Below are 72,089 nucleotides of genomic sequence, written 5' to 3'. Positions count from 1 at the left end.
GCAGTAGGTTGATGTATAAATATGTTGGTGTGACATTGATAAAATTGCTCATGAACTAATTACTTGTAAGTAGGAGTTGGATGTAAAGTATTCAGATAACCAGAGGAAGCCAGAACTTGTATTCTAGGGGTTTTATTTTAAAACACCTTCAGCTAGAGTCAGTCCCTGCTTCAAGAGAGCTATGCTGGAGACATAGGGAAGGCCCAGGGGGAAAAAAAAGGGGGGGGGTATCCTTTATTGTTTAATGAGGAGTTTCAAGGGAGATCAGGGTAATTATAGATTCTAGATTTCTAAAGGAAGAAAGAATAACCAAAGCCTTTTTAGGGATAAAGGAAAGGAAATACATCATGATTGACATGGAGAAGTGCCAAAGCACATAATAGGCATAATAGTGTACCTAAGAGAATTTGAGAGCCCATTGTGTTCATTTTGTTCAATAATTTGTTCATTCAAAAATAGCGAACCCCTTTCTGTGTACCAAGCACTGTGCTTGACCCTTGGTGTTTTACAAACATCTCTGAAGAGAACAGGGAACTATGATGGTTCCATGAAGTAAGTGGAAAATTGAAAACTTGTAAGGAGTGACTAGGGTTTACCCTAATTACTACAAATTATGGATAAAACTATTTTTTACTCTTATCCAAGTGCATGTAATGATTATGGTGGTATGTAATTCTTAAAGCCTACTTCCTACTGAAATTATCATTTTCTCCTAGCTTTTATTATGGAAAACAACAACTCTTAGTACTTTTAATAACTTTTAAAGGATATGTTTGTTAAAAGAAACATAACTCCTTACAAAAATTATCTTTATTAAAGATTCAACATATGTCTGCTTCAGTTTACTTCCTCTCAGAGGTCTCAAGTGTTTTTTGTTGGGGTTTTTTGGGGGGAGTTTTGTTTTGTTTTGGTTTTGGATTTTTGGATTTTTGGTACTGGGATTGAACCCTCAGGAGCGCTTTATCATTGAGCTATGTCCCCAGCCCTTTATACTTTGAGTCAGGACCTGGCTAAACTGCTGAGACTGCCTCAAACTTGGTGATCCTCCTGTCTCACCCTCACAAGTTGTTGAAATTTCAGGTGTGTGCCACTATGCCTGGTTTTCAGTGTTTTCTTTATTGAGATAAAGATAATTACTATAACACAATTTTTTATTCACTTTATTCCCAGTGGTACTTTTTTTTAATTGAAGTACAATGTGTGTTTATACAAAATATGCATGCCCATTTTCTATTAAAAACTAGTCCAGGGGACTGGGCCACAGAGCTCATAGCCCAGCCGTAGAGCGCTCCGGCTACCATGTGTGAGGCACCAGGTTTAATCCTCAGCACCACATATAAATAAATAAAGGTATTGTGTCCATCTACAACTAAAAATTTTTTTAAAAAATTAAACTAATCCAGGGCTGGGGCTGTAGCTCAGTGGCAGAGCATTTCCTAGCATTTGTGGCCACTGGATTCAATCATTAGTACTGCATAAAAATAAATAAAATAAAGGCATTCTGTCCATATACAATACAAAAAAAAAAAATTAACAAAACTACTCATGGGGTTGTAGTTCAGTGGTAGAGTGCTCACCTAGCAGTTAGGCACTGGGTTTGATCCTTAGCACCACATAAAAAATAAATAAAGATATCATGTCCACCTACAACTAAAATAAATAAATAAATATTTTAGAAACTAGTACATATCCCAGTTACAAAGAATTTTTAAAATTATACTTATCTAGGGCTGGGGATGTGGCTCAGGTGGTAGCTTGCTTGCCTAGCATGCGAGAAGCACTGGGTTCGATTCTCAGAAACACGTTAAAAAAAAGATATTGTGTCCACCTAAACTAGAAAAAATGAATAAATATTAAAAAAATTATCCTTATCTAAAATATGGTCATGTGTATATAAAAACATTTTAACAGGATGTGTGGGAAGTGACTAGTCACTGGTGAGAGTAAAAAAGTGTTACAATTTGAAAACTCTCATAAGCCAAATTAAGGAGTTTTAATTTTAAAGCCTTACAATTTTATAATAATTCTAAAATTGTCCCTAAAAGACACAATTAAATAAAATGTAAATATTATAGGAAGATCATTTAACTGCATGAGAGACCAGGGGGAAGCTATTAATAGACCATAATTTATTTTGGCTTCTATTCAGATTTTAACATAGTTATTTATTTTTAATTTTTTTAGGAAGATGCATTAGCCATTATCCTCATTCTTTTCACTTTATTAAGTGGTAATTTAGTTTGTCTAGTTGGGGTTTATTTTCACAGTAACTTGCCTGATATTCCTTTAAACATTTTTTTAAAAGGACGGAATCTAAAAATTGAGCCACTAGATTATGTGATTCATACTATTGACATCCGTTCTCCTGTAGGAACCTCCAATGCTTATAACTGTATTTTACCATTCCATGCTTTCCTTCCAAGTGTTTTTAAGATATTAAGGTAAAAAGGTGTGGTCAGGGCTGGGGATATGGCTCAAGCAGTAGTGAGCTCGCCTGGCATGCGTGCGGCCCGGGTTCGATCCTCAGCACCACATACAAACAAAGATGTTGTGTCTGCCGAGAACTAAAAAAGTAAAAATTTAAAAAATTCTCTCTCTCTCTCTCTCTCTCTCTCTCTCTCTCTCTCTTAAAAAAAAAAAAAAGGTGTGGTCAGCTGAAAAAAAATCATTAGTTTGAAGATAACTAGAATTTATAGTGAAATATTGATATTTGAAGTAGGAAAGCTTAGGTACCTTTCTAAATTGGGGGAGGAATGCTACCATATTTTTTTAACCTTGGGGCATTCTATCATCACTGAGCTCTATCGCCAGCCCTGTTCATTTTATTTATTTATTTATTTCTCTATTTATTTTTGAGGCAAGGTCTTTAAAGTTAGCATGTATGGGTTTTTTTAAAAATATGTTTTTTAGTTGTCAGTGGACCTTTACTTTATTTATATGCTGTGCTAAGAATGGAACCTAGTGTCTCACACATGCTACACAAGCCTGCTGCCGCTGAGCCACAACCCCAGCCCAGCATACATGGTTTTAAAAAGCCATTCAGTCGCTACTATTTTGAATTTCAAGTGTGAAACATTTTTTTTTAAAGAAAGAGTGAGAGAGAGGGGAGAGAGAGAGAGAGAGAGAGAGAGAAAATTTTAATATTTATTTTTTAGTATTTGGTGGACACAACATCTTTGTATGTGGTGCTGAGGATCGAACCTGGGCCGCACTCATGCCAGGCGAGCGCGCTACCGCTTGAGCCACATCCCCAGCCCGTGAAACATTTTTTTTTTTTTTTTTAGAGAGAGTAAGAGAGGAGAGAGAGAGAGGAGAGAGAGAGAGAGAAAGAGAATTTTTTAATATTTATTTTTTAGTTATAGGCGGACACAACATCTTTGTACGTGGTGCTGAGAATCGAACCCAGGCCGCACTCATGCCAGGCGAGCGCGCTACCACTTGAGCCACAACCCCAGCCCATGAAACATTTTTAAATGCATGAAAAGATAATACAGATAATTTAAATTCTTACTATAGAGATTGTTCAGAATATCTTAACTGTATGATGCTTTTGTATAGGTACAAATAATATTTTGTCAGGATCTGCATACGGCTTATAGAAATGTTTTTATTATATCTCTTTAAAATGAATATACCACGGGACTGGGGTTGTAGCTCAGTGGTAGATCACTTGCCTTGCATGCCTGAGGCACTGGGTTCTAAACTCCAAACCACATAAAGAAAGATATTGTGTCCATCTACAACTAAAAAAATATTTTTTAAAAGAATGAATATACTGCCAAAAACTCATAAATCTGATGTGCTGGAGCCAGAGTTAATAGCTTCCCAGCAGTGAATTAACAAATGAAAAGAAAGGGCTCTGGATCCAGTAGGGAAAAATAGGAAGTGTCAAGTTAATACTACCATCCTCCTTGCTTTTCCTCTAAGCTTTTAAATCTTTGATGAGGCCTCTTTGGGGATATCATTCATTTTAACTGTCTCTGAACATTGGCTCTAGGCAGGAAAGCAAACAGATTTTGGGGGGCAGCTGCCTACCTCTTTAGCACCTCTTTGCTCCCTGCCTTTCCCCTAGTCATTCACCCCCCTACTGGCTTCTTTTATAAATAGAGGGCATAAGTGGGCCCCCCTCCTAAAATAATAATCTCATGATCTGTCATTCTGGTTTCACATCTTTGGATCTTAAAAAGATTTTTGAGAGACCCTCTTTTAAAATGTAAATACGTGTGGGAGAGGTCAGACCTTAATTCTTAGCTAACATCTTGATTATCAGTCAGTATTTTACTTGGCTGAGAATGGACTCATAGCTAAAAGTGATCAACTCAAAACTAGAATTAGTATTAGTATTACTAGCAGCTACAATGTATTAAGGGCCATATTATTAAGTGTCAGAAATCTTTAATGGATATATATATATATATATATATATATATATATATATTCCTTCAACAACCTTACTGGTATTATTACTAGTATTTTACAGATTAAAAAAAAAAGGTATGTAGAACATGTAGTAAATGCATCCAAGGGTTAAACTTAAGCATTTGGATTTCAAAGCATGCTCTTCAGCCATTTTGTTGAGATACTTCTCCCCTACTACAGCACCTCTCAAAGAAATGATATGTCACCAAGATATCACTCTTTTTCACAGTCTTGCATTGAGTAGACTCATGTGTTCAACTATAGATAACCATTTCCTGTTGAAGGTCAAGGACTTGCCATCATCCAAATATATTTTTTATTAACAATTGCAGTGAAACAGATAAATTTCCTTGTAACTAAGGGAATAAATTTGTAGAATAGAAAAGGGAATAAAGGGGCTAGGGATAACATAGCCTCTATTTACAGCACTATCTTTTTCAACTGTTTTTTTACTTAAAACATACAACAAACATGTTGATTCTTTTTAGAAATTTGAAAATTTGGATTAATAAAGAGAAAATATGATATTTTTTTGTCTCATTACTTGGCAATAACCCCAGAATAAATATGTATATTCTTTCTAGGTGTTTTTCTACTCACTATTCTTTTCTGAATGTATATATGGTGTTAACTCATTCCACCTTTTTAAAAAAATTTTTTAATAATTTTCTTTGCATGTAAATAAATAGCATTCTCCTTTTCTCCTCTGAAAATGTTTGAAGTAATTATTTTCTTTGATTTACCAGAAACATAATGCTTAAATAAATTTTCTCTGCATTTTTTAATTCAGTACATTTTGAATGGAAAGAGAAACTTAAATTCTCCCTTTAACTTCCAAATTGAATCAGTTCCCTTATGCAATGTTTAAGCACTGAGTCTACCTCTGCTCCCTTTTTCAAAACTGCTACAGCTTTAATTTCTGGATTTGTAGAGTCTCTTTATTCTTTCATCCCTCTTCCAGACCTGTTCGCCATTCAGATCTCTCTGTAACCTACAAATCTGATCATGTCAATTCTCCACTACAGAATTTTTCAGTGGCTCTATATTGCCCTTACAGCCTAGGAGCAAATCTCCAAGACCCAGGTACCATGGAGTGGGTCTAAAAGGGCAGTTTGGAGTATGTGAAGGCTCAAACATCCTCTTGGCCCTGCCAACTCCACATAAGTGTAAGTGGGAGAGCTAGGGTGTACTGACCTTATTTTCTTTTTGGTCCCTGATTGTCTGGGTCTAGAAGCAGATTGCTGCTGTGTGTGTTTATTAAACTTCCATGGCAGAAAAGATAGAATTGGAGAGACCATTTAAGGAACCTCATTGCAATAGTCCAGGTAAGATTTGTTTGTGGCTTGGATCAGGTTGGTTGAAAAAGAGATGAGTACCGGGGATTGAACTCAGGGATACTTAACCACTGAGTCACATCCCCAGCCTTGTGTTGTATTTTATTTAGAGACAGTGTCTCACTGAGTTGCTTAGTGCCTTGCAGTTGCTGAGGCTGGCTTTGAACTCTCAATTCTCCTATCTCAGCCTCCCAAGCCACTGGGATTATAGGTTTGCACCACTGTGCCTGGCAGATTCTAGATATATTTTGGAAGTAGAGCGAACCATTTTTCCTGAAGGATTGATATGAAGAGAAAATCGGGTATGATTGTAAGGTATTTTGCTTTAGTTACTGGAAGGATATAGGATAACAGAGTATGTTAGTCATTGATGTCTCATTAGCAACCATTATTGAATCCTAGGAGTTCTAATAAAATAGTATGTATGACCAGATTTTAGAACTCAGGAAATTTTTAGGGGAGAGAAGTGAATTTAAAATGGATATTTGAAATGTGTTCACATGGTACTGGCATGAGTTAAGTCATGCTTAGTAGGACTGATATCTAAAAGGAGGCTCGGATAGCTAGGAGATTTTACAAAGACCAGAAATCAGCTTTACCTTTGCAGTTTTCATAGGGCTCTGGAGATGGCACTTGAAAGTACCATTGAAATTCATGTCATCTTATTGCCCTTAAAATTTAAAGCATGGTCATGTTACATATGATGTTAATTTTCTCTATCTAGGTTCTCATCTGCACCCTGAAATTTGGCTTCAATTTATGTTAAGCCAATGAAAAAATGGCTCAGAATCACTAGTTTGGTTTTTTTGGTTGTTCTAATTTGTCAATGAACCTTTATTTTATTATATGCAGTGCTGAAAATTGAATCCAGGGTCTCACATATGCTAGCAAGTGCTCTACCACTGAGCCACAATCCTAATCCTATCACTAGTTTCTAATACATTTTTTTCTTATTATTTTAAGGTATCTATAACAGAAATGCTCCTGACTTTAACTTATAAAGGAGCAAGTTGTATATTAAAAATTATGTAGGCCTTTAAAACAAAAAGTTTATAAACAGGGCTTGGTGGTGCATACCTGTACTCCCAGCTACGCTAGAGACTGAGGAAAGAAGATTGCCAGCCTCAGCCATTGAGCGAGACCCTGTCAAAAAATAAAAATTAAAAAAAAAAGGGCTGGGGAAATATGTATGTCAGTGGTGAGCCCTTGCCTAGCAGGTATGAGGTCAATCAATACCCAGCACTGTTAAAAAAGAAAAAGAAAAGGAATACGCTTCTAATTTCAGATATGCTTAGTCTTGCTAAAATGTAATGGCTCATTATATTGCCATCCACTTCATATTCTTTCTCTTTTCTCTTTGTTTACACATATTTTTACATTCCTGAGAATATTCAAACATAAAAACATACTCTCTTTCTCCTGAAGGCAAATTGTCAGGTCTGTCAAATAAGAGTATGTTATGCAGCCATTAATTAAAAGTAATCATTGATTTATAAGTGGAAAGACAAGTTTAATGTAATTAAGTCAAATATTTAATTTAAATAAATAGAATATTAAGACTTATTCACTGTAGCTGCCATTTATGGAGCATTTATCATGAGTCAAATAAACGTTTGTTATCTCTCTCAATCCTTGAACAGTTCTAATGAAGTTAGGATGATTTTTCTCTCTCTTTTTTTTTTTTTTTAATAGATAAAGTTTAGAAAAGTTAAAACCTTCTTGAACTTTAAAACTTTCTTAAAATATGAATCACAAATAGAATTCCAACACATGCTTTTAACTATGATTATGCTTTGGTAACTCCACATGGGCCTTAGAATGTTAGTAAATATCAGTGAGAGAGATATTTGGGTTTTGCCATCCCCAGTGTTTAAGAAGAGCAATGTTTTAGGAACTTCCAGCAAACTAATAGGTAAAAAGGATAGTTCTTGTTTGGATTTAGTGAAAAGTGGCCACTACCCATTTTTCACCACTAGATGGTGGCAGAAAATTAAACACAAAAGTTTTAAAGGGAAAGTAAAGTATGTGTTTTGTTTTGTTATTATATTTTTAGTTGTAGATACAATACCAAAGTATTTGGGGTTTTTTGGGGGGGGGCAGGGGTGGTGCTGGGGATTGAACTCAACCACTGAGCCACATCCCCAGCCCTATTTTGTATTTTATTTAGAGACAAGGTCTCACTGAGTTACTTATAGCACCTCACCCTTGCTGAAGCTGGCTTTGAACTTGCGATCCTCGGCTGCTGGAATTATAGGCGTGCATTACTGCACCGGGCCCAAAGTATGTGTTTTTTAAGAGCAAAGTGAATGAGAGATTAGGGAAACCAGGAGTAAAGGGAGAGGGAAAATTATATATGATCTTATGACAAGCAGCTCAGAAATTAGAAGCAGAGAGAACAGATTTATACTATTCTTGTGAATATACCTTATAAAAAAGGAATATTCTTGACTTGCCTTTTATTAAAAATTGACATTGTTCTGCTTAGTTTTCAGGTTCTTCAAGTGTTGTGAACAGAGAGTCGTTTGGATTATGTGTTTCTCAGACAGACTAAATAAATGCTAACAATGGATAAGTGCAAACACATTGGGCAGTTGCAGCTTGCTCCAGACCATTCCATCCTCAACCCTCAGAAATGGTATTGTGTGGACTGCAATACAACTGAATCTATTTGGGCTTGCCTCAGCTGTTCTCATGTTGCCTGTGGACGATATATTGAAGAGCATGCACTCAAGCACTTTCAAGAAAGCAGTCATCCTGTTGCACTGGAAGTGAATGAGATGTATGTTTTTTGTTATCTTTGTGATGATTATGTTCTTAATGATAATGCAACTGGAGACCTGAAGTTACTACGAAGTACTTTAAGTGCAATCAAAAGCCAAAGTTATCACAGTACAACTCGCAGTGGAAGAGTTTTACGGTCTGTGGATACAAGTGACAATTCTTTCTTCTTACATGATGGCACCCAATCTCTGCTTCAAAATGAAGATCAAATGTGTACTGCCCTTTGGCACAGAAGAAGAATGCTTATGGGTAAAATCTTTCGAACTTGGTTTGAACAATCACCCATTGGGAAAAAAAGACAAGAACAATCTCAGGAAAAGACAGCAAAAAGAGAAGTGAAAAAAAGACACCAGGAATTAGAGTATCAAGTGAAAGCAGAATTAGATAGTATGCCTCCAAGAAAGAGTTTACGTTTGCAAGGTCTAGTTCAGTCCACCACCATTGAAATAGTTCCTGTTGAAGTACCACCACAAACTCCACTATCACCAGCAAAAGATAAAGTCATATCTACCTCAGAAGATGTGAGATTTAAAAAAGGCAGTGACTCTCCAGTCAAACGAAGACCAATAGGAACTCCTGGTGTAACAGGATTGAGAAATTTGGGAAATACTTGCTATATGAATTCTGTTCTTCAGGTATTGAGTCATTTACTTATTTTTCGACAGTGTTTTTTAAAACTTGATCTGAACCAATGGCTGACTGTGACTGCTAGTGATAAGACAAGATCTTATAAGCATCCACCCATAACAGATACAGTAGTATATCAAATGAATGAATGCCAAGAAAAAGATACAGGCTTGGTTTGCTCCAGACATCCAAGTTTATCATCAGGACTAAGTGGTGGGGCATCAAAAAGTAGAAATATGGAACTTATTCAGCCAAGGGAGCCAAGTTCACAGTACATTTCTCTTTGTCATGAATTGCATACTTTGTTTCAAGTCATGTGGTCTGGAAAGTGGGCGCTGGTCTCACCATTTGCTATGCTTCACTCAGTGTGGAGGGTAATTCCTGCTTTTCGTGGTTATGCCCAACAAGATGCTCAGGAATTTCTTTGTGAACTTTTGGATAAAATACAACATGAACTAGAGACAACTGGTACCAGGTTACCAGCTCTCATTCCCACTTCCCAAAGGAAACTTATCAAACAGGTTCTAAATGTCGTAAATAATATTTTTCATGGACAACTTCTTAGTCAGGTATGGATTTTTTAAAATCTTATTTTCATCTTGAATTCATAAAGTACCAGAAATGCACATTCTGTATGCATCAAGGTTGAGCTTGTTCCACTTCAGGTCAAAATGGATTGGTTTTATAAGTGTGTGTAAAGAAGTCATTTAACAGTTTTTTCCTTCATGTATCGTTGGAAAATAGTTATGTATTCATGGAATGAGAAGCTTTTTGAGGGGAGGGGGAAATTAGGAAACAGAACTTTCTAGGTAAATAATAATACATTCATTCCAGGGGATTAAAGATGCTAATGTTCTGTAATACGAGTGGTGTACACTTAAGCAATTTCTTTTTCTTTCTTTCTTTCTTTTTGAGGGGTGGGGGTGGGGGAGTGTATGTGGCATTGGAGACTTAACCCAGGTGTGCTCTATCACTGAGCTATGCCCCAGCCCTTTTTTATTTTTGAGACAGGGTCTCACTAAGTTACAAAGGATGGCCTCAAATTTGTGATCTTCCTGCCTCAGCCTCCCAAGTCATGAGATTACAGGTGTGTGCTACCCTGCCCAGCTAATACTTGAGCAAGTTCAGGGATCCTTGGAGTACTTTCTGTAAAGCCAGAGGGTCAGAGTCTTTTACAAGTAGGTAGGAAAATTTTAAGATAAACAAATGTAATTTTATCTAGAGTAATAATCCTAAATGGTTTTCCTCTATTTTAGTTACTGCTATAACAGTTTCCTCTCTTGTAAAATGTTTCAGCTACAAACACAGATTCTAATTGAAGGCTCTCTATAATGAATGAACTGTTACTAGAAGTGGACTCTCTTCTCTATAGCACACAGTTTTGCTTTTATTTTAACTGAAATAATTAGGCCTTTAGGTCATCTTCTTCCCCCTGTACACCTAGCTGTATTTTTCAGTTCAACTTTCCATTATGATACCACCTTTGGGGGGTTTTTTGTTTGTTTTGTTTATCTTTTATGGTGCTGGGAATTGAACCCAGGGTCTTGTGCATGTGAGGCAAGCACTCTACCAACTGAGCTATATCCCCAGCCCCCTTCCTTTTGTTTTTATAGAACACTTTTCTAGAATGTTTCTTTAAATAGTTCAGATGCAGTTCTTATAAGGATAACTGAAGTTTCAGTTTAATGTTTCAGAAATATAAAGATTCAACATTATACCAATTAGCAAATAAGGATTAACTTTTTTGTCAGTCTTTTTTTTTTTTTTTTTTTTGTACCAGGGATTGAACCCAGGATTGCTTAACCACTGAGTCATGTCCCCAGCCCCTTTTTATATTTTATTTTGAGAGAGGTTCTATTAAGTTGCTGAGGCTGGTTTTGAACTTGTGATCCTCTTGCCTCAGCCTCACAAGCTGCTGACTTTAAGGCATGTACCACTGCGCCTGGCTAGTCATTTTTATCTTTTCTATGCAAAAGCTTTAAAATATACTGTAAGTGCAAAATATTGTTGTAGAAAATCTGTATAATACAGGAATTATATAACAGAAAAAACATTCCCTTCCTTGTCCTATAACGGCATAATTGGTAAAACTTAATATTTTGACATAATTCCTTCTAATCTTTTTTCCTGCACATATTTTGTACCATAATTTTTTTTTTTTTTTAAAGAGAGAGTGAGAGAGGGAGAGAGAGAGAGAGAGAGAGAGAATCCTTAATATTTATTTTTTAGTTTTCGGCGGACACAACATCTTTGTTTGTATGTGGTGTTGAGGATCGAACCCGGGCCACACGCATGCCAGGCGAGTGCGCCACTGCTTGAGCCACATCCCCAGCCCTTTGTACCATAATTGACTTTAATTTAGTATTAATATTAAATTAATATTGTAAGGCTTTTCCATAGTCATTAAAAATATTTGATAATTGTTTTTAGCTGCTTGGGAGGCTGCGGCTAAAGGATAGCCAAGTTTAAGGCCAGCTAAGGCAATTTAGCAAGACCCTGTCTTAAAATTTTAAAAATTTTAAAAGGACTAGAAATATAGTAGCTGAGTGTAAAGCAGCACCCCTGGGTTAAATTCCAAGTATTCCTCCCTCACACACATGAATTGATCATTCTTTTCAAAACATTTTAGTGTCCATTATATGTTTGTTTGTACCCTAACTTTAATCCCTACTTGAATTTCAGATTTTGTCATTATTATAATATCATGATAAATTAATGTAGTTTTTCTGATGATCTCTTTATGACAGAGTCCTAGAAATAGAAGTACTTTATCAAAAGTTAAGACTTTTGATACTTAATGAAAACATTTTTTTCAGAAAGATTTTTACCATTTTATATTTCCAGGAGTGTGAGAATGTCTGTTTTTCCCCTCTTTTTCCTTTATAAATGAACTTTGAAATTAATGAAAATTGTTACACAAACTTTGCTTCTCTTAACCCATATTGGGAGCAAAGACAATTGCTGGGGATTGAACCCAAGGCCTTACACATGCTAAGCCCATGCTATACCACTAATCTACACCTCAAGCCCCTTTCCCTTTTAAATGTGTAATAAACTCAGAAAACTGGTTCACAGGAGATTCCAACAGTTGCTGGGATGGCTTTTATTTCTTTTCTTTTTATTCAAGAAACTTCTCAAAAGGTCAAGCCTGGTGCTAATGAGTCCCCAGACTAAACACCAAGATGTTCTTTGTGTCAGTTTGTTATATCTAAAACCTGTAGTAGAACTGGCTTCTTTTTGTTGCCCATGCCAGGAATGTAGCTTATATGAAAGAGTTCCTTTGTGATATTTGTTATTGTTAGCCCTTAGTCTGTCTTCAATTATGTGCAGGATTGGTGGCATTAAATCCTGTTGTATATTTCAGTGAAGTTACTTTTTTTTTCCTTCCCTTCCATTTACTGTGTTGCTTTATAAGTTGTTAGAATACTTTTTTGTGTGTGTGTGTGGTTTGTGTTTTTTTTTGTTTTGTTTTGTTTTGTTTTTGTTTTTTTTCATGCTGGGGATTGAACCCAGGGCCTTCTTGGTGCATGCTAGGCAAATGCTTTACCACTGGCCTACATCCCCAACCCTTTCTAGGTTTTTTATATTTGGATAGGGATTATATGTAACTTAAGTGAAAATATGATAATATTATTTATATGTATTCTTTTGAAATTACTAGTTGGTAGGGCTTCAAAATCTGCATAATGAAATTTACCAATAGTGTTTTACTTGTACTGTGTTTAAGATGGTGAATTGACATGCTAGGAGTATAACTCAGTTCTGGAGTATATGCCATGTGAGATGACCTGAGTTCGATCCCCAGCAAGCACCCTGCCCCCCATAAAAGATGGGTGGGTTTAGAGGTTATAGGATTTGGGGTGATAAAGACAATCAGTAGAAGATGAAGGAAAAAGGGCAAAGGACCTGGTGCCTAATAACATAAAATATGTTAAATTAAGTGCATATAAATATATTTGTGATGTTTATATATGTATACACACGATATGTGTACACAGACACAATGTATGCCTATCAAATGAGCTTATAGTTAGAACTTTTGCGTAAGTTCTAGATTTGACTTGCATTGGGGCTTTTTGAAGGCCTCATAGTTGAAGCACACTAGTTCATAATGGGTTTAATGATAATCTTTTGGAAAGAAAAATTAGAATTTTTTCTAACAAGAATATAAAGCCAGTAATTCAGCATTTTAATGGTGCATTTTAGAAGAAATACTTATGAATTGTCAATGACCTCTAAGTGAAAAGAATTGGTGTTTCAACAAAATTGTAATTTGAGTAACTAATATTTGTATTTACAGGTTACATGTCTTGCATGTGACAACAAATCAAATACTATAGAACCTTTCTGGGATTTGTCACTAGAATTTCCAGAAAGATACCAATTCAGTGGAAAAGATATTGCTTCCCAGCCATGTCTGGTTACTGAAATGTTGGCCAAATTTACAGAAACTGAAGTTTTAGAAGGAAAAATCTACGTATGTGACCAGTGTAACTGTGAGTACAGGATATTTTCTGCTTTTCTAAGATTAACACAAGTGAGAAGAAGCTAGAAGAAATTCCTTAAGTGAAAATTCATGTTTTTAGTTAATCAGAAGAAATTAGACTAGACATCTCTACTATATAGTTGGCATTTTTGAACTATTTTGCCTTATTGATGACATTAAACAATTTTTTATCCTATAGTCAGTTGAGAGAAGAAATTCATAAAATAAGAAATTTAAATTTGACATGTAGAGTAGAATAAAGTGGCAAAGGAAAGCATACCACATGAATGAAATTTGCTTTATGACATATGTTTTGCTACATATCAAAACATTGTTATGTAGATTATGTATTTACATATTTATTAGAAAATAATATGTAGCTGAATTATTACTATGTCAGTTGGCTTCATAAAAACAGAGTCAGAACCACCTACTGTCTCTTTTGTATTCATTTTTGTAACTGTTGTGGATATAGAGTTAACCGGTGCTCACATTCCTAGTGGAGGAAACGGACAATTAACGTCCATTATGAACCAGGTACAGTGACATACCCCAGTAATCCCAGCAGCTTGGGAGTATCATGGGTTCAAGACCCTATATAAAAATTTTTAAACAGGGTTGACATGTAGCTCAGTGGTAGAGTGGTTACCTACCATGTGTGGGTTCAATCAACAGCACTGCAAAAATAATAATAATAATTCCAATATGATAACTCTCAGGAGCACACAAGAACCCCACATTAGAAGATGAACTAGCTAGGGCTGGGGATGTGGCTATAGAATGCTCACCTAGCACCGGAGAGGTGCTGGCTTCAATCCTCAGCTCCACATAAGAATAAATAAATAAAATAAAGGTATTGTATCCAATTACAAATAAAAATATATATATTAAAAAAAAAGATGATGATGATGAACTAGCTGTCTCAAACAGAAGCATCTATTCCAAGAAAATACTATCTAAAACCACATCAATACATACATGTCAACATATACATGGTATTTTGGTGTTTATTATACACTTTCAGATATTATTCCTAATTTCCATGTCTTAGAAAAAGATTCTAGAATCTAATCTTTTCTTCTTTGCAGTGCTGGGGATAGAATCCAGGTCCTATGCACATGATAGACAAGCACTCTACCCATAAGTATGTCCCAAGCCCCGATGATAAACTTTTAATGGAAAAGATTTTAAGTTTCAGCATTGATCTTTCAATTAATGTGATCTTATCACATTAATTGATAGTTTTCTAAAATGACTTTAATTCATGTTTTCCTGTGTACTGTCTAATATGAGTTCTATTCTGAAGCAGTCTAAGATGTATAAGGTTTTAGAAAAAAAAATGTATAAGGTTTTAGAAAAAATTGACTACACCTTTGTCAATTTTGTTATGATGAAGTGTGTATTTTCTTGCACATAAGTGTTAACAGTCCCAGAGGCTTTCATCACCAAATTTGGGGTAGACTGATATTTATAGTTTTATACTGAGTTTGCATATATCTACTGGGGCTACCACATAGTGGCCTAGAAGAGCTGCTTGAATACACAAAGGCAGAGGTTGAAAATATTGAGTCAGCTAGGTGAGCTAGTGCATACCTGTAATCCCAGAGACTCAGGAGGCTGAGGCAGAAGGATAGTAAATTCAAGGCCAGTGTCAGCAACTTAATGAGGCCCTAAGTAATTTAACAAGAACCTGTCTCAATAATAATAATTTTTAAAAGGGGGGAGGGGCCTGGCAATGTGACTCAGTGGTTAAGTACCCCTGGGTTCAATCACCAGTTAAAAAAAAAAATATATATATATATATATATATATATGAGTCAAGGAGTTGGCATCCTTTGTATAGCTACTTGTGGACTATAAGGTTGTAGGAGAAAATCAAGATGTAGGAATAGGATATTCATCAGTAGCCAGGTACCTGGATCTTGGGGTGCCTATCGACATGGCAGAAAGATTTCTGGTGGTCAGAAGAGACAGCTAGAACACAGCTTTATGGTGGACTGATTCTGCCTCCTACATGAGAAGCAGCTGCTGCCATGTCTGGAGTCAGAGTTAATGTACAACTTGGAAAAGTCCTAGACATCAAGAGCAAACTTTGGTAGGCAATGGCCCACCAGAAAGCCAGGACACAATCAATCCCTAAAAAAGAACACTAGAGAAGTGGAAGGGACAACAAAAATAATCTCAAATTCTATTTGTCTAAGATCTGATGCTAAAAGAGCAAAAATAAGATACCTGAGTGAGGGAACCCTTGAATGCTCTGCTGGAAGAGGTCCACTTTCTGAGGCCAACAGCCAGGACTGGGGTAGACCCCCAGGAAGGGTGGAGGGTTGTTCTGGACAGTAAGGACCCTGTCCCCCCAGGGTCCTGATTAGCCTCAGTAAACAAGTGACTGCACATTTTTTAACAGTCTGGGAAATGTGTATTAAAATTTTTAGAAGGAAATTTTTAGATTTTTCCTACTAATTGGCCACTTTTAAAAATGTGGCAGTATATTTCATTCTTTCATTTGCATAATTTTTATGAAATCATGTGCTTATTTCTGTCTAACTTGTCTCATTTTTTTAAACTGTGGATCATAAGTTCCATGTTTTTATCACTAGCACAGTATAACAGCTGTAGCACAGTAAGTGTTTAATTAGTTCATATCTGAGTTAAGTAAAAAGGATTTATGCAAATTTTCCTTGTATCTTTAATTTGATTTTTATTCTTTCTTTGATATTATAGCAAAGCGTAGAAGATTTTCCTCAAAACCAGTTGTACTCACAGAAGCCCAAAAACAGCTTATGATATGCCACCTACCTCAGGTTCTCAGACTGCATCTCAAAAGATTCAGGTTAGTAGAAGTAGTACCAATTGCCTACTAATTACACACTTCTAACTTGGTTATTGTCTCTTATAATGTTTTAAAACTGGAAAGAACACATATGATGGATTAAATTTTAATACTGTATACTTGGCTAGCAGATGACTAAGGAAAAAAACTAATACGTTGTTGCTAACCTTGTTGCTAAAACTAACCTTCTATTAGCATTTCTTTGTAGAATGCATTACTGAGGAGTATCCTTACATTTTGGTCAGCTATATGCTTGTAAATTTAATGATGTTTAATGTTCAGCATTTTCAAGTATAATTTTTAAAAATTTAACCTATAATTTTTTTGGAGTGTTTGACATGCTTTGTGCTTGGAAAATATGTGATCAAAACATAGCAATTTGGGCTAGAGATTTAGCTCAGTGGTAAAGCACTTGCCTAGTATGCATGAGGGCCCAGGTTCAGTCCCCAACACCAATCCTGCCCCCCAAAGGATAGCAATTCAATTCAAAGTGGTTTTTAGAAAGCCAAAATCCTCGACTTCTGAAATAATAAGGTAAATTAATTGGCAAATCTGTTGGTTAGTGAGTAAATGACTTTATACTTCGTGTGAACTGCATTAACCTGAGGAGCTATTTTCTCTTAAGGAATGAGACCCTCTGAAGTTACTTAACATGCAATGGTTTGAAAGCTGTCTAGCCCATGACAAATTACTTGTTGCTATTTGTCTTTGTAATTAAAAAAAATACCTGTTTTTTTGTTTTGTTTTGTTTTGTTTTGGTGTGTGTGTGTGGTGCTGGGGATTGAACCCAGGGCCTTGTGCATGCAAGGAAAGCACTCTACCAACTGAACTATATCCCCAGCCCCCCAAAATACGTGCTTTTTAAAAATTCAAATACTTTAGTATAGTAAAATTACCTCTCTCTCCTCAGTACTACTTCCCAGAATTGATTACTTTAACATTAATCATTCAGTTATTTATTTTGCTGTTAAAGGTCTAATCAGCAGCCAGGCTCAGTAATGCATGCCTACAGGTGTTCAGGAGGAAAAGGTCAGCTTCAACAACTTTTAGTGAGTCCCTATCTCAAATTTTTTTTTAAAAGCCAGGACATAGCTCAGTGGCATAGCATACAAGTTCAATCCCCAGTACCACACATACCACAAATATAATCAGCAAATACCATGTGAAAGTTTAGAGAATTTTTTGTGGGTTGTTGTTTTGTTTTGTTTTGTTACCAGGGATTGAACCCAGGGCCACTTAATCACTGAGCCACATCCCCACCCTTTTTTTTTTTTTTTTTTTTAATGTTTGGAGATAGGGTCTTGCCGAGTTGCTTAGAGCCTCACTAAATTGCTGAGGCTGGCTTTGAACTCACAATCCCATCTCAGCCTCCCAAGCTGCTCGGATTACAGGCATGTACCATCATGCCCAGCATGTGAGTGCTTTCTGATTCAAGATATTCTATATTCCATATATTCAGGCATGCACAGAAATAATGATGCAGTAGAAATATATACACTGCATATAAATATACTATCAGAGATTTGGAGGGAGGGATTTAGCAGATGTCTAAAACTTTCCCAAAGCCTTTCTGAGGGTTCCTCTGGGGCTTTATATCATTCAAGTCCCAGTTCATCCGTGGCATCTTTAGGGAAGTCCTCTCTAAAGTAGCACCCAACCAGCCATCTGTCACAGTATCCTATTTTTCTTTAACAACAAAACCTACTCTCTGCAATTAAGTTGCTTGTTATTTCTCTCCTCCTACCAGGAGGACAAACTCAGTAGACTTAGTGTTTTCATCCCTAATATCTCAAGGCCCAGAACCATGGTCCACACATAATGAGCTCAAAAATATTTATTAAGCAAATGAATGGGGTATATACAGAAGGAGGAGCACTTTAGTCAAAGGGAGCCACATGAACAAAGATATGAATGAAGGAATAGGGTAGAATTTACAACAAAAGGTTTAGTGAAAAATGAGATGGGCCCTATTATTGTGTATAAAATAATGTGGACTGAAAATAAGTTTACCTAGGGCAATGGAGATTGGAGGGACAATGTATGTACATATATAACATTCTTCAAAGATAGACTTGAAAAGATTTAAATTTTTGTGATTTAAATTGGTACTTAGTTGGTTTCTATAAACTATTGAAGGATTTCCTGTTCTAATTACTGCTTTAATTCCATCATGGGTACTTCTTTAATCTGACACTTGAAGATCTTAATTCAGATTTGTTTGACATTCCATGTCCCTTCATCTTCTACCCAAAACATTTTTAACTCTTAATACCATTTTTGATTCTAGAAACTTTATCTTGTCTCTACTGCATTTATCTTTCTCTATTCTCTTCATCTATTCAAAGTACTATTGTATTTTCCAGAAGATAAAACATGTATAAAAGATAAATCCCGGTTTTTAATGGACCTTTTTATTTTGGAGGGACACACAGCCATTTTTCTCCAAGAATTAGATATGATTTTAAAGTAGCTTTGTAGAGAGAAACATTTTACTCATTGTAAATAAGAAAAAATATAGAGTTAAAAATTGTCACAATTAGTTTAGTAATTGTACTCAGATGCTATGTATAGAAAGTGACAGAACTCCACAAATGTATTAGAAACTGAGGGCTCCACACTTTATAGATTACACTGTAAAACACAAATACCAGTACCATACTTCTATATTAAGGACAATGGGAAAAAGTAAGCCAAGATATAAATTTGAATAATTGTCTATACAGGCAATACAAATAGACACCTAATTATAGTATGTTGGAATAAATTACCAAGTTGCCACATGCATAACAATAGAGAAAAAAATCCAAAAAAAAAAAAAAAAACCTTAAAAGTGGCATCCTGATATATATCACTACAGAGCCAGTCACAGGGGAAAAATTAATAAATTCTAATAGAAGTTCAAACCAGCATCCTGATATACATCACTACAGAGCCAGTCACAGAAGAAAAATTAATAAATTCTAATAGAAGTTCAAACCAATATAGTATATACTTAGCTACATAAGCAGAAAAAAGTTTATGATAAGAAGTTCATCCTCAGCTGGGCACAGTGGCACATGCCTGTAATCCCAGTGACTCGGGAGGATTGCAAGTTCAAAGCCAGCCTTAGCAACTTAGCAAGGCCCTAAGCAACTCAGCAAGACCCTGTCTCTAATAAAATATAAAAAGGGGGGCTGGGGATGTAGCTCAGTTGCCTCACATGCACAAGGCCATGGGTTCAATCCCCAGCACCATACACACAAAAAAAGTTCATCTTCATTTTGTGAATGATCTTTGCAGCCAAGTAAAATCTTCATTCAAAGCATTTAATAAGTGTTAATTTCTGAATTTTCCAGATAATTTTCTCTACAGCAGTTTAAATGGTACAATGGTTCACACCTATAATCCCAGCCACTGGGGAAGGCTTAGGCAGGAGGATCACAAGTTTGAGGCCAGTCTGGGCAACTTAGCAACACTGAACAACTTAGCAAGACCCTGCCTCAAAACACAAAATAAAAAAGACCTGGGAATGTAGCTCAGTGGTAAAGCATCCAGAGTTAAATCCCTAATGCAAAATATAAAGATGGGCCCACCGGTCTTTAAAATATTGAGCTCTGTAGAGTGCTTGCCTAGCATGTGGGAGACCCTGGATTCACTACTAGTACCCACCCACCCCCCCAAAAAAAAAAAATCTATTCTGCAAACTTGAACCTACTATTACATTCATATACCTTTTACTTTTGAGTGGTGAGTTACAATAGGAATAAATACAATTCTAAAATATTTGAAAAGCAACTCAAATTTTACTAATGATTGTCAAAAAACTTGGTAAGATATAAACTTTTTACATTTTCAGCAGGTTCATGTTGTTTAGTCCCCTACCAAAGGAGCTGGGATGGGAGGTTGCTGTGGGCTTGGCTTCTTTGGTTTCATCATCTTGTGGTTGACAACTCTAAATGCAAATGGAAAACTTCTCTCTCAACATGTCCTGATCTTTCTCATGTATGTGTGTTTATGTATGTAGGTATGTAGCCACACTTAAATATGTACAGTTACAAAATTTTGTTTAATAATGAATGTATCTTTAAAATACAAAAAGAAGTCATGTTCAAAATAGTGATTGCCTCTGGGGAAAAGGGAAGAGTGGGATTGGGAAGAGCAGCAGAAGTCTATAAAGAAACATAAGAAGTGAGTTATTTCTCATATATCCTAGAAATACTTTGTGTCTACCTCCCAGTCCTATTTCCTTCACCTCTTAGAAGAAAGCTATTACGAATTCTGGGTAGTGTTATCTTGTTCTTTATCATTTTGTTTTATTTCTACCAGCATAAAAATTTGGGTAGCCAATCTATTATCAATAGGAGAGTAAATATTTTCTATTCAGATGTTTTACTAGTGTTTTAAATTAATACAGAAAAGTAACAAGGTTTGAATATTATGGTAAAGCTAAAGATATACATAAAGTGAGGATGAATGATAGAAGCTTCTCATATTAACCAAGTCCCATTATTTTATGTGTTGATCTTCCCTTTTATTAAGTTCTAGGTGCCTTGGATGCAGGATGTTTATACATTTTATAGGCAGGAAGTACTGGCAGTTTCTGTACTCTAACACACAGAGTATTTCTGTGACTTCTGGTTACCAAAATCCATGTGGATTTCTCCCCATCAAGAAAGAAGTTCTACAACAGACCCCAGCTGGGTGTCCTCTAGTTCAGTTAATTTTGACACTACAACTAGAGATAGAATCAGATCCCACAGGTTGAGAGTTTAACCCCACAGATGGGCCCCTACTTCTTTTAGTCACAAATCCAGACTTAAGAACTCAGGGAAATATTTAAGTTTACCCATTTACCACAAAGGTTATGTTAAGGATCCAGATGGATGAGATGTGCAGAGCAAGGAGCTTCCGTACCCTCCCTGGCACATCACCCTCTGGGAACATCCACATCTAGCTATTTGGAAGCTGCTGTAGTCCCTTTGAGTTTTTTGTTTTGGATACTAGGGATTGACTTGGGGAGCTTTATCACTGATATCCATAGTCCTCTTTTTATTCATTTTTATTTTTGTTTTTGCAGTGCTGGGAATCAAACCCAGAGCTTTGCACATGACAGGCAAGCACTCTGCCACTGAACTATATCCCCAGCTCTATTTTTTTTTGACATAGGGTCTTGCTAAGTTGTGGGGGTTGGCCTTGAACTTATGATCCTCCTGCCTCAGCCCTCCCCAGTCACTGGAATTACAAGTGTGCACCACCATACCCACTCCTTTTGCGCTTTTATGGAGGCTTGGTTGATTAAATTACCAGCTAGCAGTGTTCAGTTTCCTGGAGACAGGAGAAAGGTCTGAAAGACACAACTAGTACCCATCTCTGAAACTACTTAGGAGCTTCTAGCCACTAGTCATCTTCTTGGCATTCAAGATACTCACTAGAAGGATTCCAAAGTCTTAGGAAGCTGTATGTCAGTAAGAGAAAGGAAGAATATTTCACAATATCACAGAAATACACCATTTTACATAGTACTAAGCATTTCAACATTTACTTTTCTTTCTAAACCCTGTCTATATTCCTCTGCCCTTTTTCTATTGTTTGTCTGAACTTAAGTTTTAATACTTTCCATGTATTTATCATTTGTCAGTGTCATCCTTTCCCAAACCGGACTATGTTCTTTTTAAAGAACATGATCCCCCCACCCCGTAGCTCCAATTCATAGTATGCCTATAAGAAAAACATTGCTTTCCATGTTTAGATCCAATAATGGGAGGCATGACCAGAAGATTGAGAAAATCACAATATAGGGACATTATTAGAATCCTATCAGTAATGGATATTATCCTGACTTAAATACAGGCAACATCAGTTTCAAAATGTTTCTTTCTTTCTTTGTTTTTAGTTTAAAGAACTCTGAAATGTTCCAAGAAAATGAGTTTTCCCTGTTTGGTTTTCTTTCCTTCTCATCTGGCCAAGAAAAATGTGTATTCTCTCTCTCATCTGGGATACCCTTTCCATACTGTAGTAAGACAATAAGAGATAATAAGGAATTTTAAAAAACTCTTTGGAGCCTTGACTTTATCTGTTAGAAGAGAAAAAAAATGCCCTTAGGGCTATATAATTTTCTAAGAGCTAATTTTCCTATATGTCATCTGACTCACAAGGCAAATATGTTTTTTGAAACCTGATTGGACCTCTTTAGATTTATTTAACACCTAAATATCTCCATTTATACCCGACTCATCATTAAAGGAAATTATATACATGTTTTGTTGTTCTTTTTTAAATTCATATATTGTTTCTCATTCTCTGAGGTCTTAATGTTAAGCAACTGTCTGGACCTAGCATGTGCTAATTTTCCTTCCTTTTGCTGATTATTTTACTTTGTTCTCAGGTGGTCAGGATGTAATAATCGAGAGAAGATTGGTGTTCATGTTGGCTTTGAGGAAACTTTAAACATGGAGCCATATTGCTGCAGGGAGACCCTGAAATCCCTCAGACCAGAATGCTTTATCTATGACTTATCTGCTGTAGTAATGCACCATGGGAAAGGATTCGGCTCAGGACACTACACTGCCTACTGCTATAACTCTGAAGGAGGTATAGATAGGAAAAATTATTTTATCTTGGGTTAGACTTGGACGCTGGATTTCAGGCTTTAGCAATTTGTAAGTTGGCCACTAGATAATCTTAAACAAAGCCACCTGACCACTTTTCTCCTTAGAATGTTTCTGAAGTGTTGGGAGTAGTCCCCAGCGGCTTAGGAGGCTGAGGCAGGAGGATTGCTAGTTCAAAGTGAGCCTCAGCAATTTAACAAGGCCCTAAGCAACTCAGTGAGACCCTGTCTCTAAATAAAATGCAAAAAAGGGCTGGGGATGTGGCTAAATGGTTAAGTACCCCTGAGTTCAATTCCAAGAAAAAGAGAGAAAAGAAAGAAAAGGAATGTTTCTTAAGTATGCTAGTTTAAAGGGGGTGGGGGGCAGGGGCTCTGGCACACACCTGAAATTCCAGGACTAGGGAGGCTTAGGCAGCAAGATTACAAGTTCAAAGCCAGCCTCAGAAAGCACTAGGGACATAGCTCAGTGGTAGAGCACCCTTAGGTTCAATCCCCAGTACCAAAAAGACCTTAGGTTCAATTCCCAGCACTGGGGAAAAAAAAGGGGATGGGGTGGGGTGAGGAGAGGTTGTGTAGAAAATAATTGTATTTTCATAAGGTTTGCAGTAATAGTATATTTTCTGGAAGTCTGAAATACTTTTGAGGATTTAAGGGTTTGGGGGACACAATACTGAAGGTGGTCTTGCTAATTAAAAGTCAGAATGTATACTTTTCTTAAAGACATGCTTCCATTAGCAGGGTCCTATGTTTATTCCTTTTACTTCAGTTCATTTTCTTAACATCTAACACACAGATCACAGATATACAGAACAAATTTATTTTAATATACATAATCTAGTTTTATTTGCTGTCTCCATGACCCTTCTAGGACAGTATAATCCTATCAGAAGTGATTAGACATTTCACTATTCCCATTTTGGTACCTGAATAAAGAATGAACCACCACCACCAATACCCACACAATAAATAATGTGACCAACACACATACACACCCCTCTGCAAAAAGCCCAGATAATTCACAAAGGAATTAATTCAACAGTGAATTACCAGGAGTTAGTTACATACTATAACATACTACATGAGCTGTATTTCTCATTGAAGAAATTAATTGCTGAGAAAATTATTTTTCTTTCAGAAAAAGCTTAACTTTCAGTAAAATTTAGCTTTTTATACTAGAAACTTCGGAGGTTCCTTTATAAACATCCTATTTCTATGCTTCACTCTAGGGTTCTGGGTACACTGCAATGATTCCAAGCTAAGCATGTGCACTATGGATGAAGTATGCAAGGCCCAAGCTTATATCTTGTTTTATACCCAGCGAGTTACTGAGAATGGACATTCTAAACTCTTGTCTCCAGAGCTCCTGTCTAGTAGCCAACATACCAATGAAGAAGCTGATACCTCTTCTAATGAAATCCTTAACTGATCCAAAGATAGTAGGGCTTTCTTCTTGCAATTTGTATATATACTTTTTAAAAGGGCTGACTTAAAATTTTGAGCTTCATTGTATTTTTTTATTTTGAAATCAGTGCACACTACATTTACATTTTGTATTTATGACAACTTTTTATTTTTATTTTTTTACAGAGACAGTGTATCAACTGCAGAGAACTAAACTTTTTTCAAGTACTCAGTTTTAAACTTTTAGTGTTTACCTCAGACTAGTGTTACCTCTTATTTTGATGTCTTAATTGGCTCATATCATGAATTTGTGCAATCTACTAAAAAAATTTGGGAGGCATTTTATATACATTTGTTACTTACCTTTTGTAACTATTTTCTATACAAATTCAAAATAGATTGAAAATTAGACACTTTCTTCACAATGTCTTAACCAAACAAAGTTATTTCTTTCAGGCTATTTGTGTATTGCATATCTGCCCCTTGAAGAGAATTAAACTATATAATGAAAGTGAAATATCCAGATATCCTTAATACTCAGCAGTCATACTCACTGATGTTCCTGAGGCTTCATGCATTACAGGGCTCAAAAGATATCTTGTAAATTTTGTTTTAGTAATTGTTCTTTATTTGGCAGAGTCAATCTGCATTTAAATGAAAATGGCAGATTTACAAATGGTATATTAAGTGAACTTTGCAACCAAGGACATGAAAAAATGATGGCTGGGACTTATGATTTGTCGGCAGCAAACAGGTTCTAATAAGGCAGATTCTAATAAAGCAGTCATTAAAAAATTGAATTTAGCAAAACAGTATGATGTAATACAAATGTAGTTTATCCTGGGTATGTGTTTATTTTATATTTGATAACATTAGATTTCTTAAAGCTTTGTATACTTGAGATGTTTAGTTCAAAGGAATAAGAAGTCTCAAACTGCATAGGTAGAGAAGGATAATTCAAAATTGGCAACTGGTTTATATACCTAGTGTCTCATTTTTCTAAAAAACTGAAGCCTGGATTTTTTACTCTTGCTAGGATTATGTGACTACTGGAAACCACTTAAACATGGGGCCCCAATCTTTAAAAAAAAAATTACCTGAACTTGGATTTTACTAAAAACTGTGAGACACTCACTTTGCTCTTCTCTAATAATCTCACTAGATGTCTTTTAAGTCCTACTGCTGCTCCCTTACTCAGAAGGGAACTTCACTCCACTAAACTCTGCACATCAGTTCTGTAAGATCTTAAGCACAGTGTTAATTGCTAGAAGATCATTTTTCCCTTTAAGTGGGTTTATTTGCAGCTTGAAATCTAATGAAAAATATCATTCTGTAGAATGTCTTGGCCACTAGTGCTTATATGTAAGTATAAACTTGAAAGAGACCTCCATTAGCACATTTAAGTTTCACATGTCCTCTGGGGAAGTTGATAACAAAGTGCTATGAGAATTTATCACTGAACAAATTATTTGTGCCAAAAATACAGCTGGAACATAAATGACTAGGTTTAAAACTGTTCATTTTCTTAACACCTATGCAAGTTGTTACCTCTATTGTTATATATTCTTATACCTCATTAAAGATTTATGTGGTCAAGTAATCTGAGTTTATCCATTAATTTCAAGTACTGTTTTAAAAGGCTATATTTTTGCACCTAATTTTAATGGGCTCTTAGGATAAATAAGGTTATCTCCTTCATAGCGCACGCCTGTAATCCCAGCATCTCAGGAGGCTGAGACAGGAGGATCCTGAGCTCAAAGCCAACCTCAGCAAAGGGGAGGCAATAAACAACTCAGTGAGACCCTGTCTCTAAATAAAATACAAAACAGGGCTGGGGATGTGGCTCAGTGTTGAGTGCCCCTAAATTCAATCCCTAATTACCCACCTGCCAAAAAAAGGTATAGTTGCTTTTATTTCAGTGTAGAAATACATGGGAGAGAGTTGGTTGTGGTGGTACATGCCTGGAAATCCCTAGTCAGGATGTCAATGCAGGAGGATCACAAATTCCAGGCCTGCCTGAGCAATCTGAGATCTCTCAAAAAAGGGCTGTAGTTCAGCACTAGAACACTTGCCTAGCATTGAGAGGCCCACGATTCAATGCCCAGTACTACACACACACACACACACACACACACACACACACACACACACACAAAGCAGTCTTAAAATTTAACACCTGTGTGACCACAGAGGGTATATGGGAAATCTGCAGTATTTTCCATTAGAATCTAAAACTGCTCTAAAAATTAAAATATTAGCAAACAAAAAACTAAAATCTATTTTTAAATGAACAAATTTTAGATTTCTCACTAAATATCTCAAATATCAACATGGGTTTCTACATTCTCCTAAATTGGTCTAACAAAAAACAACATGTTTGGTTGTAAAATAATTTACTAAAGGCACTATTGTTAAACATCAAACTAATTATTTTACCAATAAGGTACATCATTGTACACATAACAAAATGATTTCAAGAGATACATGGCTAGTAGGTAAACATACACATTTTTTTTTTTTTTTTAAGTGACAGCTTTCCTATTTACAAGATCACATCCATTCCAGGGGCAGCTCCCACTAGTTATTTGGGAAAGGAGCATGGAGCATATATAGTTATAGATCACTACTGCTAAAAAGGTCTTTCAGCTCCGAAATTCTTCCTTGGATCAGTTTTTAAAATCCTGGGTTTAGAAATCAAAATACTTGTTTTGTATTTCCCACCAAAGCATATAAACATATGGATTCAAAACCCCAAAAGAGCTAGCTGGAGGGCCCAAGCCCTACAATGTGTCCACACAAAACTGGTGAGCTCTGCTGCTTGAACAGCATCACAGAAAATGAAGAAATTATTCAAAGGTAGCTATTACATTAGCACCATAATAAACAGCTTTTACAGCTAAAAACTAGATTGTTTTTCTCAAAAGATAACATTCATTTATAGCTCTAATGCTGAAAGCAGCTTTTCAATGTAACAATCTTAAGTACATAAGTCATAGCTTTCTCCTTAAGAGAAAAAGGTAAACAAAATACAAACTAAACAAGCATCCCAGAGGCAATAAAATCTCATTGTGCTAAAAGCATATACAAATTAAGGCTTTACCTTGGCACATAACAATATTGAAATTATGCTGGAACAAATCACATAGAAGAATTCAAGCAATTAAGGAATCAGTAGTGGGGTCCAGTTCAAACAAGTAAATGTTATGCATCCTTACATTCAACTTAACGCATTTAGCTGCTGTAAGAAGGGTACTGGTAACCTCATTTCCTGAAATGCCAATCTCGATACTAAGAATCCAAATCAGCTAAGGAACAGAGTGTTAACAGCATTTGACTCACTAATGAAAAACCCTAATTTCAGTTTCACCTTTCTAACTAGAACAAGATCTGAACATGGGAGTTTTTCCTATGCTTTTGTAGCTTTAATACCCTTTTCATATAAGCTGAAAACACCTCCTGATAACTACCACTAAACAAAGGAATGAAATGTTTGTAGATTTTTTCACTAAATCAATGATTCTCAAGTTGGCGAAATGTTCCTACTTAGTCATGTTTCAATTAGTACATTTTTCCAACATCAGAAAAAAATGAGAGGTTATTAATCTGGTTCTATAAGAGGTAAAATCTTATAAAACTGTATACCAGTGAATGAAAAGATTATTGTTCCATTTAATGCACATGAATATCTTATTTTAGCCACTATGTCAGAACCTCTCGGTGTAGTATCTACAGTCCAGATAAAATGCCTTGAAAGTTTTAGCTACTTCCTGTTCAAATTATAACCACAGACATTGAAATGTAGCTCTCAGATCTGAAAATGTCTTTATTTTTTAGAAAATGGATTCCAGGAAGGTTAAAAAGCAATACCAGAGGGCATAGGTGCAGAATTGGATGTAGTCATTCAAAGCATTCAAGTAAGAATATGGCAATATAAATATCCAAAAAGCATCTCTTAGGTGTTCAAAACAAAATGTATAAGTCAGTCCTAACTAATTTGAGCTTTATAGCATTTCCTAGAGGGGGTGGGGGAACAGTTAACATTGTAAAGTCCTGAAAGCTTTTTCCTTGGTTAATTACATTAGACAGTTTGCCTTTGATCAAATTCCTTTAAACATGGATAAAAGTATTACACAGGTCCACTGTTAAAACAGACAACATGTTGCAAATTAATTCTGGTATAATGTATTCCAACAAAGCTTAGAAAATAAAAGATGTTGAGGTGGCTTTGGACTAAGTTTAATAGTCATCTCCTCTGCTGACAACTTCTTTACAAGTCGGACGCAACAGTATGGTATGTTCAAACTGCGCTGTGTATGATCCTTTAATGTCACATAATGGTGGATATGGATCTACAATGCCCAAGTCACACAGATTCTTCAAAGCCATCAAATATTTGCTTTCTCCCAAACGATCCAGCCATCTCCGGCAGAAGGCAAGGGTGCCGAAGTTTTCATTGATGACATTTAGTAAGTGTTTTGTTCTTGGAAGCCTAAGAAAAGAAAGTCCAATGTTAATGGTTGGCAAGAATTACCAACTCATTTTCCCCATTAGGAAAAACCCAAACCTTAGCTGAGTCTTCAGAAACTTTTGTTGTTACTCTTTCAACAATCAAAAGCTGGAATATGTAATAGCCTATCCCTAATTATATATAACAGCTAATTATGAAACCAGCTACAGACTATCTTATATGTGTATGGACATGTGTGTGAAACTCCTAGTGTACTAGACTACAGAGTCATGGAAGTTCCCTTTTGTACACCAAGCTCAAAAACCACACATAAAAGGAGGTGCAAATCCAACCTTTAATCATCTTATATAAAAAGGTTTAAAAAAAAGGCAATGTAAATTGAAATAACTTTAACAATGGGAAAATATTAAGACCAAAAACCTAGGAAATACTAACTAGCTAGGCAAAATAATTGGACATTATTATAATTATCAGACACTTGCCTATATAACTTTCATTTCAGATAAAAAATTTTTAACAGGTTAATCTAATACTATACTGTAGAAACTCAACTTACATAAGTGTACATTTACAAATGTATACCCTTATGTTTGTCATTTTTAGAAATACTGTTAGTTGAGAAGAGATATATTATTTATAAATCAATGTCTCTCACCTTATTGGCACATGTCCAACATCAAAATTTTTCATATAATGTGAACACTCCATATCATCATGCACAACACCTTTTCCCGTACTACCAAAGGTCTCAATGGCATACACTTCTCCTTCCTTCGAAAATACATACGGGTCAAGGAAAAAAGAAAAATTCAGAACTAGTTGCAATTACCATCTCTTGACTTCCCACCTAATGCAACATGAAACATCCTGTAGCAGCGGTCTTCATTCAACCTTTCCCTGCCTTATCTCCTAAGCAAATTTTGATCTTTCTGCATTCCTTATTAACATGCAGGGAATTTTGTTTACTGCTATACCACCAGTGCCTACTAAAAAGATTGGACCCAGGCATGGTAGCATCTGCTTGTAATCCCAGGTACTTGAGAGACTGAAGCAGGAGGACTGCAAGTTCAAGGCCTAGGCAACTAAGACATTATCTGAAAAAGAGCAGAGGATAGAGCTCAGTGATAATAGTGGGTGGCTAGGATGTGTGAGGCCCTGGGTTCAATCCTTAGCACCGTGAAATAAATTTGAGACTGGTACCTAGGAGATGCTCAGTAAACATTCATTAAATGTTGAATAAACAACACTTTGGAAGGCCCAGCTTCCACAGCAGATTGGGCTCTGATCTGATTAGATAGACATTCTACACACATGCATATGTACAAACATCCCAATTTCTGTCCAGGCAAGTATGAACAATAAATTCATTTAGTTCAACAGGCCATGTATTTAACTACCATGAGTTTGGGAGAAAAAATCCTACTGGCTTGTAACCCAAGAGGCTGAGGCAGTAGGATCTTGAGTTCAAAGCCAGCCTCAGCAAAAGCGAGGCACTAAACAATTCAGTGAGACCCTGTCTCTGAATGAAATACAAACTAGGGCTGGGAATGTGGCTCAGTGGTTGAGTGCCCCTGAGTTCAATCCCCAGTACACACTCCCCCCAAAGAAGAAAAAATCCAAATACTTTTCATGGAAGTGTGTTAATGATTTACATACCTCCATTCTTGTTGCCTCCCCTCCTTTCACAATGGGCACCGTCTTCCCAGCATGTATTCTATATGGCCCAATTGAATGTCCATTCAGATTACGGATTGGCTTCACTGTCATAATAAATAGGGAAGTAAGTTTTATTCAGGGTATCTAGTAGGACAAGCAGATTCTTGGCCTTTTGGGTACAGAGTTAAGACATTGTTTAAAAAATAAGGAATGGCTCTACTAAATAACCTCACACCTAAAGTAGTTAGATATAAGCTGGACTCTAGTGGAACATGTAGTTTATTGCAGTTATTAATTTAAAAGAATTTAAGAGGGAATGGAAAAAAAATTACAGGATGACACATTAGGAGTCATCTAAGAAGTTATAAATCAGTATAAAAGTGTCACGTATGCGGGCTAGAGTTGTAGCTCTGTGGTAAAGTGCTTGCTTAGCAAGCGCAAGGTCCTGGGTTTGATCCCCAGCACTGCATAAAAATAAATAAATAAAATGCATTTGGGTCCAACAACTAAAAAAACACTTTTTAAAAAAGTACCATGTATGCAAATGATTAAAAACCAAAAATATTTATCTACATGATTATGGAAAAAGCAAGAATACTGTGCCAATTTTAATAAATGTTAAATTTATTACATCAACATTTCAAATATATATATTTATATATTAAAGTCTAAATCTCAATGTCCTGAAATCAATGACAGAATAGACAAATTATGGCATAGTTACACAAAGGAATATTATACAACAATAAAAGCAACAAGCTAGGGATACATTTAATAAGCAGAAGAAATGCAAAGATAAAATGAGCAAAAAGGACAACTATATATATGCTCTGCAATTCCATATTTTTATGAGTTCAAAATTAAGCATACTTCATCTGTTTACTGATGAATAATTAGTAAAGCAAATAAAATACTCCAGTTCCCAAGACTAGAGGAAGTTTACTAGAGGAAGACTGCTGCAACTGGAAAGACACGTGAGTTCTATGGTATGAATATGTCCTCTAAAGTTCATGTATTTGGAAATGATCACCAATGTGACACCACCTTAATGAATGTACAGGTCAATACAGGGGAGTGTATTGACCTGAATGTACAGGTAAATCAGGGGAGTGGATCCCTTATAAAAAGGCCTGTTCTGTGTGCACACTGGCTCACTCCTCTGTTCCCACCCTCCCTTTGCCCTTCAAGCCATGGGCTGACACGACAAGAAATCCTTCACTAGATGATGGTTCCTTAATCCTGGACTTCCTAGCTTCCAAAATGATGAGAAATGAATAAATTTCTTTATAAAAATTACTTAGTCTGAGGTATTCTGTTATACTAGCACAAAACAGATTGAGACAACGGGATTGAGAGGCTTCTAGAATGCTGGTAATAGTCTTTTCTTTCAAAGGATAAGATCATAGTTTTTGGCATTTGAGATGTTGAATTTTTGTTTTGTGCATTTACAGAACTACACTTCACAATTAAAAAAAAAAAAAAAAAGTTTAGAAAAATCTACTTCTATAGTTCTAGAATTTCCAGCATAAAGCTACCTTTATTCTGGAGTAGAATTGGAAAGTAAGATTTTTTTTTAAAATTTTTTTAATTGTAGATGAACACAATACTTTCATTTTATTTATTTTTTGTGGTGCCAGGGATCAAACCTAGTGCCTCATGCATTGCTAGGCAAGTGCTTTACCAGTGAGCCACATCCCTGGCCCAGGAAGTAAGACTTTTTAAAAACTGTTAACAGTTAAATGAAGTATAAAATACAAACTTGCGGGGGGGGGGGGGGGTATGTAAAATTAAAAAAAAAAAATTAGCTTTTTAATTCCTCTTACACAAAATAATCTATTTTTATTTTAAAATTTAAACCCCATTACTCTAAAGACCTGGCAAACTGACCACACAAGCCTATCAAAAACATTTTTATCTTAAGAAGTTTCTTGGCTACATCTTCCTAGAATATACCAGTTTCAAAGAGAGAAATGGTACAGGGATACTCATTTTTATTTATACATGCTGTGACAGAAGTAGACTAATTCTGATGCCAATAGCTTTAAAAGTAATTTTCCAATCCTTTGGTTTCTTGATCAAAGGCACTTCCCTGATGACCCAGTTCTGCTATGTGGTTTTGGAATGAGTACTCCTAAAAGTTTAGAACAAAGTCTATTTCTTTATCTTTCTATTATCATTATTTTTCTAATATGCTTTCTGCTTAAATTAGTAAAAATAAATTGTTGCCTTCTAACTATGAACCTTTATTAATACCCTAAGAAGTATCCAAATAGGTGCTGAAATAATACAACCTAAACTGTTGCATTAGCTTAGTGAAAGAGACAAGAAAACAGATATTAAGGATCCTAACAACAATGAAGGTTGGAACTACACAGTAAATCAAATTGTCATCTATTACAACTTGACAGGCAGATCACATGCCAACAAACTGTAGAATTGTGAGAGAACAAACTGTAAAAATGGAGGACATTGGTGTAATGCTGGCTAATATTGGACTTTCCAAGAATTTTCACAAATTCTCAATTCAGTCTAGAAGTACTTTTCACGCAGACTGCTATTCAGTACAGGTTGCCAAGAGTCACAAATTCGGAAAGAAAAAAATAGTCTTCACTAGATGATGATGATGGCAACAAACCTAGAAACCAGAAGGCCAAACTTATAGACCCACAAATACCTCAAAATAATTTGGCATTTATTCTCTTAATTTCTGTTTTATCCACAGACAGAAAATACTTCTGGGAAGCTCGTGTCTGAGGCATAACATAAATAACCAATCCTAAAACAGTTTCTAACTTCTTAAAAAGAACCGGAAAAACAATATTTCGCAAAGAAAAGCAACCTGGAAAAGAAGCTTCACCCTTAACTAAGGACGAGCTAATTTAAATCCACTGCTTTTCATGTGAATTAAGTTTTTAAAAATTTCACATAATAAAAGCCAGAAACAAAATATATAAATTATGGGAGGTAATCTAATCCTATGACTTTCAGCTCCTCCAAATATTTTTTTTCAGTTGAGCTTCTGGGGAAAGACAGAGAACGTAGGAGAGGGCTATTAAGGTGTCAGGATTAACGCTGAGTAAAAGATCCTTTTCTTCAAATAAGAGTGATAAAGGGCAAAAATTAAGGGATATTTGGTTTCTTTAGTTATTTTTCTCTTCAAGAAAGTAATTTCCTCAGAGAAGGAAAAAAAGACTTGAGAGGATCTTGACCAAGGACTATATTCATGAGACATCCCAGAACTGGGGGAAAGAATAGGGAAAAATGACAAGTATTTGCTGAGTGCCTAAGTTCCAGGAACTGTTATATTACTCAAAAACAAATCCCATGATTAATCCTATAGTCAAAGAAACTTGGGTACTTAGATTTATCTAAGATCAAAGTTAGACATGTCTAACCTCAAAGTTCGTTTCTTCATTATCTCACAATATTTCCTATCCAAGGGTTAACAGCCTTAGAGTATTCTGGCTTCAACTGATGTTCTGAGAGCTAGTGACTAAATGTGCATGAAAGTCATAGAAATAATGAAGTTGAAGGTTCAGATGAAAGAGAAGAATTAACACTGACATGAAGGCTAGGCAGGAGAAAGGACAGTCAACCATGATGCAACCGTGAGAGTGTCCCACCAGAGGAAATAAATATGTGTGTGTGTGTAAATTTTTTTTTTTTTGGGGGGGAAGGGGGTGTTGGGATCGAACCCAGGGCCTAATGCATGCTAAGCATACATGTTCTACCACTTGAGGTACACCCCTAGCCCCCAAAGGTTATAAAAAAGGAAATGGAAGACATTTACAGTAAGGGAAATTAAATAGCTGGAGGAAAAAAAAAAGACTAAATAGTTGTCTAAGAGAACAAGACTGGTGGTAAGTTTCAGTATTCACACATGGGAAAGGACTGTTATGGAGGCGAGAGCCACTGAGTTATCAGGTAACTGGTAATACCTAGAGGGATGACATGACTCAATGACATGAATTTACTGAAAGACAAGGAAGCAGGACGAGCCTCCACTCAAAAGTCCACAAATGACAAACAGACATGGTTAAGAAATAGTCTGCAAGAAAATTATTAGAACAGAGTTATAGAGAGTCATAAGTACAGATCAGGAAGAACTATGGCTGGGGATGGTCAGATAGAATCTGGGAGCTGGAAGAAGGCTGAACTGATGGAAATGAATGCAGCACACCAGAAATATTGGAGAATCATCAGTAGAAAGGGACTCTGGCTTTTCCCTAATCCTTCATTTTACTAGTTATAGAAATTAGTTCAAATTTTGGCTACCTTAGAATAATTTCCCAGATGACTTGTCAGTGACCATAGTACTTCTAGCATGCACCTAAGAGTTGATCCAAAGAAAGCAATCAACAGTAGTTTGAAAAAATTAATTCAAAATAAGATACATTTTTAAAGACCATACCTTGATATGTCTTCCCATCTATTTCAACTTCATAGGATTCCATAACTTCTTGGATGGCCTCACCAACATCACATAGACGAACATCAATTCCAGCACACTAAAAAAAGAATAAAGTAAACTTTGTTTTTCACAGAGTAAAGTTATGCAGTGACTTAATTTCTTAGTATTTAAAAATAAAGGACAATCAGAAAAACTGCTTTGTACATCATAAATACCTGTATAAAAAACTTTGGGGAATATTCTGGAAAGATGGTGAAATAAGAAATACCAGGAGTAAACCCAAGTTTCTTTGACTATAATAAAATTAATGATGTGGTTTGTTTCTGAGCAATGTAAGGAACATATAATCAGGAATTTGTACCAGGAATCTGTGTCCCTACCCAGTCAACAAAAGCATTGGCAAAATCTATCTGATGGACCTATGGAAATGCTGGAAATCTACTGAAGTTAAAACCTGCATGGGAAGCTTCAGGTGGTTCCTATAATAACCTCCACACAGCAGGGCTAAGCCAGAAGTAGCAGAAAAGAAACTGTCTCAAATATCTTGGAGAGGGCTGAGGGCGCAGCTCAGTGGTAGAGTTGCTTGCCTAACATGCTCCAGGATGTGGGTTCAATCCCCAGCACCACCACCAAAAAGAAACACACACACAAACACACACACAAATATCTTGAACTTCCTCACTTTTGTCTTTTTCCTCTTTTAGGAGCTAAACATTAAAGATCAGTACATTGAAAACAATATATGAGATCATTAAAAGGGGAGCGCACATACCCAGGGGAAAATGCCCAGAAAAAATCTGAGAAGACCTTAAGTTTACATAGCAGGAGGACACTTGCAATAAAGAAAGAGGAGAGGGCTTGGGGCTGTAGCTCAGTGGCAGAGCGCTTGCCTAGCATGTGTTAAGCACTGGGTTCAATCCTTAGCACCAAATAAAAATAAACATATAAAATAAAGGCATTCTGTCCATCTATAACTACAAAAAAGGGGGTGGGGATCAGTTTGCATACAAATTGGGAAAAAGTAGCCCATTCAAAGGAAACAAAACAATCAGCAGAAACTATTCTGAAAGAGATGTGAGGGAGATCTACTGGACAAAGACTTTAAAACCACTATCTTAAAGTTGTCCAAAGAATTAAAGGAAGATATGAAGTCCAGCAAAAAAATGTATGAACAAAATGGAGATATCAAGAGATTTAAAAACCTGAAGGAAACCAAAAAATATTCTGAAGCTACAAAGTGCAGTAACCAAAATGAAAAATTTTTCTAGTGAGAAGGATTCCTTTTTAACTTGTACACAAATGTTTATTAACCAATAGCATCATATTAACAAAGAGTGTCCATCATTGGCAGAAATACAAAGAAAGGATCACCAAAACTGAAGATAAGAGAACCCGATAGATTACTATCAACCAGACCAATATATGCACTATAGGAGTCTCAGAAGGAGAAGAGAAACAGGGGCAGAGAGAGAATGTGAAGAAAAAATGTCTGTTCCCTACCATATTTGATGAAAGACACAAATATTCAAGAAGTTTAATAAATGCCAAGAGATAAACTCAGAGACCTATATACCAAGACACACTGTAATAAAAACTTTCTAGAGACAGTGTGAATCTTGAGAGCAACAAGAAAGAAATGACTCAGTACATATAAGGAATCCTCAATTAGATTATAAGCAGAGTTCTCATCAGAAATTCCAGAGGCAAGAAGGTAGTAAGATTATATATTCAAAATGCTAAAAAATATAAAACTGTCAACTAAGAATTCGATATCCAGGCAAACTTCTCTTTCAAAAGTAAGGTAGAAAAATAAAGGCATTTCCAGATAAACAAGGCTGAGAGAGTTTATTACTACTAGGTTTACCATGCAGGAAATGCTCAAGGAAGTCCCACAAAGTATATAATAAAAGGGCACTAGATAGTAACTCAATCATATGAAGAACTAATTGCTATCATTAGTCTAATGATGATTTCTAACTCCACTTTTTCTTTTTTACATGACATAACTAAGATATTTTTTAAAACTTAGTTTTAATCTAAATGTTATTATGGTATGTATCATGGTAAAAATTTAAGTTGGAAAATGTATACATGGTTCAAAAAAATTCACACTGGGGATTTAACTTTAAAATATTAAGTGTAATCCTCATAGTAACCATAGAGAAAATATTTATAGAATAGGCACAAAAAAGAAATGAGAAGTAAACATTTCATTACAAAAACATCAATTAAACAAATAGAGCAATGTAGGAAATGAGAGACAAAAGAGTTACAAGTTATACAGAAAATAGCAAAATGAAACCATACCTTCCTTTATCAGTAATATGGATTAAACTCTCAATGAAAAGTCACAGATTAGCAGAATGCATAAAAACGCATGATCTAACTACATGCTATATATCTAAGAAATCTGCTTAGCTCCAAAGGCATAAATAAACTGAATGTAAAAACAGAAAAAGACATTTTATGCCCACAGTAACCAAGACAGCTACTCTAATATCCAACAAAATTGAACTTAAAAAACAACAGCAGCAAAAAAAGGCTAGGAGAGTTAAGGAAGACATTAAATTTCAATAAAAGGTTCAATGGAACAAGATATAGCAATTATAAACACCAATAACAGACCATTAAAATATACAAAGCAAACACTAACAGAACTGAAAGGATTAACAGACAAATCTCCAATACAGCTGGAAATGTCAATACTATACTCTCACTAACAAATAAAACAAAACCAACAGAAGATAAACAAGAGGACTTAATAAATAAACTAGATCTAACAGACATACATAAAAAGTTGGAATTTCTACAACAGAGCACATGTATACTTCTCAGGTACATAAAGGACATTTTCCAAGTTAGAATATATGGTTAGGCCATATATTAAGTCTCATTAGAATTTAAATTAGATAGATACCATCCAAGTTATCCTCTCCAATAACAATGAGGTGAAGTAAGAAAAATTAATAATGAAATTAAATCTTGAAAATTCACAAAATTGTGGAAATTAAACAATACATTCTTAAAAAAACTAATAGATTAAAGAAGACATAAGGAGGGTAATTAGAAAATAAAAATACAAGCCCGGTGCAGGTACACGCCTGTAGTCCCAACTACTGAGGAGAATGAAGGAGGAGGATCACTTGAGCCCAGAAGTTCATGGCCAGACTGGGCAACATACAGAGATTCAAAAAAAAAACAGGGAAAGCAAAGTGAAAACAACACAACATACCAAAACTTACGGGATACAATAAAAGCAGTACTAATGGATAAATTTATAGCTGTAAGTGCTTACATTACAAAACAAAAAAGATCTCGAATCAATAACATAATATTACAATTTAACCCATTAAGTGTCAAGTTTTCAATTCTGTGACTATTTCAACAAAATAGACACAGGTGCACTAAAATGTGTTAGAAATCATAATCTAGAGCTTATATATTATTATAATTACATTCATTATTATTATGTAGTATATACTGTATTTAAGTTTCTATAGGTTGTCCACAACTGGGACAATGAGACAAAACAGTTAAGGAACTTTCTAGAAAAAGAAAAACAAACTAAACCCAAAACTAGCAGAAAGAAGGAAATAATTAGAGCAGAGATACATGAATTAGAGAAAAGAGAAAAAAAAAAAAATCAATGAAATCAAAAGTTCTTTGAAAAGATTAACAAAACTGATAATTCTCTAGATAGACTAAGGAAAAAAACTTAAATTACTAAAATGAGAAAGTGAAATATTTCTATTGATTCTACAGAAATAAAACAATGATTCTGAGAGAATCACAAACAACCACACATTTACAAGTAGATAACCTGGATGAAATGGACAAAATCCTACACACAAAACCTACCGAGACTAAATCATAAAGAAATACAAAATCTGAATCGACTTGTAACTACTAAGGAAACTGAATCAGTAATCAAAATTCTTCTGACAAAGAAAATTCCTGGATCTGATGGCATCACTGTGAATTCTATCACTTAAACAACTAATACTGGGGGTGCAGCAGAGTGATAGAGAGCTTGGCTAGCATACTCAAGGTCATGGTTTCAATCCACAGAACCTCAAAACAAAAACTAATACCAATCCTTCTCAAATTTCTTCAAAAAACTGAAAAGGACAGAATGACCTATCTTATGAGATCAGCATTAATTTGATATAAAAGTAAAACAATGACACTATAAGAAAACTACAGATCAGTATCTCTTAATAAACACTTCATACAAAATCCTCAACAAATATTACCAAACTTACAGCATATTAAAAGGATTATACACCATGACTAAGTGAGATTTACTCCTGGAATGCAAAGGTAGTTCCACATATAAAAATCAATGTAAACATAGAGATTTGAAGGGGAGAAAAGTACATGATTATCTGCATGCATAAAAAGCATCTGACAGCTAGGCATGATGGTTGTAACACATCCTATGATCCCAGCTATTTGGAAGGCTAAGGAAGGAGGATGGTTAAGTTTAAGGCCAGCCTGGGCAACTTAGCAAAAGCCTGTTTCCAAATAAAATCAAAATGGACTAGGGATGTAGCTCAGTAGCATAGTACCTGTCCAGTATGTACAAGACTCTAGGTTTAATCTCCAACCCAATACTGAAAAGGGGGGAAGGAGGGAGCATTTGTCAAAATTCAATGTAATTCTATGATTAAAAATACTCAACAAATTAAGAACAGAAGGAGGGTTGGGTATGTAGCTCAGTGATTGGCTAACACGTGCATGAGCCTAGGTTTGAGACTCAGCACTGAAGGAAAGAATATGTATATATTTAAGAGTAGAAGGAAACTACCTTCAACATATGAAAAGTCAGGTGCCTATAAGAAATCTACAGTAAACACGATACTCAACAGCAATAATGTTTTCTCTAAGACCAAAAGTAAGGCAAGACAGAATGACTACACTGATATTTTTATTCAACCCTGGAAGTTCAAATCAGATTAAGCAAGAAAAGGAAAAAGGTATCTAAATTGGAAAGAAGTAAAACTATCTCTGTTTACAGATGATATAATGTTACGGGTAGAAAACCCTAAGATTCCACAACAATAAATAAAAACCCTATAAAAACTAACAAATTCAGCAAAGTAGAGGATATAAAGTTGACACAAAGTCTGTTGCATTTTTATACATTTAACAACAATCTGAAAGAAATTAACTTAAGCAAGGAAATAATACTATATAATGAAAACTACAAAACATTGTTGAAAGATATTTTAAGAGACATAAACGAAGTCATATTCCATGTCCACAAACTGTATTGCTTCAGATTGTTAAGACATTTATACTACCTACCTGAAGCCATCTACAGATTAAATGCAATCCTCATCAAAATCTCAATGGTGGGACTAAAATGTAGCTCAGTTTTAGAGGGCTTGCCTAGCATGCCAAAGCCGCAGCAACAACAACAAAAAAAATCCCAATGGTGTTTTTCATAGAGATAAAAAACTCCACTCTAAAATTCAAATGGCACCCCAAGGGATGCTGCATAGCCAAAACAATCTTGAAAAATAAGCACAAAAATGGAGGATTCATACCTTCTATTTCAAAACTTACTACAAAGCTACAGTAATTAATACAGTGTGGGACTTGCATAAAACCGACATAGACGGATGGAATAAAGCCTAGAAATAACACTCATACAGATTGTCAACTATTTTGGACAAGTGTGCTAAGACTGCCCAATAGGGAAAAGACAGTCTTTAGAACAAATGCTGCTGGGAAAACTGGATATCCATATACAAATGAATAAAGATGAACCCTTCCTCACCTAATGCTATATCCAAAAGTTAAAATGGATAACAGACCTAAATTTAAGACCTAAAACTTACTCTTAGAAGCAAACACTTTAGGCACAAACTTCAAAATGCTGGATTTGGGCAATAATTTCTTGGATGTAACACCAAAAATCCACAAGAAAAAAAAAACAAAAACAACCACTGGACTTCATGAAAACATTTTATGCATCAAAATGAACACAATAAAAAGGCAACTCACAAAGTAGAAGAAAATATTTGCAAATCACCTGATGAGATTGATATTCAGAATATAGAGAGGACTCCTGAAACTCAACAACAAAACAACCTAATTTAAAAAATGGGCAACGGACTTGAATAGATCTCTTCCCCAAGATGATATACAAATGACTTGAAAGCAATGAAAAGATGCTCCCCTCACTAATAATTAGGGAACTGAAAATCAAAACTACAATGAGACACATTCATTAGGATGACTACTATTAAAGAAAAGAACCAGGCATGGTGGTAGATGCCTGTAATCCCAGAGGCTCTGGAGGCTAATCCCAGAGGCAGTAGAATTTCCAAATTCAAAGCCAGCCTCAGCAATTTAGTGAGGTCCTCAGCAACTTAGTGAAAACATGCCTCAAAAAAATAAACAGAGCTGGGGATATGGCTCAATGGTTAAGCACCCTTGGGTTCAATCCCTGGTACAAAAAATAATCCCCCCCACAAAAAACAAAAAAACTACCCAGATAAATAATAGGTGAAGTTAAAGATGCAGAGAAACTGGAACCTTTTTTGTTTGCATATGGACACAATACCTTTATTTATTTTTATGTGGTGCCAAGGATTGAGCCCAGTTCCTCACACATACTAGGCAAGTGCTCTACCACTGAGCTATAGACCTTTCTTTATGCACTGTTAGGTTAGTGAAAATGTAAAATGTGCAGCCATATGGCAAAAAGTTTAAAAAAATTACCATATGATTCAGTAATTCCACTTCTGGGTACATAACCCAAAGAACTGACAAACAAGGTGTTTTTTAAAGATATCTGTACTTGTGGGGAAGGAGGGTCTGGGGGCAGGAAAGATGGTGAAATGAGACAGACATCATTGCCCTAGGTACACGCATGACTGCACATATGGTGCAATGCTCCATGGTGTACAACCAGTGAAATGAAAAATTGTGCTGCAATTGTGTACAATGAATCAAAATGTATTCTGCTGTCACATACCTAATTAAAATAAATAATAAAAATAAAAAGATATCTGTACTCTCATATTTATAGCAGCATTATTCACAAGAGCTAAAACAAGGAAATAACCCAAATGTCCATCAATACATGAATGGATGAGCAAATGTGGTACACACATAAAATTTTCTTTCTTTCTATATTTTCAATTATTGCATTATAATTATATATAAATGGGATTCAATGTTACATATTCATACATTCAAAAATATAACAATATAATTTGGTCAATACTGTTCCCAATATACAATAAATTATTCGGTCTTATAAATTCCAACACAAGTCACAACATGAGTAAAGCTTGAGGACATTATGCTAAGTGAATAAACTAATCACAAAACAAATACTATGATTCCACTTACACAGCAAAGCACTTATATTAGTCAAAATCATAGACAGTATAGTGGTTTTTGCCAGGGGTTAGTGAAGAAGGAAAAATCAGGAGCTACTATTTAATAAGTATGAAGTTTCAGTTTTACTAGATGAAAAGAGTTATGAAAATGAATGCTGGTAACGGCTGCAAAATATTAGGAATGTACTTAAAGCCAATGAATTGTACACTTAGAAATGGTTAAGATGGCAAATGTTATGTAGTATGTATTATAACACACACACACACACACTCACACATTCACACACTACATGGTGGTGATTGGGGGAAGCTAGGCTACACCAGGGATTTGTAAGAAGGAAAGATGAACTGGCAGATCAGAGGATTTGAAGGGAAGTGAAAACTATTCTGTATGATACTATAACGGTGAATATGTCATTACATATTTGTAAAAACCCACAAAATGGGGGCTGGGGATATGGCTTAGTGATAGAGTACCTAGCATGTACAAGGACCTCAGTTCAATATCCAATACAATCCAAAAAAACTTGGGAAAAACAAAACAACAAAAACTCACCACAGAATGTACAAAACTAAGGGGGATGGGGTTGTGGCTCAGAGGTAGAGCGTTCACTTGCCTAGCACGGGTGAAGCCCTGGGTTTGATACTCAGCACCACATAAAAAAATAAATAAAATCTAAACTTATTGTGTCCAACTACAACTAAAAAATAAATATTAAAAAAAATAATAATGTACAAAACTAAGAATGAAGCCTAATGTAAACTAAGGAATCTGAATGTTTATGATGTCAATGTTGGTTCACTGGTTTTAACAAATGTACCTCTTGGGGGATGTTGACAGTAGAGGAAGTTGTACATAGGTGGGGGCAAGGAAATACATGAAAAATCTCTATACTATCTGCTTAATTTTGTTGTGACTCTAAAACTGCTCAAAAAATAAAGCATATTTACAAAAAAAAAAAAAAAAAAAACAGCCAACTTGACAAGCAAAAATAGATTCAAACTCTAAGTTTTAATAAATACTAGAAAAGCTGAATTTTAAAAAAGCCTTTGGTATACTTATTACACACTTTAGACTCTAGAGGCACTGAAATAAGTAATTCACCTTAACTACCCACAGACTGTAAAACAGAGTATAAAATGCTTAAAACATGTTCTATGAAACGGTGCTTACAGTTCACATACCTTTATTCCAGTATTAGTGGCATCTTTTACAGCTTTTAATAATGCATCGTATTTGGGATTAAAAGTGACAGTAAAAGCACAGTCAATAATCCTACCTGAAAGAACAACAATTCATCTATAAGTTTATTTTCAGTTACTCAATTTATTTAATTTATAGCATTTAATCTACCAACCTCCATAGTTAAAAGGAAAACATAATGATGGGCTCAAGAAAGGCAGCATTCTAAGTTTCCAGAGATCATTCATAACCAAAGGGGGTGGGGGAAGGAAGTACAAAAAGATTTCAGACTGAAATGTGCAATTCCTGAGTTCATCTGTTAGACTGTAATATTAATTCACTACTCTCTCAGACAGCTATGTGAACAAACAGAAATAAAAATAAAGCAAGAAAAAAGAAAAGACAATGAAATACAGAACAATGTAGGGCAAAAAAAATGAATAAACCAAACCGACAGAACCACTGGATCCTACCTATCCAATTCAGTAAACCTTAGGTAAGTTCCTTGTTAAGTAAGAAATAAGGAACTTGGGGTTCTGGGGAGAGTTTACAAAAGTAAACAAATACCCCAAAGCTGACAAAATTAAAGGCTCTACTATTTGAATAGATAATGTATATAACAAGGACCTGACTAAAGAAACACAGGATACTTTCCATGCTTCAATACAAAGAAAATAAACCTTGATTACCCAACAGACTTCATTTTCAGTAGGATGCTTTAAAGGAAAAGAAAAAATCTCCCTCAACACATCTCTACTGAAAAGGAGACAAGAACAGAATTTGGAAGTTTAGTATTTATAGTTCCATCTAACACTATAAATCTGGAGTGGCTGGTTTTTTTCCCGAGGGGGTGGAGTAAAAGATAGGAATTTTATCCATGAACTCACCACTTATATGTGTTCCAAAGTCTATCTTACAGATGTCATCATACTGCAATACTGTTGTGTCACCAGCATTGGGAGTATAATGGGCAGCACAATTATTAAGAGAACACCCAGTAGGAAAGGCCAGGCCTGCATTTAGTCCATTCTCTTTTATTAGCTTTCGTGAACAGTCTTCCAACTTTTCACTAAACAAAAAGAAAATAAAATTTGTTTACTTTTAGATTCTTACCTTTATATACCTTATAGATCAGTAAGGTCAGAATGTTTACTAAAACTCTTACATTACTTTTTGGGAACAATCTCAGTATTTTCTGGATATAAATAAGTAAAAATTTCTACTACAATATAAAAATAGCTCATCTATAAAAGACAAAGAAATTTCATATCTGGAGAAAACAATCCAATTTTATTTACTAGGAGATAAGTTTCTGATAAGTTTAAATGTTGATTTTATTTTTTCATGATGTATATTTTTTAAATTATCTAAATCAAAGAACTGTCTTTTATACTAATAATTTCTCAAGGTGAAAAATTAGGGAAATAATTTTATTGGTTTCTTCACTGCACTATAATTATGCTTTGTGTCTAAGAATTTTTATTTTATTATGAATTATTAAATCACAAAAGATTACTACACAGAATATAAAAATTAGTAATGAATACATGTGCACCTGAATATACACATGCAAAAAGAGACCACGGTACAAAACAAGTGTGCTCCTCTTTTGGTTTCCTCATTATAGTGATACAAGAACTTAGTAGATATTTATAGAATCTTTATTTAAAAATAGTTTTATGAGCAAACAGTTAAAGAAAGCCAAACATTATAACTGCAGAGTTAGTATTTAAATAAAATTTTTTTTGTCATATTCTTACAAAAACGTATTCCTTTTACCAGATTTCTATCATTGTCATCCCAGGCTTGATCCAGCTCATAACATATTTTCTAACTTGTCGATGTGCTTCTGCAGCTTCTCGAAAATCATTCCAAATCTCTTCACTAGCTTGATCTAATGCTTTCTTTTCTTCACTTGTAGTTCTCCAAGCAGCTGTTCGCCTTTAGAATAGGCATAGCATACTATGAGTCATTTAAAAAAATCAGCAGAACAAACATAAAAGCTAAGAGAGATAATAATACAAGATACTTTAGATAAAGGATATTATGCATTCAATTTCTGTATGTCAACAAACTTTCTGAAATACCAAAACCACATACCTGTAATCAAACCAAATCAAGTTAAACATTTTTTTTAAGATTCTTAAGGGGAAAAAAACACCTCAAGTGATTTCATTCATAGTCAGACTAATATACTGGCAACATAAAATAACAAAAAAAGGAGAAAACCAGAAAAGACATAAGAGTCCTAGAAACCAAGCAGGTAGGAGAGAAAAGGTCATACTTCCACTTGAGGCGATATATACTTACAGATTTCAAAAGAGTACAACAAAAATTAGCCAAGAGAGAAGTAAAACTGTCCTGCATATTTGGGGAACTGGTTCCAGAACAAATCCAATGCCTTGAGGATACCAAGATCCATGAATGCTCAAACTCCTTATATAAAATGATGTAGTGTAGTATATACATACAACCAATGGGCATTCTCCTGAACACTTTAAGTCATCTATAGATTATTTAAAATTCCTAATAAAATGTAAATGCTATGTAAGTGTTATACTATGTCATTTAGGGAACAATAATAAAAGTCTGTACATTGTACGTGTTCACCATATTTTTTCTTTCTTTCTTTTTGCAGTGCTAGGGATCAAACCCAGGGCCTCTCACATGGTAAGCAAGCGCTCTACTACTAGGTCGCATCTCTGACCCCAGATATATTTTTTAAAAAATATTTTTGATTGGTAGTTGGATGAATCTACAGGCACAGAACCCAATGACAGCAAGAGCTAACTATTAATCCAAAGACCTGAATTGGAAATATGTTTACACTATCCTCAAAACACATTATACTATGTGCTTGTATAGGATTTTTCTGATTGTATAAGATACCGGAGGTAATGTTTCTCTTCAAGGAATGGCTCACACATTTTTAAACTGCCAGGGTTAACAAATTTTTATATTTAATATCTAGGAATGAAAGCCATTGACTCCCTCTAAGCAGAATTTTTAAAAAATAGTAACTGTTTTAGAATGAAAAATCTTTTAAAAATCTTTTAGAACATCCTCATAATTTGGGGGTGGGTGGGCAGGGTCTGTGCTGGGCACTCTACCACTGAGCCACATTCCACATCAGACTAGAAAGAAAGAAAATTAAAAAGGGCTGGGAATGTGGCTCAGTGGTAATTTTTTTTCTTTTAAATTTTGAGACAGGGTCTTGCTAAATTGCCCAGGCTGGCCTTGAACTTGCAAACCTCCCGTCCTAGCCTCCTGAGTTGCTGGGATTACAGGCATTCACCACTGCACCTGTCTAAGCTCCACACATTCTTCAGTAATATTGTGTATATAGCTCACAACTCATTGATTACTAGAGTACAAAGGAGGCTACTTCAAGAAATTACCCTTATTTGCCTCTTAAGCCAGTGGCTCAGCCAACTTCAGTTAACTTTCAGTTAAATCCAACCTGGTATCTGTTTTGTACATTTATGTACTGTGGATAGCTTCTTCCATGCAACAGAGATGAGTAACACTCAAGACCTAATATTTAATACATGTTCCTTTATAGAAAAAATATACCCCAGTCTGCTCTATATTACAGGCCTCTAAGTTAATGCTCTAAAATGCTTCCTGACCTCTTCTATGTGTTACTATCAAGTTTACCACAATCATTTCCTACTGTTTTTGCTACTTGTGTGCCAATATCTAGCACCTCTAATTTGCAAAGGCCCAAAGGAGATGTCCTATTTGGCAGAGCACCACACAGACTTCTTTGGCTTGTTTTCTGTTTGGAAATGTATTTGAGATCTGTTTACTGATATTATCAGATAATCAAAATAGTATGGTACCATCAATATAAAGTCAGTTTTAACCCCATAAGTATTTAAACGTATATGAATTACTTTTACAGAAATAGTGAAAATTTAAGTAATTTTTATTCAAAATATACAATGGACCATCCTATCTATATATGGTAAAAGCATCAGACTAGAAAGTAATAGGATAAGATCCTTCCTTTAAAAAGAATACTCTCAAGAAGTGGCTCAATATGCTACAATACAGTAGTTGCTTACTCCAAGCTGGAACAGAACTAAGGATCTGGATATTCTAAGTACAAATCATTTTCAGGCAGGCATGAAGGTAATAGTTAATCAATTTTTTAAAAAGACACAGCATAATTCTTCATCTCTTACATCGCCATAATTCTATCACATATACCACAGCAGTAGCTGGTAGTCAAGTTTAAGCACCACTTGCCTCAAAAAGTAAAAAACATCAATGAAAAGCATGTCCACAGGAAGTTAATGGAAATCACGAATCTAGGTTGTGAAAATGAATTAGTTATTATTAATTCAAACTCTTGGCCCCCATCCAACACTTGGTTCTTAAAGGCTAAAACGTGAGTATAATTACATTTCAAAAACACTATTCTAAATTTTAGAATCAGAATATGCTGTAATAAAGACCCCCAATACTAAACTCAGGAAATCTCATGAGTATCCTACACTCATAGAAGGAGTGGATTCTTCAAGATTATGGAATGTCATGGAGATGAAGCTTTTGATTTGATCCCTAGCACCAAAACAAACACCACAAAGGTTATAGAATGATCTCCATCAGTGGCAAAGAACTACCAATCAGAAACTGGATTAAAGAAACTCTTGTTTGAAGTCTTGAGTTTAAATTAAAAATTATCAGCAATCATAGAGAAATCAACTATAAGGACCTCTTGTTATAATTTAAGGCCCAAATGAAGGACAAAAATATCATGGAGTCACTCTCTTTTCCTACATTGAATCTACAAAGAACCTAATTTATTTGCAAACGATTAAAAACTACTTCTATGATAAAAGAAAAGAGCAAACAGCCATACAAATAACCATTTGTATTTCTACAGGACAATACACAACATTGCAATATTTAGGAAAACTGTTACCTTGAAAAGTATTTCAACATATAATTAACAGCTTCCTCCATTAAACCAGAATTCTTTCTACCTATATTTAATTTGCAATAGAAGCTAACAGCAAGAAAAGGTAGTTTTTGAGATTTTTTTTAAAAAATCTCAAACCAGGTACCACAGTGCTTGCCTGTAATCCCAGAGGTTTGGGAGGCTGAGGCAGGAGGAGTTCAAAGCCAGCCTCAGCAAAAGGGAAGTGCTAAGCAACTCAGTGAGACCCTGTCTCTAAATAAAATACAAAATAGGGCTGGGGATGTGGCTCAGTGGTTGAGTGCCCCTGAGTTCAATTCCCACTACAAAAAAAAAAAAAAAAAGACAGTATTTTTCTCAAGTTACTTCAAGTATTCCACAAGACTCACATTAAATTATTAACACTATGTTAACAAACATAGGAAACCAATGACTTTCTTCTCCTAACAATAAGCAGATAGAAATGGAATAAAAACATTTCATTGGGGCTGTGGTTCAGTGGTAGAACACTTGTCTAGCATGCGTCAGGCACTGGGTTTAATCCCTAGGACTACATAAAAATAAATAAAATGAAGCTAGTGTGTCCATCTACAACTAAAAAAAACACTTTATTTTTTAATTTTTAAATTTTTTAGAGAGAAAGAGAGAGAGAGAGAGAGAGAGAATTTTAATATTTATTTTTTAGTTCTCGGCAGACACAACATCTTTCTTTGTATGTGGTGCTGAGGATCGAACCCGGGCCGCACGCATGCCAGGCGAGCGCGCTACCATATGAGCCACATCCCCAGCCCCCTAAAAAAAAAAATACTTTAAAAAAACACATAAAAAATTCATTCATATCAGCAACAAAAACCATAAAACATTTAAGAGCAAATTTAACAAGAAACAGATAAAATTAATCTGAAAAAAAAAAAACTGAATAAGTGAAAAACAGCATACCAGGACAATGGATAAAACAGCAATAAAACTGCCAAATTTCAGAAACTAATAACAATGTGATTCTAATGAGAATTCTCACAATGACATTTCAGTATGTATGTGTGTGACTGGGGAGAATAATTTGTCTTATCAACTTATTATATTACAAAGTTTATGACCTATTTTAAAGTTTCAATATCATATTAAAATAGCATAAGAATAGACAAATAGATCAGTGAAGCAGAACAAACAATTCAGAAATTGATTCCATTATATATAAGAATATATGATATGACAAAGATGGTCATTTAATTTGGTAGCATGAATTATTTACCAATAAACCAGCTATCCATTTGAAAGAAAATGAGTACACAAAAAATCCAGATGTAACAACAAATAATCTGACTCTTTGAAAATTATTTTTACTTAATACACATATACCTACCTAGACAGAATTAACTGCTGAATGATTTATAGTGGCAAAATATATTAGAGACAAAGAGAATGCCCATCAATTACAGATTGGTGGAATAAAATAATACATTCACACCACTGAATATTATGAAGTATTCAAAAATAATAATAGAGGGGCTGGGGATGTGGCTCAAGCGGTAGCATGCTCGCCTCGCATGCGTGCGACCCGGGTTCGATCCTCAGCACCACATACAAAGATGTTATGTCCGCCAAAAACTAAAAAATAAATATTAAAAAAATTCTCTCTCTCATTCTCTCTTTAAAAAAAAAAAAATAGAACTATTCTAATTACTTGGAGAGACTTTCAAGAAGTAGCACTGAATAAGAAAAGCAAAGGAGGGGCTGGGGATGTGGCTCAAGCGGTAGCGCACTTGCCTGGCATGCGTGCGGCCCAGGTTCGATCCTCAGCACCACATACAAACAAAGATGTGTGTCCGCCAATAAATAAATATTAAAATTTAAAAAAAAAAAGAAAAGCAAAGGAAGTGTGCCTATGATTCCATTTTTATAAAGCAGTGACAAAATATTCTCCCTTATATAAAAAAGACACAGATGTATACATATCTGGGCTAAGAAAAATATGAAAAGCTACCTGCTAGGTGGTTAACATGAGTCTAGAAGGAAGGGAAAGAAGAGGGAATATGCAAAATAAATAAATAAATAAATTTAAAAATGTATGTGACCACATATGTACTATGAGAATTTATGTGATTAATGTATAATTGCTTGTATCTATGACATTTAAAAAGTACTTTTGAGCTGGGGCTGTGGCTCAGTAGTACAGCACTTGCCTGACGTGTGAGGCACTGGGCTCAATTCTCAGCACCACATATAAATAAATGAATAAAACAAAGGTCTATCAACAACTAAAACAATATTTTTTTTATAAAAAGTACATCTTTTAAGACAGGGATAGCAAATGGTGAATTCACATTCAAAGAAAAGATGCCTGTGCTATAAAATCCTCAATTTTACAGATTTAATGCCTAATAATATTCACATTTGGGAATAAAGGAAGTGAAATTAACATCATGTTTTATGTTTAAAGGAAAATAGGATGTCTTTATATACAAAAAAAGAAAGAAAAGAAAACTACAGTAGAAGCTTTCTTAACCAACTAATGCAACCACTGAATCACTCATTGCTTTTTTTTAATACCAGGGACTAAACCCAGGGGCACTTAACTATTGAGCCACATCCCCAGCCCATTCTAAATATATTTATAGATACACACACACATATACTGTTTAGAGACATATATATTGTTTAGAGACAGGGTTTCACTAAATTACTTAGGGCCTGGCTAAGTTGCTGAGACTGGCTTTGAACTCACGATCTCCTGCCTCAGCCTCCCGATCCACTGGGATTATAGGCATGAGCCACCATGCCCAGCTTACTCAATGCTCTTGATTACCTCTGTAAAACAGATTGAAATGACCATGATATTCTGAATATTTGTGGCTGACAGATTACTATGCTGGAAGTAATAATAGCAGCTAATTTACTTAATGCTCACAATGCATCTGGTTACTTGTTTAAGTGCATTACATATGTTATCGTTCCTCACAGCAATCTTCAAAGTGTGCATTATATAGAAGAGGAAATGAAAGCAGACACAATAAATTACTTGCCCCAGTCACAAATCTGGTTGTTAGGACTAGGACTTAAATACAGGTAGTTTGGTCCCAATTTCCATGCTGTCTACATAATACCACTATGAGCATCTGCTGACCAGATGAAAGTATCCTTACAAAACAATTTTCTAAGAATTGGGAGAGTTTGTTCCCAAACCTGTGTAAGTCATCTGTACTTGTTACTGTAATTATATAATTCAATAATACACTACATAAAAATAACTGTTTCTATGAAAACTAAAATGACTACTCTGAAAGTCTCCTATAAAGATAAACCATCAAAAAATACTTCTGTCAAATGGGGCACAGTGGCTCAGACCTATAATCTCAGTGAATTGTGAAGCTGAGATAGGAGTATCACAAGTTTGAGGCCAGCCTCAGCAATAAAACAAGGCCCTAAGCAATTTAGCAAGACCTTATCTCAAAATGAAAACTAAAAAGGACTAGAGACATAGCTTAGTGGTAATGTGCTCCTGGGTTCAATTCCAGGAAGGGAAAAAAAAAAAAAAATCTAAATAAAATATATATATGGTTGGGGGTGTGGCTCAATGGTAGAGGCCCCCAGGTTCAATCCCCAGCACCAAAACCAAACAAAATAAAAACACTTTTGTCAAATTAACTCTACATAAGATTAAATTTAGGGGGCTGGGGATGTGGCTCAAGCGGTAGCGCACTCGCCTGGCATGCGTGCGGCCCGGGTCCGATCCTCAGCACCACATACAAACAAAGATGTTGTGTCCGCTGAAAACTAAAAAATAAACATTAAAAAATTCTCAAAAAAAAAAAAAAAAAAAAAAAAGATTAAATTTAAATATTTTGGGGGGGAAAAATGTAAAGATACAGCTCACTTGGTTCTTTCTTACTCCTCTCCAGAGAAATCCAACATAGACATCAAAGGTAATGCATTATGAATAGTTTATGAAGGAAAAAAGTGAAATCCAATGCAAGTCCATGCCAAAATACTGAGAAGTGAAAAACAAATTTAAATTATCCTTTATCTAAAAAGATTTATTTGGGGGGAGAGTCCCACTTTTTTTTGATTAATCAACCTGCAAGAGGTCCCAATCATTTTAGATAAGAGGGCTTCTACTATATACAAATTCATAAGCTTTTAATAATAAAGTAGTAGTTCAAAGTTTAGATAAAAATCAAACTAGAAGTTGTTTCATGATCCTTACCCATCTTGAGTGGGTGGGTATTCACACTCTTGTCCTTTGGGAAATACACCATTAGGATACAGGTCACATATCGGTACTGAGGGAGGGTCTGTTTGAACTCTTGCTGTGAAACACAAATAAAGTGTTAACTTCTATAATTAAATATAAAAGTAAGCAGTTATTATAGCTTTCTCTGTTCTAATGATTGTTATATGTCCTCATTTTAATTTCCCCGATGTCATATTACAGTTAAAAACAGAAGACACTTCAACATGCAGGCCATTTCCTGACTTACTGCTACATGGTGGAATGATCTTAATACCATAGGTACATGTGTGACTGCATGGTGATGCTACATCTACATAGTATACAACAAAAGAAAAGTTGTGCTGCAATTGTATACATTGAATCAATGCACTCTGCTGTCATATTTACCTAATTAGAATCAATGAAAAAATAAAATTAAAAAGACATCTTTAACTCCTCAAGATTCCATTATGTATTTAAAACATATAAAAACATCATATGCTTTGGTAGAAAAAGCACACTTCCAATGTTTTCAACCCCACTTACTGTACCAGAGATGTAAGAGCACAGAAGTTGGCTTTCACAAATAAAAAAACAAAAAAGTGCCAGGCATGGTGGCACATGCTCGTAATCCCAACGGCTCAGGAGGCTGAGACAGGAGGATAATGAGTTCAAAGCCAGCCACAGCAAAAATGAGGCACTAAGTAACTGAGTGAGACCCTGTCTCTAAATAAAATACAAAATAGGGCTGGGGATATAGCTCAGGGGCTGAGTACTTCTTAGTTCAATCCCCAGTAACCACCCCACACACACACACAAAGAAAAGTAACAAGAAAATAAGAAGTCCTATTACATATTAATAAGTGAAAAACTATTATTCCCAGGGAATAATTTGTAAAAGTTAAGAGCGTAAACTATCAATGCTGAAAATCTTGAGTTAGCCATATGCAAAGTTTCCAGGTACATGAAAAAAGTTATAGCACTTAGCAAACATCTTAGACATTACTTCCCAAATTGTAGAAAGTTTAAGTATCCCTAATCCAAAAATCCAAAACACCCCAAATCTGAAACTTTCTAAGCACTGACATACTGCCATAAGTGGAAAATTCCACACCTTATTTCATGTGGCAGGGTGCAGTCAAAACACAAGCACGCTAAAAATATTGTATAAAATTACCTTCAGGAAATGTGTATATGAAACATAAAATGAACCTTCTGTTTAGACTTGGGACCTATTCCCAAATATCTCATTATGTACATATAAGTAGTTCAAACTCTGGGGAAAAAAAATTCAAAAATCCAAAACACTGCTGACCCCAAGCATTTGGGATAAGGGATACTCAACCTGTAAAGTCGCCAAAATGCTTTAAGAAAATATGAATTTCTCTCTTGAAACTTTTAAAAATACATAAGAACTAACCATGTAGTTCTTTACTATATGAAGACCTGCCTTTTAGTAATTGAATGCTATATCCAAGGAATACCAAGAAGAATTTATGCAGCAATATATGACTTTCAGCGTAGACAACTGAAGTATTTACCAACTACTGAGTAACTGGTTCATATGTTATGAAATTTTTCTTAAATTTTACACATATTTTCCTTTTTTTGTTCTGTAAAGGGGAAAAAAAGGCACATAAACATGACCATTTAATGAGGCAAATTATTATCTAAGGAACCATTTTTTGGCTCACTCCTTCAATCCAAAAGTAGTATCTCATGAGTGCCAGCTGGTTCTTTCTCTTTACATGATAACATTTAAAACTGTTATATGGGCAAGGAAAACTGGGAAACACTTTCTCCTCGTGTTCCTAAGAGGAAACAGAATTATAAAATGAAAAAAATTTTAGAGATTACCTAATTGAGCTTCACATTCAATCTAGGAATCTTCTAACACTCCTTACAGATGAAGCTGAAATCCTGACGGTGGAGATAGTCACTGTCTCTCAAGCTAATATCTATTCATTTTGGGAACACTGTAACTGTCTGAAAACTCATCCCATATTAATCTCTCTCTCTCTCTCTGTCATGTTCTTCTATTAGTCCGAGCTTTATTCTTTGAAGTTAAAAAAAAAAAAAAAAAATTGACTATCCACTGTTACTCATTCCTCCCTACAATGAGGAACCACTTTAAGGGATATGACCATCTTATCACTTTTATCCAAATTTGCCAGCCTTGAATTTGTAAATGTTTATTTTAAATGGAGCCAAAACTGACTTATATTAATGTGTCAAGTTAGGTACAATTAGTGTAAGACTACCTTGGATTTTATAATTCCTGTTGTTATTGAAATAACTTAAGACTCCTCACACTCAAACTCCTAAGGATCCCAATCACCCTATATTAATTTTATATCTGTATCTGTAAAATTTCCGCTTATTAACAGGTTATATAACCTTATTAACAGGTTATTATCACAGTTATCCTAGGTTCAAAAAAATCTTGATTTTTGTTTAAATATTATCACCAATTAAAGACTAGTTATTCTGGTCTTTTTTTTTGGTCAAAGTTTTATTATAAATAAATATGTCTTCTATATTGCCTACGAATTAAAAAACGTTAAAGATCTCAAAAAGAGCCAGAAAAAATAAAATATAGCCAGGTGAGGAGGTGCACATTTGTAATCCCAGCTAGTCAGAGGCTTAGGCAATATGATTGCAAGTTCTAGGTCCGCCTTAGCAACTTCGTGAGACTTCCCTGTCTCTATATAAAAAGATAAACTGAGGAAGTGCCTAAGTGGTAATGCACCCCTGGTTTCAATTCCCAGTACGAAGAAAGAAAGGAAGAAGGAAGGAAGGAAAGAAGGGAGGGAGGGAGAGAATTTGTAATCAGAATATCGGAGCTGAGTTAAAGTCTATCATTTACCAATTACTAGCTGTGACTAGAACAACACAACTAAAAGCCTCAGTTATCTCATTTACAAAAAGAAGTCACATGAAATCCTGATAAACATTTGGCATCATAATGTACTGTATTTGAGGATGTGTGCGTGTGCACGAGCGTGCGCGAGCGAGGGGGGGGGTTCAAATCCAGGGCCTCATACATGGCAGATAAGTGCTCTATCACTGAGCTATGCCCCCCAAATTATATAAAACTATAAATAAGCTATAATAATATGTATTGCAGTTACATGCTATTATTTATAATTCTCCCACTTTATAGATGTGGAAAATGAGGGAAGTAAACTAATCCTGGTAGCATTATTATAACATTATGTCTTATTTCAGAAATGTTTTTATCAAAAATACACAAATAAGAGACATTCAAAGTAAATTAGAAAGCAAAATCAAAACAAGGAAAAGAATATGAAATAGAACCTGAAACAAGGCCAATAAAAAAAAAAAAAAAAAATCACAAATTTGGCTCTAGGCCCCCAAGTAGCCAACCTTAATAAAAAGCCAGACTATTTTCACAGTTCATGGTATTTTTGAGATAAAACCAATCAACTACACAGGAAAAACACAAATATTCTTGATACTAAGACCAGAAAAAAGAGTGCTAATAAAGTCAGGTGAAGTGGGACATGCCTTAATCCCAGCAACTCAGGAGGCTAAAGCAGGATGATCCAAGTTTTAAGTCCGGCCTCAGCAACTTAGTGAGACCCTGTCTCAAAATAAAAAAGAAAAAGAAATGGGGATGTAGTTCAATGGCAAAATAAAATGCCCCTGGATTCAACCCCACCTCTCCCCTCACACAAAAAGAGTGCTAATAAAGAAATGTAATTAAAGGGCTGGGGACATAGTTCTGAGAGTATTTGCCTAGCATATACAAGACCCCAGTACTGAAAGAAAAAAAGAAATGCACCAAAATCTGGTACAATGGCACACATTTATAATCCCAGCATCTTGGGAAGCTGAGGCAGGAGGATCACGAGTCAAGTGAACCTGGGTTCAATCCCCAGTAAAAGAGATAAATTCAATAAATTCAATCAACAATATTCTAACAGGAGGCACAACTGCATCATACCAAAACATCTGTCAGTAGAATTTTAAAAGGGACAAGTGTAAAATAGCTCCATAATCATCCTCCTTACCTAGCTACTTTCATTAGGGAGCAATTTTAGAGTATTTGGAGAAATGGGTATCTGCAATTCTTTCTCAGAGAATACCATTTTACACAGTCACTTTTTATTTTTTTTTTTAAGTGGTACCAGGGATAGAACCCAAGTCTGTGCAAGTGCTCTACCAGAGAGCTACATTCCCAACCCTTCACAGGCACACTATTAATGATTTTGAATGGAAAGAATAGGGAATAGGACATTAGAATATGTAGAAGATTCCTGGAATGTAAAATTAACTTGTGCTCACTAAATACAGACTTATATGTCCTCACAAGTTAGAGGCAGAAATGACATCCTTATACACGAGTGGAAGGATCTAGCAAGTATGGAAATTAGAAAAGAAAGGTTATCCCACCTCTACCTGGTTACACACACTAGGGGAATGGCTAACAGAGGCAAGAGCTTCTCTAAACAACAGATAAAAATGGAAGTCAAGTCCCCTAAATTCTAATTCATAAAATTTTAACCTGAAATATCTTAAAGGACGGTATAACCAGACATTTAATAATCCCCAATAGCCCAAAGAGCATCCAAGATTATTAGAAATTACATGTTCTAATTCTCAAACCAATCTTTATTCCTCAATACTATACAGTCTTTCCCATAGTCTCCCTAATATGTTTTTAGGCTTTTGAAGATATATGGTTGTCATTTTTAGAAATACAATCTAAGTAGGGTCATATTTTATACATATTTAAAATAGTATTATAACAAATTTATTTATAAAATCCCACCATATGCACATAGTTTAAAATAATGGAATTCCTCATTAAATGTTCATTAAGAATCTCATAACTTCAAAGCTGGCAGATAAACTACAAACCATGTTCATCTATTACAACACAGGGCCACAACTTAGCCATCCCTGACAAAATTATTCTTTGTATTATGCAAGTTTTAATTTATAAAATTTTTAGGAACTCACCCCTAACTTGTGATTAAATGCAACCAACTTACATAAACACTATAGAAAACACCAAAAAGTTTGTTAAACTAAAACATTTGCTATATAATAATTAGTTTCACTAAATTTTACCTCTATTAACCTAAATTTATTTCTCTGACATGTATTAGGACCTTAAACTTCTAAACTACTCTTCAAACCTGTTGGTTAAAAATTACTGTTACCAAGTAAGATTAACTTAAGATACTAACGTCCTCTCTTCTTCTTCTTCTTTTTCTTCTTCTTTCCAGTTGCTCCATCACCATCTCCATCTCCATCTAAGAAAAAACAATTCCAAATACACATTCATTTAAACCTCATAAGGACAGGGGTAAAGAAAACACAAGGAGACAGGTGTGTATAAATGTGTACCTAATACACAATGCCTTTTAAATAGCATTTGATAAGGTATACTGCTAGCTTTTAGTACATTCATTTATGTAATCAAAAAACACTAGCAGATTTTACTTTGAATTACTTGAACACACATTGTTGAATAAAGTATCTTTAAGAATAAAAACTATATTGACTTTCTTTTTTAAAAGCTAAGAAAAATTAACTGTAAAAAAATTACATCAATAATAATGACCCCGTGACTTCATCTAAAATAACACTAATAACAATTCACATGTGCTTTGCAGTTAAACACATGTATTTCATTATTACCTCATACAATGCTCAAAGCAACCCTGTGGGGTAACAAGGAATGTCTAAGGTACTTGCACATAACAACTCTACTGGTAAATTGCATAACTAGATCAATAATTATGTCAATTGATTCCTAATCTAGTAGGGTTATGTGGGGTATCATTATTTTTAATGCCTTTTCTAATACAGTTAGCAGAAAAATTATTCTGCAGTTGGGCCAAACTTTATGCAAAACTCAGTGGGCATGGGTGGCGTTGTAGCTCAGTGGTAGAGCACTTGCCTCACACATGTGAGGCCCTGGGTTCAATCCACAGCACCACATAAAAATAAAGATATTGTATCCATCTACAACAACAACAACAACAAAAAAAAACATTTTTTAAAAAAATCAGCGGGCATATATATACACTCTTCCTGGATTCATGGTTCTGGGTCTCTACAGCGCCTGATGCCCAAAAATTGGTGGAAAATAGTTGTCAAAGAAACACCCAAAACAGCCATGAATCTGTTTGAGTCTTTATAATAACCATCTATTATGGAAACTTTGAGAAAAGTTAAGGATACAGTTAAAGACAAGATGAAATAGTGACTCAGAACATTTTAAATAAATGTATAGACCTAAGAGTCTGAACTTCTAAAAATGCTATTCAATAAATTCCAGCAATTACTTTTGAAGTTTCCAAATCTACCCAGAAAAATCACACTGCTCTGAAACTGCAATGAACATGACGCTGTCTCAGATAAATATTAGTTGATGGTCTAATAGTATGCTCATCATCATTTAAGTGTTCTTTTGAAAGTTCCACCTAGTGGCTGTAGTAACATCAATAATTTTAGATAGTAAAACCCACACCTATAAAACAACATCAAATGTCTCTTAAATTTTTCTTCTTGAAGTGCACCCTTTTACTCCCAGATTAAAGAAGAGCCATGAAAGCAATTCTCTCACTATTCTATATACAATATTATTTTAATTTTCATATAAGTTGCAATCATTGGCTTAAACTGATCTCTATTCATCTGTGGGCTCCTTAAGGATTATACATCTTAAAACTAAGCACAGTGACAAGAACATGGTGAATGAATGGCCCTTTAATTTATCCTGTTAATATTTATGAAAAATCAAATGAAAATGCCAGTATTTGACAATTTTTCACTTACAAAATTGAAATTTCTTATATCCAATCTTTTATTGGGGGTACTGGGGGTTGAAGCCAGGGGTGTTTTACACTGAGCTACACCTTCACCCCCCTCCCTTTTTTTTTTTTTTTTTTTTTTTTTGAGAAAGAGTCTTACCAAGTTGCAAAGGCTAACCTTGAACTTATGATCCTCTTGCCTCAGCCTTCCAAACACAAGGCATGTGCCACCACACCTGGCTATTACATACAATCTTATAAAATTAACAAGAACCCACTGGGTAGAAGAGTACAATGGAAACACAAATACTGCAGATTTACTCATTATTGCTTTTTATGTTCAGAAGCCTAAGAGGAAAAACTTTTGGAAAATACAACTCAATGTCCTTGATGTATCAAATAATCTATTTCACATATTCTGCATGACAACTTCTTTATTCCATTAAATGCTGAGTTTCTAAGTGCCAGGCAACAGGGACAGACAGTAATAGGCAAAATAGTTTTTGTTATGAAAAAATATTCAAGTGTCTAGCATACTGCTACACACACTAGACTCAACCTAAAACAAACATTTTGAGATATGAAGCCAATTTTAAACATGCTAAAAAATTTTCCAGCTGTGTGCCTTTGGTGAATTATTTAGCCTCCCTCTACAATGGTTTCTTCATCTTAAAAAAGGGATAAATAAAATATCCTTATTTGATACTTTCTCATCCTTCTGAAACTAACTGCCTTATTCAATGTCCAATGTCTGACTCAGTATAGAGTAACAGCCACCACTTATGGAACTCTTTGTGCCAGGATGGCAGCAGAGTCAAGATCTGAATAGTAAGGTATATGTAGTTATAGTTCCAACCATTATACCATATTGAAATTTATGTTTTTATATGTCTGTCTTTCATAGCATCCCAAAATATTTCTATTAGGTAAAGACAGTTCATATTTATTTCTTTATTAAAACTATGCCCAAATCAACTGATATCCAGTGAACTGACAATTAGACATTCACAGAGGAAAGGAAAAAAAACCCTTCCATTTTTACCTTGCTCAATAGAAAAATTCTGAAAGGCCAGATGTGGTGGCACACACCTATAATTCCAGTGACTCAGGAGGCTGAGGCAAGAGAATTGCCATTTCAAAGCCAGCCTCAGAAACTTAGAAAGGTCCTAAGCACCTAGTGAGACCCAGTCTTAAAAATAAAAAATTTAAAGGGATGGGGATGTGACTCAGTGGTAGAACACTTCTGGGGGTTCAATACCCAGCACACATGCACATGCACACACATGCATGCATACATACACACACACACACACACACAATCAAAAAGGATAACAGACCTACATGTAGCAGGTAAAAATGTTTAACATTCTTGAAAAGAAAACTTCACGACCTTAGAAAATGACCATGCATAAATTAAAAGTGGATAAACTGGACTTCATCAAAATTAAAATTGTTACGAACAATACCATCAATAAAATGAAAAGACATTCTACAGCATGGGAGAAAATATTTGTAAAACATGAATCCAGTAACGTGCCTCTAGAATACACAAAGAACTATTATTACAACTCAATAAGATGACAAATAACCCAATAAAACATACACAAAAGATCTGAACACTTATAAAAAAGATATATGAAGTCCGGTATGGTGGCACACACCTGTAATCCCAGTGGCACAGGAGGCTGAGACAGCAGGATTGCAAATTCAAAGCCAGCCACAGCCTCGGTAAGGCACTAAGGAACTCAGTGAGACCCTATCTCTAAATAAAATACAAAATAGGGCTGGGGATGTGGATCAGTGGTTGAGAGCCCCTGAGTTCAATCCCCAGTAGCCCTCCACACCAAAAAAAAAAGAAAAAGATATATGAAGCCTGGATTACAGACTAGTTGACACCTGTACTCCAGTGACTAGGTGAGATAGGAGGATCACCAAGTTCAAGGCCAGACTCAGCAATTTAGTGTGGACTTAAGCAACTTAGTGAGACCCCATCTCAAAACAAACAATTAAAAGGGCTAAGGATGTAGCTTAGTGGTAAAGTGTCCCTGGGTTCAATTCCCAGTATCACAAAATAAATAAACAAATAAATAAAAAGATATTAATATGAAAGACAAATAAAAACATGAAACCATAATGACGTACCACCAATCACACCTATCAGAAAGGCTGTAATTTAAAAACTGACAATAGTTAAGTGCTTATGAGAATACGAACCTGGAACTCTCAATCATTGCTGAGAGGAATGTAAAATGGTACAGCCACTTTGATAAAGTTTGACAGTTTCAGAAACCTCATTTGTAGGTATTTACCCAGGAGAAATGAAAACATATGTTTACACAAGGGCCTTTTTGCAACTGTTCATAACCTTATTCATAACAGATAAAAGCTGGAAACCCAAATATCCTATAAATGGTAAATGGATAAATGAATATGAAATACTATTCAGCAATAAAAAACAATGTACTAATTCCTAAAAATGAATGCAACATCTAAATAACTGTCAAAACTATCATTAAGTGAAACAATCCAACAAACAAGCTGCACACTGAATAATTACATTTATATGATAATCTAGGAAAGGCAAAAACTACAAGGACAGAAAAACATTAGAGGTGGCCAAGGATAAGAGCATGGAGCAACAGAACTTGATACAAAGGGACAAAGGAAATTTTTTGGTGGAGATATTTTTGTGGAAATGGTCTGTACCTTTGTTTTTGGCAATGGCACACAATTCAATATCAAAACTCCCCAAAGTGTACACTTACAAGGGGAAAATACTATTTTAGGCAAATTAATAAGCCTGACTTAAATTTACTGAATGATTTACCTCTGGCATGTTGCCAGATGCCTATAGGATCAACTATTACACTGATACCAACAATCTCATGTTCAACATACCTAAAATTAAATTCAATATCTTCTTCTTTGCCTACAAAGTCCCTCCCCTAACTCTAACCAGCTCTCTGCTGACTTCATATTACAGGCAAGAGCATTAATGTTCTGTCACATCAACAGTCTCCATTACTGTTATTGGATACTTCCTCTCCATTTCTATTTGTCTATTTGTTTAAATCTTCCATCAGCACACGCCTGGCCTTCTGCTAAGTGGCCTTAAAAATGATCTACTTGCTTTTAACATATACGTACTCTCCTGTAAATAATCATGCACAAATATAAAGTCTAATTATTTTGTCAAACATGCTTAAAAAAGCTCAAAGGCTCCCTCATTGAATCCTCTTTTATAGCCAGTTTGCGCTGTTTATTATACTCTGAAAACTTTCTCAGCATATCCCTTCTCAAATGGTCTCTTCTACTTGGTTTTAATCAAGTCTTACTCCCTCCAATGAGTATTCTTTTAGCATTCAGCTTACAATTCCATCTCCAAATTTCACTGAATTGTAGTGTGTATACCAGAATATCTTTTCACTTTGTATATCTTTTCACTTGGTATTTCCAATACACCAACAGTTTTCTTCTAGGAGAAAAATTCTAAAATATAGCTTTCCATCCCTCAAAGAGCATTCATAACAGATAAATAGTACTTAATTGATCCTTATTATCAAAACAAATTAGGAAAATAATCAGCTCAAATTGGTGAAAACTGTCCATATTCCTAAAATTGTCTTTAACACACTGAAGGTTTCTAATTTATCACATAAAACATTTTCCATGTCAAGAAATTCAGTGAACTTTGTAAAGGTAAAAACGGAACAAAGCAAACATCAAAATTAGCACTATGATATTCTTTACATAGTGGATCTATAACAACCTATTATATTACCTTGAATTTACAAACTCCTTTCTTGTTCAAAGTTCAAAATATGTTCATAATCTGAAGCACAAGCCAAAGTAGAATGGAGAAGATGTTTGCTTAAGGAAAAGGAAAAGCTAATGATTTCTTTCAATCTAGGCACCTCTTTTCCACTTATGTTTACTATAGCTTTTTTTAAAAAATACTGCTGTGACTCGAACCCAAGCCCTGGGGCACACTAAACAAGCATTGTACCACAAAGGTACACCCACAGACCTTTCTTAATTTTTCTCTTTTTTTCTTTTAATTTTGAGACAGCATTGCTAAATTGCCTAGGCTGGCCTCAAACTTGCAATTCTCTTGCCTGAGGTTCCTGAGTAACTGGCATTACAGGTGTGCACCACCACACTACACCTGGTGTGACTTAAGCTTCCTGAAGGCAAAGAACATATCTTTCTAAAAAAAAAAAACTACTCTAGATTACCCAAACAAAATAATTTGGTACAGCCTCCACTGGCTAAAAGGTATTAGCCCCAGGCTGATAGTGCTGGTAGTAAATAAATAAAAATTCAAAAAATAGGAAATCCCTATTTCCTGCTGTACAGGCTATAGAATAATAATAGACTTCTGACTTAATCTTCTCTCCCTCCTGTCTTACAGTTCCATCAAATAATAGAATTCTAGTAGCTGTCTTAAAAGAAATTTTATTTTTTTAAAATATTTATTTTTTAGTTTTAGGTGTACACAATATCTTTATTTTACATTTATGTGGTGCTGAGGATTGAACCCAGTGCCTCATGCATGCTAGGCAAGTGCTCTACCACTGAGCCACAACCCCAGCCCCAAAAGAAATTTTATAACATCCAAATACCCACAAAGAACTAGGATCCGGGAATTCAAAAGAGTTTAGAAGCACTCTAATATGCTCCTTTAAGAATGAAGAGAGGCAGCTCTGGTATAGAGAATAAAAGGCATGAAGATAAGGTGCTAAGTTTCAAATTCTGGCTCTGTTATATATACTAGCAGTGTCATGAGGCAAATCATATAACTACCACTTCTCTATAAAATGGTAGCACCTACTTTGCTGGATTTGTGAGGTTAAAGTAAGTGAAAGTATTCCAGCATAATGTCTAGAATATAGTAGTTGTTAAATAAATATCAAATAAACAGCCTCTCAATTTTATCGTATTAATACCCTCTACCTGGCCTTCTGCCAAGTACATTTTTTTAAAAAAGCTTTTTTAATTGTAAATGGACACAATGCCTTTATTTTTTTTTTAATTTTTATGTGATGTTGAGAATCAAAACCAGTGACTTACATGTGCAAGGCGAGTGATCCACCACTGAGCTAAAACCCAGTCCCCCAAGTATATTTTTGAAAACTAAGATCTGTGCTACCTGAGCAGCTAGTCAACATACACAACTTTTTAAGGAGTTGCTAATAAATGCCTCTTCCTTTATCTGCAACATTAACTGAAGCTTTGGCAAGTTGAAATGTCAGATAACCTCACATTTTCTATCTTATAATCACAAAGATCAAATTAACCATTTACCTTCATCATCATCATCTCTTTCTTTCTCTTCCAATGCTTGTTTTTCCAACTGTCTTGCTACCTCATCCACTGAGGTTCCTGATTCTTTATCAGGTTCCTGTTGCCCTGCTGATCAAATAAAACAGCATGAACCAAATGTAATAAGGATACTTTCCCACTAGAATATGTTCTAATGATCCTGGACAGCTTGCAAGTGCTTCTTGATAAGTACTCAGGAAACAAAAAAACAGAAATATTATTTTGAATATAATTTGTTAAATGGCAGGAAAAAAAAAATCTTCCATACCTAAGTAGTACCATCCATTCATTAATTCATTCAACAAAATATCCACTACACATACTAGCAGTAAAGACAAATAAGAATACCTTCAAGTTCCCTATCCTTATTGTACTTTAACTTTTAAAAGTATTCAACACACTCATCAAATTCTTTAATTACTAGCAAGTACCTATCTAGTAATTAAGTATCTAATACAGGCAATAGTGCTGAAGGCCTTAAGAAGGATTCAGACAGAACACCCCTAACTCTGTGAAGAAAGCAGCTGTCATAATGAACTGAGTTTGAAAATCAATCAATCAAAATAAACAAAAAAAGACAGCCCATTGCGAAAATACAAATTTTTGAACATCTGAGCACAAGATGAAGCCCATGCTCTGCAAGTAATTACAATCTAGCTGTATAAGTAATACATTGAGAAAGAGTAAAACCAGGTAGCACTTAATAAAGTGACATTCTGATTACTGAAAAGGATTTATATTGAGATACAACTGTTAAAAAATATATTAGGATTATTCTGCTGAATACCTTCAAGGACAAACTGAGGAGTTTGGATTTCATCTGAAAGCCAAAACAAGCACCAGAGTATGTCCTAGGATTAAATTTTGCTCTGGAAGAGACCCAGCAAATCTACAACTCTCCCTCTTCCCATCTAATCAAAATTTCAGAAAGACGTCGATTCATCCTGTGCACCCTTGTTTTCACTCTGACCTCTCCGTTTCTGTCTCGTTGTATCTCTGATTTTCATTAAAAACAGCTAAAAACAGTCTTTTTGCTAAAATGAAGTTGGTGAACAAAAACGGTGACTTCTCAAAACACTTGAGTTCCTAGCTAATAAAACTATCCAACTGTGTATTTTCAGTTGTTTTCCTTGCTTCACCAGTAGATTTGGAGGTTACTGCTTTGAGACGTTCCATTCAGAGCCAAAGAAGATCCCTTCTGCATTGCCTGAAAGTGGCATCATAATTCGGGCCTAAAGGCCCTAATGCTGGACGATGCTATGGAATAAGGCAGGTGAAAATTCGCACCACCACAACCAGAAATTCTCGCTGACACGAGTGTGTGGGCATACAGACATATATACACACCCCAAATGTGCAACCTGCAACAACAACCCCGATGTAAACCCGGATGGTGGGGGGCTATCGGTCGGGCAATATTCTTGCCCACCGCCATCCATACGTCTCCAGTAGCTCCAGCAGAGAGGCTGCATGGCGATTTTTGAGGAGGGCCCCAAACCACGCGGAATTTGGTAGAGCCGTGTTGTGTGGCTGGTTGCATGTCCGCGCCATGGTCTGCGTGGGAGCTGAGCCCCGGCAAAAAAAAAAAAAAAATGGGGGTGGGGGGGTCGGACCCGCGATCCCAGGGCTATCGCATGCGAAGCTGAGGCATTCTTCTGCCTCATCTCTGCCCCCAAAAGCGGGAGAAGCCGCCTCTCCCCAGCCTAGGAATCTGGAGCCCGGCCTTGCCCCTCTCTCAGGCCTGGGAATCAATCCAGTCCAGGGCTCCGGGTCCCCGGTCCCTGCCACCCCCGCCGAGCCTAAGCCAAGTCGTTCGGCCATTCCTGGCAGGGACTGGGAAAACAAGACTCCCCTTACCTGCGGTAGCCCCTTTACTCTTCTTCTTCTTTCGTCTTTTTTTCTTGGCTGCTTCTTCCGCCGTAGAGGCAGCTCCTTCCTCCCTGTCGTCTGGATCCAAGTCGCCATTCAGGTGGCTCCCGGAGGCCGCTGCCTCCTCCACGCCCGCCATGTTGCTCTAGAGAGCGCGAGGGAGCGAGACAGAGCGGCGAGGGCCCGCTTCTTCTTCACCCACCTACACCAGCGACGCCGGAAGTTGCTCTCGATGGTAGGGCCGCGGGGAATGCTGGGACGGCGGAGGACTGGACTGCGGCGTCGGGCTCGGGCCTCTGTGCCTATCTGGTGTGGGCTAGGGGCTGACTGATACCTGACTGGTCCCAGGCCTCGGGCATTCCCGGTACAAATCTGCCCGCGTACCGTCAGCTTGAAGGGGGACCAGAGTGAGCTGGAGAAGCCCGTGCCTGCTGTGTAGAGAGGGCGACCTGCAGGAGGAGGGGCGTGTTGGCTGGAACCGAAAATTTTAATAGTCTTGATTTATAAATCATAAGGGAAGCAGCGAGCATTCCTTAAAAAAAAAAAGTGCGTTTGATTGAACACATCCCTTTTTGCGTGTGTGACTCAAGAACTGCGTCGTTAGCCACAGCTCTCTAGGCACGTCATGTTGGAATCTGGAATTCCGTGTTTCCTGTACTGTAAACCTTGGATGATTCAAGATGGGAGCCCCTCACGCTTTTCTAATTTTCCAGTCCATGACAAGAATTGCAGGTTCTGACAGACGAGGATAGCCCTTCCCATTGATGCATACGCCACTGTCTTTATTTCTAGTCTCCCTTCTTTTTGGTCTTAAGACTATTCGCCAGAATGCAATTGAATTTTGCCTATTCTATCTCTAATCTTATTATGAGAGCCTTGCAGTTTGAGATTTAGTATGTGGCCTTAGTAGATTGTGATTGGCTGCCTGAGCCAATTCCTCTATTTCTACCAAATATGGGTCTTTGTTCACCAACAGAATGTAGGGGTTTTAATCAGTTTTAACCGATTATGTTCCATATATAGGACACACATAGAAGTTTACAAAAACTTAAATTGAGCAACAAAGTTAAAGGTATGGGGGATGTGTGTGAATGTGTGTGTATACATATGTGTGCATATGTATACTTATCATATATGGGTGTGTCATGGAAAATGATATATAGGTATATATGTCATATGTGTTTGAGTGTCTCCATATATATAGGATCCAAGAACATATAAAGACCAAGCTTCGTTGGCATCAAAATGTCTGTAAGGGCCTTCTTGCTAGTAGTTTTATATTAAACCTTACACAGGCTCTGATCATAGCCCCTGAAGTGCAATATCAGATGGGTGGGGTGTAGCTCAGTGGTAGAGTGCATGCTTAGAATGCTGTAGGCTCTGGGTTCAATCCCCAGCACCAAAAATAAAAAATAAAAATAAAGCATTATCATGTCTTAAAAGTTCAACACCGGGCTGGGGATGTGGCTCAAGTGGTAGCGCGCTCGCCTGGCATGCGTGCGGCCCGGGTTCGATCCTCAGCACCACATACAAAGCAAAGATGTGTCCACCGATAACTAAAAAATAAATATTAAAATTCTCTCTCACTCTCTCTTTAAAAAAAAAAAAATTCAACACCTAGCCAATTCTACTAAAAACTATTATGCCTTTATTTATTTTTCAACTGAAATATATCCCTACTTACATTTTAAATTCCTTCCTATGGTTGATATATATAAAAGTGACAATAGAAAACTATGAAGCAAACACAGTATCAAAAAAGTAGACTTATCAGCCAATTAAGAGGAAACTGGTTTGTAATAATATTGCAAGTAAAACTTCAAGTCCCACAGAACATCTTAGTATTAAAAAAAAAAAAAAAATCAACAAAACCTGTAATCCTGGTGTTGGTGTGGAGGATTATCCTGCAGAATGAATCCAATGTGTCAGTATATAATTTCATAGCTTAAATATTTATTTATGCTTTTGAATAGATGAAAATTAGTTTGTAGTGTAACCATAAGAAAATAGACACACAGCATATTGTTCATTGGTACTTTAAGTTACTTGTTTTTCTAATATCACCAATAAAAGGTTTTGGCAATGTCGTTTAAAAAAAAAAAAAAGTAGATGTAACCTCCATTTACCCACAATCCTTTAAAATGCCTAGTATGATCTGGCCCTTACCTATATCTCTAGACTCTCCATTCCCTTTCTTAGCTACAGTTCACAAAGTTCTGTCTGACCTTGGAGCATTTCACACATGCTGTTTCTTCCAGCTGGGCTGTACTTTGCCTGGCTAATACCTTCACTCATTCAATCTAGGCCCATAATCCCACCAGCTCTAGAGGCTGAGGCAGAAGGATCGCTATTCAAACCAAGCCTCAACAATTTAGCGAGGCCCTAAGCAATTCAGTGAGACCCTGTCTCTAAATAAAATATTTAAAAGGACTGGGAATGTGGCTCAATGTTAAAGCACCCCTGGGTTCAATCTCTGATACCAATAATAAAAAACTCATACATGTATGAAAATCAATTTCAGTTCATGATTATCTCGTTTTCCCTTCCCCTTTTTCCTTTAGTCTTCCCCTTCCCTTCTCCTTCTATACTCTACTAGAATTCCTTTCTCTATTAATTTGTATTTAATTGATTCTTTATGTAATCTTATCCTTCCCTCCCCCTTTTCTCATTGTACTCTGGCTTCTGCATATGAGAGAGAACATTCTACCTTTGAGTTTCTGAGTTTCGCTAATTTCACATAGCAAGATTTTCTCCATTTCCATCTATTTACCATTTCATTTTATTTAATGGCTGTCACTCATTCTTTAATCCATCTATTTAATATCTAATATGTGCCTGGATCTGAAAATACAGAGAGACAAAAACAGAATTCTTGTCATCAGGAAGCCAACTAAGAAAAATAGATATTAACCAACTGATTATGCTAATAATGATATATTTGCAACTAGAGATATTACAGCACATTAATAAGGGGATTTGCCTAGATAGAATTGTCCAGTAAAGCTTCCCTACGTAGCAATTAGGCTGAGATCTGAAGGATAAGTAGACAAGGAAGAGAAAGACTTGAAGAGGACATTCCTGGCAAAGGGAAAGGGAGGAGAGCTTCATTGCATTTTTTAAAAGAAAATATGGATTCTAATATTAGAATGTCATTTAGCTATAACTTTGTGTCTCTGCATGGTTCACATCAACTTTTTTGAACCTTGAGACTGGAAAGGTAAGTACAGGCTTTGGAGGAAAGAAAATGGTAAGAGGAGTGCTTACAGGTCTTTTCAGATGATACTTAGGGCTTTGTCCTTTGTCCTAAGACCAAAGGAAACCCCTTAAATAATTTTAATGGGTGAGGTGGCTGTTAACCTGCTGATATTTGCAGTAAGCATAATCAGATATGGAAAAGATCATCAAGGCTGCAGTGTAGATTTGAGTGTAGTCAGGCAAGAGATGATAGAGGCTTGGGCAAGAGTGATGGTGGATATGATGAGAAATGAATATATTTAATAAACACTTGGGAGATTAAAAGGGGCAGAACTTGGTGAATAATTATAAAAGGAAGTTGAAGAACAGGGAAATATCTGGGAGGCCACTTAGGTTTGTGAAGGTAAAACTGAATGAATGGTAATATCAATCATAAAGACTTCATTCTTAAGACTTCATTTAGGGCTGGGGATGTGGCTCAAGCGGTAGCGTACTCGCCTGGCATGCGTGTGGCCCGGGTTCCATCCTCAGCACCACATACAAACAAAGATGTTGTGTCCGCCGATAACTAAAAAAAAAATAAATAAATATTAAAATTCTCTCTCCCTCTCTCTTTAAAAAGAAAAAAAAGACTTCATTTAATCTCAATTACCTCTCCTGTCTTTAAATATAGCTACATTGGAGGTTAGGGCTGAAACAGATGAATTTGGGGAGGGAGACACAATTCAGTCTAGAACATGAACATTGTCAAATGTCTTTTTGGAGGGAGGGAATTGACCCCAGTTGAGAACTACTGGCATAAAGAATGTGGTATATTTAGGACAAAGTACTCGCTGAGGAATAAACCAAGTTTCCAGATTGTAAAGGGTCCTAAATAATATGACTTTTATTATAAGGCTTATAGGAAAGAACACTTAAATTTTGATATTGGAAAAAATCTCAAATGCCTAATAAAAGATCACAAGAAGACATCTACAGCATTTCAACATGATGAATACTATATAGCCATTAAAAACCAGTAAAATGAGATGCCTGTAGACTATGTGGATAAATTAACATATTTATATAATACAATTGTCAAGATGGATAGCAATATAGTCATTTTGCTCTATAAACGATTGCTCTGCTAGCAATCTAGATTCTAGACCTATGGTTCCCATCCTACTGGATCCAGTATTCTATTCTGAGAGTATGGTACTTTCTAGCTTTTAGGTTAAACAGTCTTTTTACATTATCATTATGAAATGACAATGAAAGTAGATAATGTTAGTTTTTGTGCCCTGGCAAAAAATTTATGTCAGTTCTGAAAACATTTTCAAACTTTTCTCAACAGTGACATCCCAAAGGCTAATAATGGTCTTTATTCTGAAGAAAGAATTGAAAATGGGAGAGCTTGGTGTGTAGGAAAACTGCCAAGTTATGCTGATAACAATATTGATGAGACTTTCCCAAAAACTGTGGTTGGGAGCTTAGAAGAGTTTGCATGGCATAAATATTTCTTAAGTAGAATTAAGAGAACTTAATGGTCCACTAAACTTGGAGGGGGAGAGGTTGAAGATGACACCCAGGTTTTTGGCTCTGGTTCCTGGGTGGAGAGTGGTACCACTCCCTGAGATAGAGAATGACGGAGGAGAAGGACTTTTGGAGGAGGTGGAATGAAAGATAAGTTTTGATCATTCTAGGTTTGAGATGCCTGCAGGGCATCCAGGCAAAGATAGGGAGTCGTCAGTTAGAAATATGGATCTAGAGATACAGATGTTGAGGTCACTGGGGACTAGGTGTGGCAGAAGACCATGAAGGAGGTAATTCAGGGAGAAGAGAAAAGGACCAAAAAACAAAACACAACTCAGAAGAGGGTTTTGTTTGTGGGGAGGGTGGGAACTTCTGAGGACTGCAGAGGAATGGAAAGACAAGAAGAAGAAATATTTTCATAGTCAGGTGCAGTGGCACATGCTTGTAATCCCCGTGACTCAGGAGGCTGAGAGAAGGATCACAAGTTCAAGGCTGGCCTCAGCAAAACGAAAAAATAAAAAGAGCTAAGGATTTAACTCAGTGGTAGAATGCCCCTATATCCTGTCCTTAGTACCAAAAGAAAAGGAAGGAAGGAAGGAAGGAAGGAAGGAAGGAAGGAAGGAAGGAACTAAGGGAGGGAGAAAGAAAGAAAATAACCATAGAAGGAAAGAAAATGTTTAACTGCTATAGAAAAATTAAATAGTACAAACTCTCAAAAGATACTATTGA

At 35.6% G+C, this 72,089-nt stretch overlaps 2 protein-coding genes across 3 annotated transcripts; one reads left to right on the top strand and one right to left on the bottom strand.

Moving 5' to 3' along the window:
• Window positions 1-8,308: 8,308 nt before the first annotated feature.
• Usp44 (ubiquitin specific peptidase 44) lies at window positions 8,309-24,492 on the top strand. The gene is made up of 5 exons (XM_076853215.1): window positions 8,309-9,730; window positions 13,462-13,657; window positions 16,372-16,480; window positions 22,845-23,050; window positions 24,293-24,492. Exons 1-5 carry the CDS (start codon window positions 8,309-8,311, stop codon window positions 24,490-24,492), a joined length of 2,133 nt encoding a protein of 710 aa, XP_076709330.1.
• Window positions 24,493-28,272: 3,780 nt separating this feature from the next.
• Window positions 28,273-66,884, bottom strand: Metap2 (methionyl aminopeptidase 2). 2 transcript variants are annotated; one of them, XM_076854966.1, is made up of 11 exons: window positions 66,642-66,884; window positions 64,767-64,874; window positions 57,891-57,956; window positions 52,669-52,771; window positions 45,320-45,481; window positions 44,428-44,609; window positions 43,543-43,637; window positions 35,003-35,099; window positions 30,592-30,695; window positions 29,591-29,706; window positions 28,273-28,956 (listed from the first exon to the last, which is right to left on the bottom strand). In XM_076854966.1, exons 1-11 carry the CDS (start codon window positions 66,790-66,792, stop codon window positions 28,704-28,706), a joined length of 1,437 nt encoding a protein of 478 aa, XP_076711081.1. In that variant the 5' UTR covers window positions 66,793-66,884; the 3' UTR covers window positions 28,273-28,703. The 2 variants fall into 2 exon arrangements, with proteins under 2 accessions (XP_076711081.1, XP_076711082.1); XM_076854967.1 differs by having other exon boundaries at window positions 64,767-64,871.
• Window positions 66,885-72,089: the final 5,205 nt, after the last annotated feature.

The sequence above is a fragment of the Callospermophilus lateralis genome, chromosome 4 (assembly GCF_048772815.1).
Source record: "Callospermophilus lateralis isolate mCalLat2 chromosome 4, mCalLat2.hap1, whole genome shotgun sequence".
NCBI classification, from domain to species: Eukaryota; Metazoa; Chordata; class Mammalia; order Rodentia; family Sciuridae; genus Callospermophilus; species Callospermophilus lateralis.
This window is presented reverse-complemented; position numbering and strand designations above follow the sequence as displayed.

Coding starts and splice junctions, on each gene's coding strand:
- Usp44 (XM_076853215.1), top strand. CDS start 8,309: ATGCTAACAATGGATAAGTGCAAACACATTGGGCAGTTGCAGCTTGCT. Junction 9,731..13,461: donor ATGGACAACTTCTTAGTCAG/GTATGGATTTTT, acceptor TTGTATTTACAG/GTTACATGTCTTGCATGTGA. Junction 16,481..22,844: donor CTGCATCTCAAAAGATTCAG/GTTAGTAGAAGT, acceptor CTTTGTTCTCAG/GTGGTCAGGATGTAATAATC.
- Metap2 (XM_076854966.1), bottom strand. CDS start 66,792: ATGGCGGGCGTGGAGGAGGCAGCGGCCTCCGGGAGCCACCTGAATGGC. Junction 30,696..35,002: donor AGATGGGAAGACATATCAAG/GTATGGTCTTTA, acceptor TTATTATGACAG/TGAAGCCAATCCGTAATCTG. Junction 29,707..30,591: donor GGGAGGCAACAAGAATGGAG/GTATGTAAATCA, acceptor GTATTTTCGAAG/GAAGGAGAAGTGTATGCCAT.